The sequence below is a fragment of the Oncorhynchus keta genome, chromosome 14, assembly GCF_023373465.1.
Source record: "Oncorhynchus keta strain PuntledgeMale-10-30-2019 chromosome 14, Oket_V2, whole genome shotgun sequence".
Lineage (NCBI taxonomy): Eukaryota > Metazoa > Chordata > Actinopteri > Salmoniformes > Salmonidae > Oncorhynchus > Oncorhynchus keta.
In genome coordinates this window covers 39,986,999-40,059,087 of record NC_068434.1, presented here as the reverse complement: position 1 = coordinate 40,059,087, position 72,089 = coordinate 39,986,999, and the positions used below count along the sequence as shown (strand labels likewise).

General features: G+C 43.4%; 2 protein-coding genes across 3 annotated transcripts in view; one reads left to right on the top strand and one right to left on the bottom strand.

Annotated features, from left to right (window-relative positions):
• zgc:110329 (uncharacterized protein LOC550500 homolog) overlaps window positions 1-7,902 on the bottom strand; it is a 23,228-nt gene extending 15,326 nt beyond the window's left edge. For both annotated transcript variants that reach the window (XM_035786054.2, XM_035786055.2), the window contains exon 1: window positions 7,556-7,902. In XM_035786054.2, coding sequence (XP_035641947.1) covers window positions 7,556-7,642 — 87 coding nt within the window. In that variant the 5' untranslated portion in view covers window positions 7,643-7,902. The remainder of the gene's footprint in view (window positions 1-7,555) is intronic.
• A 15,147-nt stretch (window positions 7,903-23,049) lies between these two features.
• Window positions 23,050-61,439, top strand: tacr1a (tachykinin receptor 1a). The gene is made up of 5 exons (XM_052461757.1): window positions 23,050-23,844; window positions 40,872-41,066; window positions 54,389-54,539; window positions 57,902-58,098; window positions 59,789-61,439. The coding sequence occupies exons 1-5, from the start codon at window positions 23,435-23,437 to the stop codon at window positions 60,156-60,158; spliced, it is 1,323 nt and encodes a 440-aa protein (XP_052317717.1). The 5' UTR covers window positions 23,050-23,434; the 3' UTR covers window positions 60,159-61,439.
• The last annotated feature ends 10,650 nt before the right edge of the window (window positions 61,440-72,089 follow it).

Sequence of the window (72,089 nt, the reverse complement as noted above, 5' to 3'; positions counted from 1 at the left end):
GACTCGGACAGGGAGAGGTTGAAAATGTCAGTGAAGACACTTGCCTCTCAGTGAGAGGGGGCAGCACTGAGCTAGCCTTCAATGTCACTTCCTGGAGTATCTTAAACTGGGCATGTTATGTCTCCATCTTAACCAACTTCATTTGGCTTCAATGCGCTATTGAGTCTTCACATAGGAATGAACAGTGTCACGTGATCGATGGCTTTGTCCATTCAGATATACAGTTACTGGCTGCATCACTCCTCTCTGCCTGGTGGTGAGATGACCGTAGAGACTGTTATAGTTAATATTGCATCACCTGCAGAGACCGAGCGGAGTGTACAGTTGATCCCTCTCAGGACCACTGCTCTCACTCAAGGCCTCGGTCTCAAGAGACTCAAAATACATCTCAACACAACAGTTGCTTCCGAAATGGCACCTTATTCCTGATATAGTGCAGTACTTTTGACCAGGGCCCATACTGAACACAGCCATATGGACCCTTGTCAAAAGTAGCCGTAAAGTAAATGTAAGAAGTAGAGTAAGGCTTTTTTGGCTGAATAGATAGATGCAGTTCAATGCATGATTAATATAATTCACCAATATACAGTACGTCTTGGTAGTCAAACAAATATTGCTATCAGGTTGCAAATCACAGCCAACCTGGAACATTGTTTACTTCCTCAAGCTATTCGGGATGCACCATTTCAACTGGCATGCTTTGATCCAGTAGAAACATCATAAAATAGGCCTACCTGATTACCTCTCATCAGTGCTTGACTTTGAATGAAATAGGTTCCAGTACTCATTGTGAGTGCTGGTACTGTTTATATTTAGGGGCAGGAGCTCCACAATACTTTTGATCTAATATTCCATAAGAGGAACAGGAGCTCAAGCAGTAGAAAATGTGAGATGCTGGTAGTCAGCTTCGGTGGGCTCCTGCCCAAGTGAAGTACTGCTTATTATCCCTTGCGCAAATAGCCTACCGCTGTGTCTGTCCCGAGCTCAATGGCATGGGAAACTGAGGGCCCAGAATACTTTATACAATGTCTCAAGCTTGCTAGCGCATGCTTTTGGCCAGGCCCAATTTTATTACAATGTTTCAAGTTCATTGCAGACAGGCCAGGTGTAACCAATGTGATTTATAGGGCTGTAGCGTAGCGGGTCGAGAGATTCAAGTTCCTTGGTGTCCACATCACCAACGAACTATCATAGTTTAAACACACCAAGACAGTCGTGACGCCAAACCTTTTTCCCCTCAGGAGACTGAAAAGAGGCGCTACAGAGGGTAGTGCGTACGGCCCAGTACGTCACTGGGGCCATGCTTCCTGCCATCCAGGACCTACAGTTGAAGTCGGAAATTTACATACACCTTAGCCAAGTTTATTTAAATGTAGTTTTTCACAATTCATGGCGTTTAATCCTAGTAAAATTTCCCTGTCTTAGGATCAACACTTTATTTTAAGAATGTGAAATGTCAAAATAAAAGTCGAGAGAATGATTCATTTCAGCTTTTATTTCTTTCATCACATTCCCAGTGGGTCAGAAGTTTACATACACTCAATTAGTATTTGGTAGCGTTGCCTTTACATTTTTTAACTTGGGTCAAATGTTTCAAGTAGCCTTCCACAAGCTTCCCACAGTAAGTTGGGTGAATTTGGTCTCTTTCCTCCTGACAGAGCTGGTGTAACTGAGTCAGGTTTGAAGGCCTCCTTGCTCGCACATGCTTTTTCAGTTCTGCCCACACATTTTCTATAGGATTGAGGCCAGGGCTTTGTGATGGCCACTCCAATACCTCAACTTTGTTGTCCTTAAGCCATTTTGCCACAACTTTGGAAGTATGCTTGGGGTCATTGTCCATTTGGAAGACCCATTTGCGACCAAGCTTTAACTTCCTGACTGATGTCTTGAGATGTTGCTTCAATATATACACATAATTTCCCTTCCTCAATATGCCATGTATTTTGTGAAATGCACCAGTCCCTCCGGAAGCAAAGCACCCCCACAACATAATCCTGCCACCCCCGTGCTTCACAGCCAGCTGGTTTCTTCACGCATCGCGCTGACAGAAACAAGCATCTTTCTGGTAAGAAGAAGGACGGGGGTGTATGCCTTATGATTAACGAGATGTGGTGTGATCATAACAACATACAGGAACTCAAGTCCTTCTGTTCACCTGAATTGGAATTCCTCACAATCAAATGTCGACCGCATTATCTAGCAAGAGAATTATCTTCGATTATAATCACAGCCGCATATATTCCCCCCCAAGCAGACACATTGATGGCCCTGAACGAATTTCATTTGACTCTATGTAAACTGGAAACCACATATCCTGAGGCTGCATTCATTGTAGCTGGGGATTTTAAGGCTAATCTGAAAACAAGACTCACTAAATTCTATCAGTATATCAATTGTGCAACCAGGGCTGGTAAAACCCTGAATCATTGTTATTCTAACTTCCGCGATGCATATAAGGCCCTCCCCCGCCCTACATTCAGAAAGGCTGACAGGAAGCTCCTGCGCTCAGGTCTGTTCAATGCTGGTCCGACCAATCGGATTCCACGCATCAAGATTGCTTCGATCATGTGGACTGGGATATGTTCCGCATTGCGTCAAACAACAACATTGACGAATACGCTGATTCAATGAGCGAGTTAAGTAGCAAATGCATTGGCGATGTCGTACACACAGCAACTATTAAAACATTCCCAAACCAGAAACCGTGGATTAATGGCAGCATTCGTGTGAAATTGAAAGCGCGAACTACTGCTTTTAATCATGGCAAGGTGACCAGAAACATGACCGAATACAAACAGTATAGCTATTCCCTTCGCAAGGCAATCAAGCAAGCTAAGCGTCAGTATAGAGACAAAGTAGAGTCGCAATTCAACAGCTCAGACACAAGAGGTATGTGGCAGGGTCTACAGTCAATCACGGATTACAAAAAGACAATCAGCCCCGTCGCGGACCAGGATGTCTTGCTCCCAGACAGACTAAACAACTTATTTGCTCGCTTTGAGGACAATACAATGCCACTGACACAGTCCGCTACCAAAACCTGCGGACTCTCCTTCACTGCAGCCGACGTGAGTAAAACATTTAAACGCGTTAACTCTCGCAATGCTGCAGGCCCAGACGGCATCCCCAGCCACGTCCTCTGAGCATGTGCAGACCAGCTGGCTGGTGTGTTTACGGACATATTCAATCAATCCTTATCCCAGTTTGCTGTTCCCACATGCTTCAAGAGGGCCACCATTGTTCCTGTTCCCAAGAAAGCTACGGTAGCTTCCGTCCTCATGAAGTGCTTTGAGAGACTAGTCAAGAACCATATCACCTCCACCCTACCTGACACCCTAGACCCACTACAATTTGCTTACCGCTCCAATAGGTCCACAGACGACGCAATCGCAACCACACACTACCCTAACCCATCTGGACAAGGGGAATACCTATGTGAGAATGCTGTTCATTGATAACAGCAAAGCATTTAAACACTAGGTCTCGACTAGAGGTCAACCGATTATGATTTTTCAACACCGATACCGATTATTGGAGGCCCAAAAAAGCCGATGCGTCGGCCGATTTTTATTTTATTTTGTAATAATGACAATTACAGCAATACTGAATTAACACTTATTATAAAACATCAATAAAATCAATTTAGCCTCAAATAAATAATGTAACATGTTCAATTTGGTTTAAATAATGCAAAAACAAACTGTTGGAGAAGAAAGTAATGTGTGCCATGTAAAAAAGCTAAGGTTTACGTTGCTTGCTCAGAACATGAGAACATATGAAAGTTGATGGTTCCTTTTTTAACATGACACTTCAATATTCCAAGGTAAGAGGTTTTAGGTTGTAGTTAATATAGTATTTCTAGGACTATTTCTCTCTATACCATTTGTATTTCATACACCTTTGACTATTGGATGTTCTTATAGGCACTATAGTATTGCCAGTGTAACAGTATAGCCTCCATCCCCCTCCTCACCCCTACCTGGGCTCGAACCAGGAACACATCGACAACAGCCACACTCGAAGCATCGTTACCCATCACTCCACAAAAGCCGCGGCCCTTGCAGCGCAAGGGGAATAACTACTCCAAATCTAAAAGCGAGTGACGTTTGAAACAGTAATATTTCAACCGGACAATAACGTAGTCAATATACAAAGTAAACAAGAAAGGCACTCTCTCGGGATTGCGCATGAAAAAGCTCTGTGACACGTCAGGGTCCACTCATTCAGACTGGTCTCCATTCATCAGAATACCATCCTGAGACAATTTCTAAAGACTTGACATCTAGTGGAAGGAATAGGAACTGCAATTTGAGTCCTAAGTCAATGGATACTGTAATGGCATTGAATAGAAAACTACAAAACCCCCCAAAAAATGACTTCCTGAATGGATTTTTCTCAGGTTTTCGCCTGCCAAAGCAGTTCTGTTATACTCACAGACACTATTTTAACAGTTTTGGAAACATTAGAGTGTTTTCTATCCAAATCTACCAGTTATATGCATAGCATATCTCCTGGGCCCGAGTAGCAAGCCGTTTAATTTGGAGCATGCTTTTCATCCAAAATTCAGAATGCTGCCCCTACCATAGAGAAGTTAAATCATCCCCCAGCGTTGCATCGATTATATGCAACGCAGGACACGCTAGATAAAATAGTAATATCATCAACCATGTGTAGTTAACTAGTGATTATGATTATGATTGATTGATTGTTTTTTTATAAGATAAGTTTAATGCTAGCTAGCAACTTACCTTGGCTTCTACTGCATTCGCGTAACAGGCAGGCTCCTCGTGGAGTGCAATGAGAGGCAGGTGGTTATAGAGCGTTGGACTAGTTAACCGTAGGGTTGCAAGATTGAATCCCAGAGCTGACAAGGTGAAAATCTGTCGTTCTGCACCTGAACAAGGCAGTTAACCAACCGTTCCTCGGCCGTCATTGAAAATAAGAATGTGTTCTTAACTGACTTGCCTAAATAAATTCAAAATTCAAAATAAAAATAAAATAAATCAAATCCAAAAATACCGATTTCCGACTGTTACGAAGACTTGAAAAATCGGCCCTAATTAATCGGCCATTCCGATGAATCGGTTGACCTCTAGTCTCGACCCCGCCCTGTGCAACTAGGTCCCAGACTTCCTGACGGGCCGCCCCCAGGTGGTGAGAGTAGGTAACAACATTTTCACCCCGCTGACACTGGGTTCCCACAAGGGTGCGTTCTGAGCCCTCTCCTGTACTCTCTGTTCACCCACGACTACGTGGCCATGCACGTCTCCAACTCAATCATCAAGTTTGCAGACGACACTACAGTGGTAGGCTTGATTACCAACAACGGCTAGACGGCCTACAGGGAGGAGGTGAGGGCCCTCGGAGTGTGGTGTCAGGAAAATAACCTCACACTCAACATCAACAAAACAAAGGAGATGATCGTGGACTTTAGGAAACAGCAGAGGGAGCGCCCCCTTATCCACATCGACGGGACAGTAGTGAAGAGGGTAGTGAGTTTTAAGTTCCTCAGCGTACACATCACGGACAAACTGAATTGGCCCACCCACACAGACAGCGTGGTGAAGAAGGAACAGCAGCGCCTCTTCAACCTCAGGAGGCTGAAGAAATTCGTATTGTCACCAAAAGCACTCAAACTTTTACAGATACACAATCGAGAGCATCCTGTCGGGCTGTACCACCGCCTGGTACGGCAACTGCTCCGCCCACAACCGTAAGGCTCTACAGAGGGTGGTGCGGTCTGCACAACGCATCACCGGGGGCAAACTACCTGCCCTCCATGACAACTACAGCACCCGATGTCACAGGAAGTCCAAAAAAATCAGCAACGACAACAACCATCCCAGCCACTGCCTGTTCACACCGCTACTATCCAAAAGGCAAGGTCGGTACAGGTGCATCAAAGCCGGGACCGAGAGATTGAAAAACAGCTTCTATCTCAAGGCCATCAGACTGCTAAACAGCAATCACTAACTCAGAGAGTCTGCTGCCTACATTGAGTACCAATCACTGGCCACTTTAATAAATGGATCACTAGTCACTTTAAACAATGCCATTTTAAATAATGACACTTTAATAATGTTTACATATCTAACATTATTAATATCATATGTATGTAGTGTATTTTATACCATCTACTGCACTTTGCCTACGCCGCTTGGCCATCGCCCATCCATATATTTATATGTACATATTCTCATTCACCCCTTTAGATTTGTGTGTATTAGGTAGTTGTTGGGGAATTGTTAGAATACTTGTTAGATATTAATGCACTGTCAGAACTAGAAGCACAAGCATTCCGATACACTCACATTAACATCTGCTAACCATGTGTATGTGACCAATCAAATTTGATTTGATGTAAGAGGACTCCCATGGTATTTACATATTTATGGAAATCCATTCGGGTGTATTCTGTGGCTCATGGCAAATCTTTCTAATGATCTAAAGTCTTGATGTTGCTACTGCCTGTAAACACACAGTCCAGATTAAAGTAATTGATGGCAGGCCCATGTGGCAATTGTCTTATTTGCATATAAGCCTATTGTAGCTCCGATTGGCTATGGTTCACCGGCCAGTGTAGATATTTTAATTACGTTTTATTCGCTGCAGTGTCTATTCATTTTCCAATGGCACAGACACTTTCCCACTCTATAGTGCTATAGCATTATCACAAATGCCTGAGTCATTCCCAAACATACTATGAATGTATGAAAACGACCATATCTATATTCTTGCTTGTCAGAAAGAAAGAATCCGCCACAATCCTCCTGTGGGTGTATATGAACAGATTTGAAAAATGTTGACAAAATGCTGTCAGTTCCACTTTAAAGCCAACATGACACACAAGTGTATGTGTGTCATGTATGCTAGCATGTTATTGATTTTAAGTTAATTAGACCTGTGTAACCCACTCCTGCCCTGAAAAGCTGTAATAACACTGTAGTAAATGTCCCACATGTCTCAGAACACCAAGAAGAGGCATTAACACAAGGCTGCATTAAATGGTCATTTGACTATAACACTGATTAGACTCATTAGGCTTAATCAAATGTAGAGTAATAGGTAGGCTTAGGCCTATAGCTAGTTACTCTTTCCAAATATTGCAATATGAAGGCCCTAGAATAGTCTGAAACAATCAAATGTTTAATGGGCTACAGTTAGCATCCCATTTCCTGTCGGCAAAGAAAATCTCCCACTTTTAACTGTATCACAGTAGTCTCACGGCACGCCCTGCACTACAAAGCAGCAAAAGCAGTGTAGCCTAGTGTAGTAAATGAACAACAATAGTGTGCACAGCAGTATTTTCATTATTTGTTATTCTTGCAAGCAATTTGACACCAGAGTTAGCTAGCTAGCCAACTTAGAAGATCCTGGCAGCTACTAGATAGCTGTTACACTGGCTCGCTAGACAGCTGGCTAGTAAACATATACCGTTAGCTGTGTAGTAAACAAAGGTGATGGTGGTTCTCTGACAGTCACACAAGCCAACATGTTTGTGGTCCAGTCCCCAACCGTGTCCCTGAAACCAACAAGTCAATATTAAAACACTTACCGAGAAGAGCATTGAGTAGATATTTAAGGTGAATTTGATGAAATAATAGAAACGGTTGCTTTTCCTCAATGCTTTGTACGAAGGCATGTTGCTTGGTAGCTGAAGAAGCAAGCTAGTTTCAAGCTAAGAACCCAATTTAGCGAACGTCAGCTATCTATGCTAGTAGACGCATACCAACACTGACCTAATTAGCTATTTCAGCTAGCCACAGTTAGTTAACTATATTATCCGATAGAATTTTCAAAACATCTCGATTTTTACACAAGTACGTCAACGCCTTCGTTTAGCTTATTTACTCAGGTTAAATGTACCCTCACAAACAATAGCAACTTCCGGGCCACGTTCCATGCACGCTCTGTTTTGGCGACGTCATTTAAAGGGCCTGAGTAGTGAAATACGTTCAGCTATTTCATATGTAATTATCCAGTAAAACTCGATTACAGTATCATCATGTGCGATAGCTGAGACAGTAGACAAATGAGCTGGCTCTCATTAATACCTAGGATAGGATAAAGTAATCCTTCTCACCCCCCTTAAAAGATTTAGATGCACTATTGTAAAGTGGCTGTTCCACTGGATGTCATAAGGTGAATGCACCAATTTGTAAGTCGCTCTGGATAAGAGCGTCTGCTAAATGACTTAAATGTAAATGTAATTATCCAGACTATTGCTTGCTTTTCTTTACATCTTAAAGGAAATGGGTCACATCTCAGCCCACTGGAAAGTCTGTGTCACTACCCTACAAGTGTCACTGTTACTGGCATCAATCCCTGCTATTGCTCCTTGTTGCATCAGTTGTTGGTTGGCTGTTGTTGGTATATTTTTGGCATACGTGATGTGGAAGCTGGATACTAGGCTATTACTAGGTCACTAATCTTTGTTGTAACTTAAAGTGTAGACGCAATGATGTCGAATTGCTGCCTGCAATTTGGGGCATTCCAGCATATACTTATATTGGTCCATTTTTAAGTTAGGAGAGGCGGGAGGCAGTGACTCATCAGTAAAGTAGGCGGCATTAATGCACTAGCTAGTACAGGGTGTTGCTAACTATTTAGCTAGCTAGTACACAGTGTCGCTCTAACCTCCCATCTGCTGTGCTAGCGGGAGACAGGGACGACCCGTACACAGTGTCCTTCACCCAACCGGTCGGGCACAGTATTCTCTGGTACACAGCAGGCGGGAAGAGGGGGTGAAATATTGTGCTAGCTAACTAGCAAGCTCGCACATGGTGTCGCTAACTAGCAGGAATGCCCACATGCAGAAACGCCTCAAATTGTAGGCTTCAGTTGCACACTATTGGAAGCCGCAGGTAGAATGAACACATCTAACGAGCCTGTTGGAATCTCTTGTGCCCTAATACCAGAGCACAACCATTCAGCACCATGGACAGCGCCCCGGACCTGATTCAGCACCACAGCTGCTAGAAAAGCACAACGCCCAGGCATCTCAATCCACTTTTCCCTGGACTTTAGATTTGTGATAAGGTGCAACGTACCTACCTGTATGTAGTGGTGTAGTGGGGGCTATACGCAGGTGAAAAAAAGCACCACCAACTGGTGGTGGACTCTGATAGAGGTGCCAGTTTAGATTATAGGTGCAACTGTCCCAGCGTCTCGGTAAGACGATGGAAATGACCAGTAAGACACAGGTGTACAGAACACACGTTTATGGACACACTCAAGACAGGCACACACACAGTGACCAGGAAGGATAATAGACTAGTGGAAGAAAGGTCCAACTGATAAGTTGGTGTGAAGCCAGGGGTTTACATAGGCTGTGCTCAACCTGGGCTCCAAAATGCAACTGAAGAGTTCAGAGATTGTGTTGGGGGTTCTCCTGCCCCAGGCTAGGCCAATGATTGTCTGACCATGACACAGGTCAGGAAAGCATTGCCCCTAGCAACAGAGGGCTGGAGGTGTGTAACTGGGGGATGGTAGGCTCTGCTGGGTTGGAGAGTTTCTCTCTGTGCCTCTGTGTCCCAGGGTCATAGAGAGGGTTTGAGAGAGATTGTTAACAGCAGGTACAGTGCCTTGCGAAAGTATTCGGCCACCTTAAACTTTGTGGCCTTTTGCCACATTTCAGGCTTCAAACATAAAGATATAAAACTGTATTTTTTTGTGAAGAATCAACAACAAGTGGGACACAATCATGAAGTGGAACGACATTTATTGGATATTTCAAACTTTTTTAACAAATCAAAAACTGAAAAATTGGGCGTGCAAAATTATTCAGCCCCCTTAAGTTAATACTTTGTAGCGCCACCTTTTGCTGCGATTACAGCTGTAAGTTGCTTGGGGTATGTCTCTATCAGTTTTGCACATCGAGAGACTGACATTTTTTTCCCATTCCTCCTTGCAAAACAGCTCAAGCTCAGCGAGGTTGGATGGAGAGCATTTGTGAACAGCAGTTTTCAGTTATTTCCACAGATTCTCGATTGGATTCAGGTCTGGACTTTGACTTGGCCATTCTACCACCTGGATATGTTTATTTTTGAACCATTCCATTGTAGATTTTGCTTTATGTTTTGGATCATTGTCTTGTTGGAAGACAAATCTCCGTCCCAGTCTCAGGTCTTTTGCAGACTCCATCAGGTTTTCTTCCAGAATGGTCCTGTATTTGGCTCCATCCATCTTCCCATCAATTTTAACCATCTTCCCTGTCCCTGCTGTAGAAAAGCAGGCCCAAACCATGATGCTGCCACCACCATGTTTGACAGTGGGGATGTTGTGTTCAGGGTGATGAGCTGTGTTGCTTTTACACCAAACATAACATTTTGCATTGTTGCCAAAAAGTTCAATTTTGGTTTCATCTGACCAGAGCACCTTCTTCCACATGTTTGGTGTGTCTCCCAGGTGGCTTGTGGCAAACTTTAAACAACACTTTTTATGGATATCTTTAAGAAATGGCTTTCTTTTTGTCACTCTTCCATAAAGGCCAGATTTGTGCAATATACGACTGATTGTTGTCCTATGGACAGAGTCTCCCACCTCAGCTGTAGATATCTGCAGTTCATCCAGAGTGATCATGGGCCTCTTGGCTGCATCTCTGATCAGTCTTCTCCTTGTATGAGCTGAAAGTTTAGAGGGAAGGTCAGGTCTTGGTAGATTTGCAGTGGTCTGATACTCCTTCCATTTCAATATTATCGCTTGCACAGTGCTCCTTGGGATGTTTAAAGCTTGGGAAATCTTTTTGTATCCAAATCCGGCTTTAAACTTCTTCACAACAGTATCGCGGACCTGCCTGGTGTGTTCCTTGTTCTTCATGATGCTCTCTGCGCTTTTAACGGACCTCTGAGACTATCACAGTGCAGGTGCATTTATACGGAGACTTGATTACACACAGGTGGATTGTATTTATCATCATTAGTCATTTAGGTCAACATTGGATCATTCAGAGATCCTCACTGAACTTCTGGAGAGAGTTTGCTGCACTGAAAGTAAAGGGGCTGAATAATTTTGCACGCCCAATTTTTCCGTTTTTGACTTGTTAAAAAAGTTTGAAATATCCAATAAATGTTGTTCCACTTCATGATTGCGTCCCACTTGTTGTTGATTCTTCGGGGGCCGAATACTTTCGCAAGGCACTGTATATGCTGTATACCCACACAGCCTAGTTTCAGCAGAATATCAGGCAGCAAGAGGGCCCAGCTCTCAACTGGCTGTCTCATGGAGCAACTCATCGGTAGCCAGTAGGGTAGATAAGAAAGACATTTCAACTTATGATATCTACCAGTAATTGCTAACTAAGGCAACAATGGGTATGCAAACCAGACATTGAAAACGTTTGGTCCGAAGACTTGGTTGAATCTTTGTAATGTGCAATTCAGTCATTATGTGCTGTTTGAATGAAGATGTTAAAGACTTTTCCACAAAACCTTCCCAATTTAATGTTGACTGAAAAGTAGGTCTACCTGGCAGAATGATATCATCATGATTTGTATCAATCGGAAAGGTAATTGTTTTTCCATCACATGTATACTGTACTCTACCAACACACAGGGGCAGACTGGCCATCTGGCATTTCGGGCAAATGCCAGATGGGCTGGTCAATTGTTTTGCAATTGAAGGCGTGGTCAGTACAGGTGCATCAAAGCCAAATGTTTATTTTTTATTTACAATCTGTAGAAGCTATGAGAATAGGAAGGTTCAATTATTTTGTGAAGCATCACAGCACAGTTGAAAAATATTTGGCAAATAGAAATCTGAAATGGATGATGTTGAGAGATAGATGGGAGGGGTTGAATGGAGCTGAAGGGTGGGACTAATAACAAGATAAACAATGTAAAGCATACGGGATCTGTAAAATGTATATAGGTTCGGAACTTTTGTGAAATATCATAGTTACAAATAGAAATCAAACTGGATGGACATCAGAAATAGGGGAAGGACTAAGAACAAACAAGAGAGAACTATTGTAAAGTAGACTGTGTCTGTAAAATGTGAATAAGATATATAAATTGAAGGTAAAAGCAAGTGTTTATTAGTTTACTCCAATTGGGGGATCGGCGATAGGGTTTGCAGGGAATAATAATAAAGGTATATTATTTTTTTAAAGTATGTATGTCTATATAGGTATGTGTATGTATATATGTGTATATGTATGTATGGATGCATGTATGTATGGATATATATATTTACCAAAAAAATATGGGGCATTGCAAATGATGTAGACAATTACATTGGAAGCAACATTCTGTCCTCAATATTAAGCTGATCCACCCCTTGAAAAAAAAACACAAAAAAAACATTGAGTGGCTGCTGCCAAAATATTGACTCAAATCTCTAGCCACTTTAATAATAAAAAATTTGATGAAATAAATGTATCACTAGTCACTTTAAACAATGGCACTTCATATAATGTTTACATACCCTACATTACTCATCTCATATGTATATACTGTACTCTATACCATCTGCTGCATCTTGCCTATGCTGTTCGGCCATCGCTCATCCATATATTTATATGTACATATTCTTATTCATTCCTTTTGTCAGAATGTGTGCGTACTGGTAGCGAAGTCGGGTGCAAGTAGAGCAGAGATTTGTGAACAGGCGCACACTTTATTTAGGCAAAAGTGCAAAACGCACAAAACAGTCACAAGAATTATGATTAACAATAAACATCTTCATGGCGGAGATCTTTGTGGGCTATACTCAGCCTTGTCTCAGGATGGTAAGTTGGTGGTTGAAGATATCCCTCTAGTGGTGTGGGGGCTGTGCTTTGGCAAAGTGGGTGGGGTTATATCCTTCCTGTTTGGCCCTGTCCGGGGGTGTCCTCGGATGGGGCCACAGTGTCTCCTGTCCCCTCCTGTCTCAGCCTCCAGTATTTATGCTGCAGTAGTTTGTGTCGGGGGGCTAGGGTCAGTTTGTTATATCTGGAGTACCCCTCCTGTCCTAATTCGGTGTCCTGTGTGAATATAAGTGTGCGTTCTCTAATTCTCTCCTTCTTTCTTTCTCTCTCTCGGAGGACCTGAGCCCTAGGACCGTGCCCCAGGACTACCTGACATGATGACTCCTTGCTGTCCCTAGTCCACCTGGCCATGCTGCTGCTCCAGTTTCAACTGTTCTGCCTTGTTATTATTCGACCATGCTGGTCATTTATGAACATTTTAACATCTTGGCCATGTTCTGTTATAATCTCCACCCGGCACAGCCAGAAGAGGACTGGCCACCCCACATAGCCTGGTTCCTCTCTAGGTTTCTTCCTAGGTTTTGGCCTTTCTAGGGAGTTTTTCCTAGCCACCGTGCTTCTACACCTGCAATGCTTGCTGTTTGGGGTTTTAGGCTGGGTTTCTGTACAGCACTTTGAGATATCAGCTGATGTACGAAGGGCTATATAAATAAATTTGATTTGATTTGATTTGTTTTGATGAAAAATAACACGGAAAAAACAAGCCAGTCTGGCGCGTCAACAATACACACGTAACACAAACAATCTTACACAAAGACATGATGGGGAACAGAGGAATAAATACATGTAGATTGATTGGGGAATGAAAACCAGGTGTGCAGGCAACAAGACAAAATAAATGGATACATGAAAAATGGAGCGGCGATGGCTAGAAAGCCGGTGACGTCGACCGCCGAACGCCGTCCGAACAAGGAGAGGAGCCGACTTTGGCGGAAGTCGTGACATCTTTACACTTGTGTATAAGGTAGTTTGGAAATTGTTCGATTACTTGTTAGATATTACTGCACAGTCGGAACAAGAAGCACAAGCGTTTCGCTACACTCACATTAACATCTGCTAACCATGTGTATGTGACCAATACAATTTGATTTGAATTTGATTTGAACAGTGGTAGGTGCCTGCTCAGTTGAATTAAAGGGTAACAACACAAAAAAATCAAATCTATCTTAGATTTTTCCCAGACCTCAAAAGTGGAATACTGGCATTGTTGTGGAGTTATAACATACTTAAAATATATATATATTACAAAAGTGTGACTTTGAGAGGGAAAACCTGAACATTTTGGGAAAAATCTGAAACCTCTGACTCAGTTGACAGCCTCATTTATCTATTTCAATAGTAGGCCTCCTATTAGTCTACTTGCACAGTGAAGCTTGGATTGGCCTGATTGAATGAACAATATGCGTTTGATCATTTTAGTTTATTCAGAGTGTATGTTACTGTTTGTCATAGACTTTTTCCACACAGGGCACCTTATCTTCGACGGGCAGGCCATTCAGTAAAGTTTTGGCAAAATGTGAGTATACCCACTTCTCCAGGCACCACTACACCACTGCTTGTTGTGTGTCTTTGTTGTCTGTAATCTATGAAAATGGTATGCTTAATTGCCATCCAATATGACTTTACATTGTAAAACACAACAGGTGTCATTAAAGAACATTTAATTTGCTTCGAAGAGAATTGCAATGCTGGCATCGGAGACCACAGCTCACACAATATAATGATGCTGCAACATTTACTGAGTGGGCAGAAGATTGACATGGCCTGCATCCAAAATGGCACCCTATTCCCTAGTGCACTACTTTTGACCAGGGCCCTAGTGCACCATATAGTGAATGGAGTTCCATTTTGGATGCGTATATGCTCTTTTTGGAATGCAGGTCAGCACCCTCTCCTCCATCACCTCACCATATTTATAAAAAACGTAGAGTCGATGTCCGCACCCTCGTGGAAATCTAATTAGCATAATATACAAATCCCTATCAAAATCCGTATGTTTAAGCTAGAGATATGTGTTTTCTTTTTTTGCATGGGTTGCGTCTCAATCCACCGTATCCGGCCGTGTCGGCCTTCCACATCGGGTGGAAGGTGGCAGAGCTACAGTGTTTGTCAGACCAGGAGACATCCTGAAAATCGAACTTCTCACGAAAATGTCTGCAGAGTTCAAATGGTTTGGGCTGTATGACCACCACAATCCATGTTTGTTGTTTTACTCTACTACGCCCACAAGTCTCACAAGACTTATCTGAAGGTAATCCAGTACCAGGATGAGAAATGTATGGAAGTGAATAGGGCATTTCCATGTCAAACGTATACAGGTCATTCCCCGGTAAAAACAAATGAACAAATAATAAACCATCCGTAGCTTTCTGATATCTCTCAGATATAGGACAGACACTGCGTTTCTATGGGCTAATAGCGAATTCAATGTTTTTTTTTTTTTAAGTATATATAAGTAATTTGACTCTCGAAGGGATTTATCTCCTCTGAGATACAGGGGCTGACCACCAAACCCAGTTCCCATTTATTTATTTGAATATTCACTGATATTCATAATTAATTTCCCCCTGTATTGAGAGGTAGTGGCTTGAGAAAGGAGTCAAGTTATCAACTGAGATAAATGGGCTCGTTGTAGAAATAGGATATCCTGTCTTGTGGCATCCTATTCCCTAATGCTATATAGTGCACTACTTGTGACCAGAGCCCTGGTCAGAATTAGTGCACAGTAAAGGGAATAGAGTGCAATTTGGGATGCACGCTTGCGCTTTCCCTCAGGGTAGATATTATTCTTACCATGATTTGGATGGTAGTTGGTGCATGGAATGGAGGAATTTGGAGCTGATTGCAGGCTATGGAGGTTTGCCTCTGATTGTGCTGTATAGGCCTGACCATGATGAAACAAGAGAGCTGAATATCTATGAGGAATCTAACCTGTCGGTGTCTCACTTAGCTTTTTACTTTTCCAAATGCTCATACTGATTCCTTTCAGGATTCAAATTGAGTTTGAAGAATAGGCAAGTCAATTATGGAGCTGACAAGTCTTTGCAGGTTGAATATCGTTTAAGGTTGAATAGATTCACATGCTGAATAGTTGTTTTATTTTCATCTATAATTACTTTTTGACTACACACTTGTTGGCTGAGCTTCCTGCCTTGTTTCTTAACTGCTCTTAACAATGTTATTCTTCTACTTCTTTCACCTGCTACATTATACATTCTATACCAGATACATTCTATACCAGTTTTGATGTATTTTCAATTATTCTAAAATGTAGTAGGTGTGTCCAAACTTTTGACTGGTGCTGTACATGTAGGTAGGGGTAAAGTGACTATGCATGGATAATAAGCAGCGAGAAGCAGCAGCGTAACAAATGGGGGGGTCAATTCAAATAGTCCGGGTTGCCATTTGATTAGCTGTTCAGCAGTCTTAAAATCCACCTTTCCAGAAATACCAACATCTCTCACCGTTGCCGCTTGCTATAGACCACCTTCTGCCCCCAGCTGTGCCCTGGACACCATATGTGAATTGATTACCCCCCATCTATCTTCAGAGCTCGTGCTGTTAGGTGGCCTAAACTGGGACATGCTTAACACCCCGGCCATCCTACAATCTAAGATAGATACCCTCAATCTCACAAAATTATCAATGAACCTACCAGGCACAACCCCAAATCCGTAAACACAGGCACCCTCATAGGTATCATCCTAACCTACCTGCCCTCCAAATACACCTCTGCTGTCTTCAAACAGGATCTAAGCGATCCCTGCCTCATTGCTTGTGTCCGTAATGGGTCTGCGGTCAAACGACCACCCCTCAACACTGTCAAACACTCCCTAAAACACTTCAGCTAGCAGGCCTTCCTAATTGACCAAACTGGTATCCTGGAAGGATATTGACCTCATTCAATCAGTAGAAGATGCCTGGTTATTCTTTAAAAGGGCTTTCCTCACATTCTTAAATAAGCATGATCCATTCAAAAAATGTAGAACCAGGAACAGATATAGCACGTGGTTCACTCCAGACCTGACTTCCCTTGACCAGCACAAAAACATCCTGTGGCATACGGCATTAGCATTAAATAGCCGCCCGCAATTTGCAACTTTTCAGGGAAGTTAGGAACCAATATACACAGGCAGTTAGGAAAGTAAAGGCTAGCCTTTTCAAACAGAAATTTCCATCCTGCAGCACAAACTCCAAAAGGTTCTGGGACACTGTAAAGTCCATGGAGAATAAGAGCACTTCCTCCCAGCTGCCCACTGCACTGAGGCTAGGAAACACTGTCACCTCCGATAAATCCACAATAATTGAGAATCTCAATAAGCATTTTTCTACGTCTGGCCATGCTTGGTATCATAACCACCATCAATAAGAGACAATACTATGCAGCTGTATTCATCAACCTGGCCAAAGCTTTCGACTCTGTCAATCACCACAGTTTTATTGGCAGACTCAACAGCCTTGGTTTCTCAAATGACTGCCTCGCCTTGTTTACCAACTACTTCTCAGACAGAGATCAGTGTGTCAAATCGGAGGGCCTGTTGTCCAGACCTCTGGCAGTCTCTATGGGGGTGCCACAGGGTTCAATTCTCGGGATGACTCTTTTCTCTGAATACATCAATGATGTCGCTCTTGCTGCTGGCGATTCTCTGATCCACCTCTACGCAGACGACACCATTCTGTATACTTCTGGCCCTTCTTTGGACACTGTGTTAACTAACCTCCAGATGAGCTTCAATGCCATACAACTCTCCTTCCGTGGCCTCCAACTGCTCTTAAATGCAAATAAAACTAAATGCATGCTCTTCAACCGATCGCTGCCTGCACCTGCCCGCCCGTACAGTATCACTACTCTGGACGGTTCTGACTTAGAATATGTGGACAACTACAAATACCTAGGTGTCTGGTTAGACTGTAAACTCTCCCTCCAGAGTCACATTAAGCATCTCCAATCTAAAATGAAATCTAGAATCGGCTTCCTATTTCACCTCAAAGCATCCTTCACTCATGCTGCCAAATATGCCCTCGTAAAACTGACTATCCTGCCGATCCTTGACTTCAGCGATGTCATTTACAAAATAGCCTCTGACACTCTACTCAGCAAATTGGATGCAGTCTATCACAGTGCCATCCGTTTTGTCACCAAAGCCCCATATACAGCCCACCACTGCGACCTGTATGCTCTCGTTGGCTGGCCCTCGCTTCATATTCGTTGCTAAACCCACTGGCTCCAGGTCATCTATAAGTCTTTGCTAAGTAAAGCCCCGCCTTATCTCAGCTCACTGGTCACCATAGCAGCACCTACCCGTAGCACGTGCTCCAGCAGGTATATTTTACTGGTCACCCCCAAAGCCAATTCCTACTTTGGCCGCCTTTCTTTCCAGTTCTCTGCTGCCAGTTCTCTGCTGGAACGAATTGAAAAAATCACTAAAGCTGGAGACCCATATCTCCCTCACTAACTTTAAGCACCAGCTGTCAGAGCAGCTCACAGATCACTGCACCTGTACATAGCCCATTTGTAAATAGCCCATCCAACTTCCTCATCCCCATAATGTTATTTTTTATTTGTTGCTCCTTTGCACCCCAGTATCTCTATTTGCACATTCATCTTTTGCACATCTATCACCCAAGTGTTTAATTGCTAAATTGTAATTATTTCGCCACTATGGCCTATTTATTGCTTACCTCCCTTATCATACCTCATTTGCACACACTGTATATAGACTTTTTCTCTATTGTATTATTTACTGTATATTTGTTTATTCCATGTGTAACTCTGTGTTGTTGTTTGTGTTGCACTGCTTTGCTTTATCTTGGCCAGGTCACAGTTGTAAATGAGAACTTGTTCTCAACTAGCCTACCTGGTTAAATTAAGGAGAAATAGAAAATAAAATATATATCTTTTTAATAATATGCAAAACATTTATTTGTCCTTTGTGGCTCAGTTGGTAGAATATGGCGCTTGTAACACCAGGGTCATGGGTTTGAGTAATGCTGGGGCCACACAAAAAATATTATGAATGCATGACTGACTGTAAGTCGCTTTGGATAAAAGCATCAGCTAAATTGCATATACTTTATTATATTATGATGCACTCAGACACAGAAAATGACACAGAACAATATATCTCTGGGCCTGACCTGGTTAATTACCGGTTCTCCCTCAAAGTGGATGATAGATCAAAAGCTGTTGTTGATGAAACTACTTTAATGTAGTGGTTGTATACCTGGACTATCCTCAGTCAGGGTCAGCCTGATGTTCATAGGTGGTTTGTAATGATTGTGACTCTTTTGTCAGATGTATTTATTATTCCTGCCATCTTTATTAGTGGTGTGCATCTGTTCCAGCTTTTATGCACATTTCCCTTAGGTAATATGACCTCTCCTGTCAGCCACATTGACACTGTGCTTCCTCCCTTACTTCCTGGCTGCGTCACACCCTGATCTGTTTCACCTGTCTTTGTGATTGTCTCCACCCCCCCTCCAGGTGTCGCCCATCTCCCCCATTATCCCCTGTGTATTTATGCCTGTGTTCTCTGCCTGTCTGTTGCCAGTTTGTTAAGCCAACCAGCGGTTTTGTGTCAGCGCCTGCTTTTCCCCAGTCTCTCTTTTCTTGTCCTCCTGGTTTTTCACCCTTGCCTGCCCTGACCCTGTACCCACCTGCCTGACCACGCTGGCTGCCTGCCGTCCTGTATCTTTGCCCCTGTCGCTGTAATAAACATTGTTACTTCAACACGGTCTGGGTCTTGTCTTGATACCTGATAGGCTGCTCTCTCTGACAGTAAATAAATAGTATCTCTTTCTCTCTCTCTCCCTCTCTCACTCTCTTCCTCCCCCCGCCCCCTCTCTTCCAGGTTGCATTTTCTTTGACGCAATAGAGACCAGAGCCTCCTTTACCTTCAATTTCAAATGAAAAGATCCATCAAGACTTTTCACACCTTTTAATCACTAGCAAGGCAATCTGTAATATGATAACACGATAACACAAATACGCTACAAAGTGATTTGTCCATGGTATCAAACCAGCAACACAGACATGAAAAAAGCCATTTATCCATGGTTTAAGAGCCAATAAATACCTCTAGTAAATCCCTACTACCAGCGGTATAGGCAACTCCACTGAGAATTGCAAAAATGTAGAAGCAAGTTGTTCACAATTGACATGTTGAACTGTGAATTACTGTCAATATTAGCTCTGCAAAGGGCAGCACTCATACTTAATTTTCAGTCAGAAAATACTCCCTGGCACAGAACATCCCAACACATTTAATCTCAATACACAGAGCACGGAAAATGTCTAATAACATGGCATGCTACTGTGACAAGCTGATCTTTTTTGTTTCAGCATCCAGGAAAATGCAGGTGCCTCTGAGAATAACATATTGCCGTATGAGTCATGACACTAAACTATTGAACATAAAAGATAATGGAAGTGTATCAGATGCTGACGGTTGACTTTGTCAGCTCTTGGCACAGATCATTAAGTGGCGACCAACATTGGCAAACAACAACGTTCCTTTCTTCCTTTGCTGGGAGGTACTGCTCTGGCCAAGGCAGCACTGAGCTATTGGGAGAACTATCCTGGTATGGCAGACAGTGGGGAAATATTGCATGACCAACTCTTGGCCTTCAGTCCAAAAGCCTGGGTGTCATCCCGAAAACACTCACTGATGGAGCAAAAATGAGACCAGCAAGATGGCATCCAAGCCTCTACTTCTGCCACCCAACATTAGTTATCCAAACGATATCTGGCTGTCTTGTTACCAAAGGGCACTGTGGCTTCAATTTATCGACTGGAACACAAAGGAGAGATGTAAACAGCGAAAAGAGTCATTTGCAAATCCTACTGCAACCTCCCATTTTTCAGCTTTTACATGTAATCTGATTACAAAAAAAAATTCACCTGTAGCCAGTTACGTTACCTGGAACAGTATTGTAATCAGATTAAAGATACTTTAAAAAAATGTTGATTACTTCTTTGATTACTTTTAAATTCAGAAAGAATGTTTGTGAAAAAAAATACATTGACACCTTTCTGTTTTCTCAATGACATCAAATCAGAGACCACTATGATGACACACCAAATGTGATGGATCCTTTTTGTATTTTTCTAATGCATCTTAAAGGGGAAGTAATCCAAAAGTTACTGAAAGTAATCAGATTAAGTTACTGAGTTTGGGTAATCCAAAAGTTGCACTACTGATTATAACTTTGGGCAGGTAACTAGTAACTGTACCGGATTACATTTAGAAAATGATCCAACCCAACCCTGCCTGTGGCAAGCACATAATATGATCTCTCCTGTCAGCCACATAGACACTGCGAAAGGAATACAAATGTCCAGTTCGGCACCAGACAAGGGCTTCCTCCCTTTTCTCCTAAAGCTGCTCTCGCTAACAGTCAATAATGTGTCCCTGACAGTCTATATTCAGCAGTCTTCCATTCAGTAGTCTCTCTCTTTCTCTCTCTCTCTCCATCCGTCCCCTATTCCTTGGCTACAACATTCATTCGATATTTAGCTATGACCATTATAGCGCAGAGTTCACCACAGAGCAGTAGGTGGCTGTGGCAGAAAGTACCACTAGATGGGGACAGTGAGCAGAAACATGTAGCAGACAGTCAGTTGTGATAAGGATCAAAGAGAGAAATACAACTTCTTGTTATATTGTCTATCCCATGCTGTCTTTCAATTCTTAGGAAATTCATGTTTCACTTTGACATATCCCTTTATGGCTTATGATACAGAAGCCCATCATGTCATTTTCCAGAGGCCTCTAAAACGACCCAAATGTATCCTTTCACAAATGTGTCCACCTCAGTATACAAATATTTTAAGCTTTTACACCAATTTGGGGGAAACTGAGGAAAACAGAGCAACAATCATTTTAGTCTCTCTCTAAACTGCATCTCCCCTTCCCATTTTTGTCACCCCCACAACATGATGCTGCCGCCCCTGTGCTTCACGGTTGGGATGGGGTTCTTCGGCTTGCAAGCCTCCCCCTTTTTCTCCAAACACAACGATGGTCATTATGGCCAAACTGTTCTATTTTTGTTTCATCAGACCAAAGGACATTTCTCCAAAAAGTACCATCTTTGTCCCCATGTGCAGTTGCAAACCGTAGTCTGGCTTTTTATGGCAGTTTTGGAGCAGTGGCTTCTTCCTTGCTGAGCACCCTTTCAAGTTATGTCGATATAGGACTCGTTTTACTGTGGATATAGATACTTTTGTACCTGTTTCCTCCATCATCTTCACAAGGTCCTTTGCCATTGTTCTGGGATTGATTTGCACTTTTCACTTTTCGCACCAAATTACGTTCATCTCTAGGAGACAGAACGCATCTCTTTCCTGAGCGGTATGACAGCTGCGTGGTCCCATAGTATTTATACTTGTGTACTATTGTTTGTACAGATGAATGTGGTACCTTCATGCGTTTGGAAATTGCTCCCAAGAATGAACCAGACTTGTGAAGGTCTCCAATTTTTTTCTGAGGTCTTGGCTGATTTCTTTTGATTTTCCCATGATGTCAAGCAAAGAGGCACCGAGTTTGAAGGTAGGCCTTGAAATACATCCACAGGTAAACCTCCAATTGACTCAAGTTATGTCAATTAGCCTATCAGAAGCTTCTAAAGCAATGACATCATTTTCTGGAATTTTCCAAGCTGTTTAAAGGCACAGTCAACTTAGTGTATGTACATTTCTGACCCACTGGAATTGTGATACAGTGAATTCTAAGTGAAATAATCTGTCTGTATACAATTGCTGGAAAATGACTTGTGTCATGCACAAAGTAGCTGACTTGACAAAACTATAGTTTGTTAACAATACATTTGTGGAGTGGTTGAAAAACAAGTTTTAATGACTCCAACCTAAGTGTATGTAAACTTCCGAATTCAACTGTAGAATGTTTGTAGAATGCTGTCAGAAAATGTGAGCTATTGGAAATGGTTAGGTAAAGAGCCTATAATAAATTACACCATTGAAATACACCCACCATTCACTACAGGAGTCCTTATCTGCTATAGAAGAAACCGACCAGTCTTTTTATTCGTCGGCTAAATACTTCTCTATTGTCTACATTTGGACAATCATTAATTACTTTAAGTATGCTGGTCTTGCTGAACAAGTTGTCCAGTCCATGGACGTTTCAAGTTACCACACACTATTGAAGAACATCTATGATATTCGCGTATGCGCGCTCTTGGCTGCGCTCCCGTTGGCGCACGTCGATTGTGTGAGAGGAGAGAGAGAGAGAGCACCTCTCTGAGCCAAGAGTATAGGGTACGGAGTACAGAGTACAGCGCTGGAGACGAGGACGCTGTTCCCCATGTCTTTTTGCTGCGGTGGAGAAGAGCCACACACCAAGGACCATCTCAATTTCACACGGAGTGGAGTCAACTTAAATACATATTCATCGTATTATCCAAATTCAATTTTTAATAACTTCGACAATTCTCAATTTTCTGTGTGTGAGCTGCGCCTTCAGTGATCATTCCATTGTTTTACCATTCTAATTTAGCTGTGCCAAATGAATCAGAAGAATGGCAATGATGAAGAAAGTTTAAATTGAAAGACATCAACACACACCAAGATTATCTCTAACCATTTACTCAATCAGGTGTTAGTGGTTGAGTGTACATGTCATAGGTATTGCATGGACCAACATTATTTTTGTCACAAAAAAAATAAAAAAAATGGATCCCTTGTTCACCACGACTGATTTGCCATTGCTAAGCAATTGGACCAACGCTTCAGGGCTCAATGGAACTGATCTAGACGGAAACCAGTTTGTGCAACCAGTTTGGAGAATTGTTCTATGGGCTTTCGCCTACAGTTGCATGGTTACTGTGTCTCTGGTGGGGAACGTCGTAGTAATATGGATCATTATGGCGCATAAACGAATGAGAACTGTGACCAACTATTTTCTGTTGAACCTGGCGTTTGCAGAGGCGTCTATGTCAGCCTTCAACACCGTTATCAACTTCGTCTATTCCGTCCACAATGAGTGGTACTTCGGGCTGATGTACTGCCGCTTTCACAACTTCTTCCCCGTCGCTGCTGTCTTCGCTAGTATCTACTCTATGACTGCGATAGCGGTGGACAGGTGAGTTCAGTTTTGGGTGGAAGTTTCAATGGATATAGGCTAGAATGTTTGTCTATGGTCACAATAAGCAAAACAGAACAATAATGCAATTGGATCCTGTCACAAATCTATTTGTAATAAATATGTAATATCAATGAAATTAAAATTCAATCACATTTATTTATAGTCATTTTACCATCAGCATATGTCACAGAGTGCTTATACAGAAACCCAACCTAAACCCCCAGAGAGCAAGCAATGCAGATGTATGGTCACAGTGGCAAGGGAAAACTCACTAGAAAGGCAAGAACCTAGGAAGAAACCTAGAGAGGAACCAGACTTTGAGGGGTGGCCAGTCCTCTTCTGGCTGTGTCCGTGTAGATTTTAAGTGTACAGGTTCAAAGAGGCAATCAGCAAATGATAGATCAATTTTTTTCCTTATATATACCCATTGATTCTTGAAGAATATCGCTTACTGTCGCTTACTGTCAAAATATGTGTTTGTTTAACTTCGTTGTTTGTAAACAATGTAGTTGTAAATAAACATTGTATAGCCTCAAAACATTGTTAAAACTTTACCCTAATGTTGATATCGTCAATGGTCAGTCCTTGAATCCATAGGTCTGTCTATGAATTTAAGAGTGGTTACATTCCTCCAGCCCTATCCCTCAGCTGTTCACCAAAACATTGGCTGGGCGCCCAATTTGTTGCTCTTTGAACTGCAGATTGCCCATTTAAGATAAGAACATTTCTGCCAAGGCTACATAGACATGTTATATAGCTAATGCATTCATTCAAATTAATTGGTTCTGGGGTGATGCTGCTGTTGCTGCTCCACCATCAAACCAATCAATAACGTGTGTGTGTGTGTGTGTGTGTGTGTGTGTGTGTGTGTGTGTGTGTGTGTGTGTGTGTGTGTGTGTGTGTGTGTGTGTGTGTGTGTGTGTGTGTGTGTGTGTGTGTGTGTGTGTGTGTGTGTGTGTGTGTGTGTGTGTGTGTGTGTGTGTGTGTGTGCGACCTCACTCTTGTGTTTATATCCAGGCTGTTGTTTTAAGCAGACTCACCCCCACAATGCTATTCTTATTAACCTCTGTTTCTGTTAGTGAGATAAAGCCATTCTCATGTGAAAGCTGCTGTCTGATTTCTCCTCTTACCCCCCCCTGACTTGGTATTCCAGAGGTAATAACCTGTAATGCATATGCATAGCTCTGCTTTTCTCCCAGAAGAGTCTGCATGTACTTGACCTTTGCATTGTTTTGAAATGTAATTACCCTTGAGATGACCTGGAGTAGGGAGAGCAGGGAGAGCAGGGAGAACAGGCATCATGTGAGGTGCTAAAAGACATACTTCAAACAACACAGCTTCTAGTCATCTCTCCATTCACCATTATCTAACCACTCTTATAAACCTGCCTAATGAATCCTGTCTCCTCATGATCGTGTACGCAAGATGTCATTGGTAAGGTCTATCATTTTTATTCTACATTTCCAGTAAACAGAGGGAGCGAAATAATCATGGCGCAGAGACTTTAATGTGTAACATATGGAGGAAAAACACCACAAACAACATATAGATCAAATGATATATATAGATCAAATGATGCGTCTTTCCATGTATTCCCCTTGTATGGGAAATGTCTCTCTAATGCCCCATAGAAAAGCAGTAGAGTGTGCTACGTGCCAGGTGATTGTGATGAGCGTCTCCACTTAATTGCCTCTCTCATAGTTCCAGCATCTGCTGCTTTGAGGCATCACCTCCATGTTACTCCCATGCTATGCTGTACACATATTCACAGCAAGGCAGATGCAAAACCAAGCCTGTAGTGACTCTGTCACCCCCCTCCTCCTCGTGTCAATGTATTTGTGTGTGTGCGTGTGGGGTGACGCTATGTGTATGTGTGTGTGTGTATGTGTGTGTATGTGTGTGTGTGTGTGTGTGTGTGTGTGTGTGTGTGTGTGTGTGTGTGTGTGTGTGTGTGTGTGTGTGTGTGTGTGTGTGTGTGTGTGTGTGAGAGAGAGAGAGAGACAGAGGGATAAAGAGAGAGAGCATGCATGTGTGTGACACTGTGTGTATGCATGTGTGTGTTGTGTTCTTGGCAGCATTGTGCTGCTGCAGTGCAGAGCATCTTAATGCAGCCATGCCGTTCTCTTCCAGCTGTGGCAGCAAGACTACTGTGTCTGTTTTTGTTCATTCAATTTTCTCTAATTTCCTCCTGACTCTCAGGGGATGTCACAGCGATTCAGCCAATCTCTGTATATTTCTCTCCTATCTTCATCTGATTGATTTTTATAAAAAAGCTGAACAAAATTCTGTATTTAGTTGTGAAGGAATAAAAGAGAGAGTTAGAGGGTTGTGAAGAAAGAGATGTATGGAGTATGCGGGAAATGAACCCCCACTGTTGGGGGTCAAACGTATTTAGTCTAGGGTCAACACGGCAGCGCTATATCCAGACCAGACTCTGGCACACCGTCTATTCACTTTGGATTTATTTGCACTGTGTCATGTTAGGCCATCATACCCCGTCTCCCACCTATAAGAGAACTGCACACACACAGTCACACACGCCAATACAGAGTTGATAAATAAAGCCTATATTTACTGTAGGTCTACAGCTGATCTGTCCAGAGACACACTCACATAACACACGTGCGCACACACACACACATACACTTGAAGTTGGAAGTTTACATACACCTTAGCCAAATACATTTAAACTCAGTTTTTCACCATTCCTGACATTTAGTCCTAGTAAATGTTCCCTGTCTTAGGTCAGTTAGGATCACCACTATATTTTAAAAATGTGAAATGTCAGAATAATAGTAGAGAGAATGATTTATATCAGCTTTTATTTCTTTCATCACATTCCCAGTGGATCAGACGTTTACATACACTCAATTAGTATTTGGTAGCATTGCCTTTATATTGTTTAATTTGGGTCAAACGTTTCAGGTAGCCTTCCACAAGCTTCCCACAATAAGTTGGGTGAATTTTGGCCCATTCCTCCTGGCAGAGCTGGTGTAACTGAGTCAGGTTTGTAGGTCTCCTTGCTCGCACGCACTTTTTCAGTTCTACCCACAAATGTTCTATAGGAAGGCTAGCATCCCGGAGTCGCCTCTTCACTGTTGACATTGAGACGGGTGTTTTGCAGGTACTATTTAATGAAGCTGCCAGTTGAGGACTTGTAAGGCATCTGTTTCTCAAACAAGACACTCAAATGTACTTGTCCTCTTGCTCAGTTGTGCACCGGGGCCTCCCACTCCTCTTTCTATTCTGGTTAGAGCCAATTTGCGCTGTTCTGTGAAGGGAGTAGTACACAGCATTGTACGAGATCTTCAGTTTCTTGGCAATTTCTCGTATGGAATAGCCTTCATTTCTCAGAACAACAATAGACTAACGAGTTTCAGAAGAAAAAAAATGTTTCTAACTATTTTGAGCCGGGAATCGAACCAACAAATGCTGATGCTCCAGATACTCAACTAGTCTAAAGAAGGCCAGTATTATTGCTTCTTTAATCAGAACACCAGTTTTCAGCTGGGCTAACATAATTGAAAAAGTGTTTTGTAATGATCAATTAGCCTTTTAAAATGATCAACTTGAATTAGCTAACACAATCTGCCATTGGACACAGGAGTGATGATTGCTGATAATGGGCCTCTGTACGCCTATGTAAATATTCCATTAAAAAAACTGCAGTTTCCAGCTAAAATAGTCATTTACAACATTAACAATGTCTACACTGTATTTCTGATCAATTTTATGTTATTTCTATGGACTTTCTTTCAAAACAAGGACATTTCTAAGTGACCCCAAACTTTTGAACGGTAGTGTATGTGTATTGGATTATAATAATTAAGGATATATTGCTTCAAATCTCTGTCTTCAGTGGTTTAGGTTGTGGGTTGTGGACTGTGGGATGTGGGCTGTGGGTAGCATTAGATTTAGGTTGTCTATGGCTGGTGTCCAGCGGGAAGTGCTGACTGCTGGAGCAATGAACGCAGGGTAGGGCACACAAACAAACGCACACACACACAATGCTTGGCAACGTTGGACTGCTGCATATACAGTGCCTTGCGAAAGTATTCGGCCCCCTTGAACTTTGCGACCTTTTGCCACATTTCAGGCTTCAAACATAAAGATATAAAACTGTATTTTTTTGTGAAGAATCAACAACAAGTGGGACACAATCATGAAGTGGAACGACATTTATTGGATATTTCAAACTTTTTTAACAAATCAAAAACGAAAAAATTGGGCGTGCAAAATTATTCAGCCCCTTTACTTTCAGTGCAGCAAACTCTCTCCAGAAGTTCAGTGAGGATCTCTGAATGATCCAATGTTGACCTAAATGACTAATGATGATAAATACAATCCACCTGTGTGTAATCAAGTCTCCGTATAAATGCACCTGCACTGTGATAGTCTCAGAGGTCCTTTAAAAGCGCAGAGAGCATCATGAAGAACAAGGAACACACCAGGCAGGTCCGAGATACTGTTGTGAAGAAGTTTAAAGCCGGATTTGGATACAAAAAGATTTCCCAAGCTTTAAACATCCCAAGGAGCACTGTGCAAGCGATAATATTGAAATGGAAGGAGTATCAGACCACTGCAAATCTACCAAGACCTGGCCGTCCCTCTAAACTTTCAGCTCATACAAGGAGAAGACTAATCAGAGATGCAGCCAAGAGGCCCATGATCACTCTGGATGAACTGTAGAGATCTACAGCTGAGGTGGGAGACTCTGTCCATAGGACAACAATCAGTCGTATATTGCACAAATCTGGCCTTTATGGAAGAGTGGCAAGAAGAAAGCCATTTCTTAAAGATATCCGTAAAAAGCGTCGTTTAAAGTTTGCCACAAGCCACCTGGGAGACACACCAAACATGTGGAAGAAGGTGCTCTGGTCAGATGTAACCAAAATTGAACTTTTTGGCAACAATGCAAAACGTTATGTTTGGCGTAAAAGCAACACAGCTCATCACCCTGAACACAACATCCCCACTGTCAAACATGGTGGTGGCAGCATCATGGTTTGGGCCTGCTTTTCTTCAGCAGATGGTTAAAATTGATGGGAAGATGGATGGAGCCAAATACAGGACCATTCTGGAAGAAAACCTGATGGAGTCTGCAAAAGACCTGAGACTGGGACGGAGATTTGTCTTCCAACAAGACAATGATCCAAAACATAAAGCAAAATCTACAATGGAATGGCTCAAAAATAAACATATCCAGGTGTTAGAATGGCCAAGTCAAAGTCCAGACCTGAATCCAATCGAGAATCTGTGGAAAGAACTGAAAACTGCTGTTCACAAATGCTCTCCATCCAACCTCACTGAGCTCGAGCTGTTTTGCAAGGAGGAATGGGAAAAAATGTCAGTCTCTCGATGTGCAAAACTGATAGACATACCCCAAGCGACTTACAGCTGTAATCACAGCAAAAGGTGGCGCTACAAAGTATTAACTTAAGGGAGCTGAATAATTTTGCACGCCCAATTTTTCAGTTTTTGATTTGTTAAAAAAGTTTGAAATATCCAATAAATGTCGTTCCACTTCATGATTGTGTCCCACTTGTTGTTGATTCTTCACAAAAAATACAGTTTTATATCTTTATGTTTGAAGCCTGAAATGTGGCAAAAGGTCGCAAAGTTCAAGGGGGGCGAATACTTTCGCAAGGCACTGTGTATATATATATATATATATATATATGTCTCCGGCAGGAATAGAAATCTTCTCTATCAATCAGCATTACCTCTCTCACCCGTCAGACCTGGGTTCAAATACTATTTGAAATCATTTCAATGACTTTATCTGTGCTTAATTGACCATGCCGCTTAATTGACCACTGTATAGTCCCAATACTGTAAACCCCACCTATTTGGAACCCCAGACAGGCAACAACAAACACTCAACGTATTTCAAACACTAAAGATTTCAAATAGTATTTCAAGCCAGGTCTGCCACCGGGCTCATTTCCTCCCAACTGTTGATGGGGATTTTATGTCATCTTCAGCAAAACAACAGTACCCCCTGAGAGCACAATGAGCTGGGAAATAGATTCCTGATCAAATTTCAGCCTTCAAACCAAAACAATTCAAAACAGAAAAAACACTGCATGCGGGAAGGTTAAATATTGGGTTGGCACCTTAAAGACTTATAGAGCGAGAGAGCAGCCGGACAGAGCATCTGCCTGTTGTCTTTATTGGATTATTCCTTATGTATTAAGTGGTTTTGGTGGTTTAGATGTCATTGCTGGATCATTAGACTTGTGCCTCTCTCATTCATTTATACCAGGGACAGGCAACTGTCATGGGGGTGTGGGCCACAAAATCTGAACTCATCATGAGGGGCCACTGTTGCAATTCTATACATTTTGCCACAGGGTGGAGAGACATGTTTGCAGTTTTTCATATTATATCTGAGTGAGAGTGACTAACAAAATCAATTGGGGGCCCCTGGGCGGTAATTCGAAAATTATTACTATGAGTTTAGATAGCTGGCTTGACTAATTTACCAACCTAAAAAATGTTAGCTGACATGGGCTAATTGAGTGACTATCAGCGACTGACATTACAAAAGAAAAACTGCTTATGCAAAACCAAATTTTGAAATTGCACCTTGTGTATTCAACTATTCTAACTCGCAACAGTAAAATGAGACTCCGACTGAGGTTTTTTTTTTTTTTTTGGGGGGGGGGGGATTTAAAATCAAATTTAATTATATAGCCCTTCGTACATCAGCTGATATCTCAAAGTGCTGTACAGAAACCCAGCCTAAAACCCCAAACAGCAAGCATTGCAGGTGTAGAAGCACGGTGGCTAGGAAAAACTCCCTAGAAAGGCCAAAACCTAGGAAGAAACCTAGAGAGGAGCCAGGCTATGTGGGGTGGCCAGTCCTCTTCTGGCTGTGCCGGGTGGAGATTATAACAGAACATGGCCAAGATGTTCAAATGTTCATAAATGACCAGCATGGTCGAATAATAACAAGGCAGAACAGTTGAAACTGGAGCAGCAGCATGGCCAGGTGGACTGGGGACAGCAAGGAGTCATCATGTCAGGTAGTCCTGGGGCACGGTCCTAGGGCTCAGGTCCTCAGAGAGAGAGAAAGAAAGAAAGAGAGAATTAGAGAGAGCATGTGTGGGGTGGCCCGTCCTCTTCTGGCTGTGCCGGGTGGAGATTATAACAGAACATGGCCAAGATGTTCAAATGTTCATAAATGACCAGCATGGTCGAATAATAGTAAGGCAGAACAGTTGAAACTGGAGCAAAAAAAGAGGGGCCGCGGGCCCCAGTTGGCCGTACCTGATTTATACCATCTTCCAGTGGGGTCTGCTATTGCCCAGAGACATTCGCAACAAAGCCAGGTTGAAAACCGAAAAAGTAAGTGAGGTGTAAAACAGGTTTGAAAGAAAGTGAGACAAAGAGGGATGCCGCTGACACTCCGGGCAAACAGTAGATCCAGAAAACAGACTGAATTTCTAGTTTTAAAAAATGACAAAAGGATTCCCAAAACCGTGATTCCATGCTGTTGTTGTAAGGTTATACAAAATAAAGAGAAATACAGGGGTTGTGTGTTTGCTGTGTGTTCATGTGAACATACATTATGTAAATCTATGTATTTGTATGCAGGTGGTGAACAGAAAAGAAGCTGGCATCAGTCACCAGCAGCTAACCCACACTAGCCCTGTAAGCCAGGCCTCTATATGCTTTTCAAAGAGTGTTGTCAGAAACACAGCTAAACTAAACCCATACCATGGAAAAGCAGCATTGTGAGTATCACTTGAAACAAGATAGGAGATTGCAAGAGCTGTGTGCTCATGCAATAAGCCAGGTATAGCAGATTGTCAAGATGTGAAAGATAGTTGTGTTGGACTACAGAGAATGTTTGAAATTAAAGATTATTGGGAGAATGTCCAAATAGAAGACTAAATGGGGCTATTAGGTGGATTAAGATGTTGATTAAATCTGAAAGTTAAAGACATTGAACTCTCAAGTGCTGCTTGACACGATCCTGTCACAGTGTTAGATATCGTTAGGTCAGTAGTCTATTGATGGAATGGGACTTGCTTGGGGTTGCATGCCAAATTGCAACCTATGCCATATAGTGCACTACTTTTGAACAGTCACTGGTCCTATATAGGGAATAGGATGTAATTTGGGACTAGGACTAAAGGGTTATTCCACTAAATATGTGCCTTTGATATTTGAAGTAGAAATAAAAAAGGTTGCGACCGGTTCAGGGAACAGAATCGAAAAAGGGAAAATAACAAAATTATTTGAGGAACAGAACCCGAACTGAAAACAAAAGTGATCCATAGTGTTCTGGAACAGAACATTATTTTAAAAGCATGGGAACTGGTTAATAACATTATTTTACGCTCAAGGCATTTTTTTCCAGCCCCACAAATCACAAAGCACCCATACAAGCCCTCACTGTGTCACTTAGAAACTTATTCCAGCGTCTGCCTGTTTGTGTGTGTAGACTGCCTGCCCCTCCCTTCTGAAGCTTAGGATACTGTAGACTACTGACTATGTTACAAGCATAATTCAGAAATTAGGGAGAGACCTTTTACTGCAATGGGCTAAATCAGGATCACACAGAGTGTTTCTTGGTAGTCTTAAACAAATCTACTTTGAAACAAAAGTATACACCTCACACAGATGCTTATTTATGGGCTTAAAAAAGACAAAACCTGTACCATGTAAAATATATAATTGAAATGTATTGCATTTTGAGTTTGCATCCCAATATTACACTTTATATACATTAAAGAAAGCTCAAATATAACAAATAATATAACGTTGATTAATTATGAAATTATGAAACATATGACATAACATCCCACCCATGAAGCCACTAGGTCATTTGACTGCAGGAAAGGGCTACATAGAGAAGAATGGATTTACTTTTTAAAATGCTAGTTAAGGATAGGATTTCACATTGGATTTATTAACTACAAAAATGTAAGACATTTTTAATTCTAGTGTTGCTCTGCACACACAAGCTTGTCATTTGCTCTGGTCCAACATTAAACCGACTCAGAAGTTCAAAGACATTAAAAGTTCCTCCAGAGAAGCCGCTCCTCCATATGTATAATTCTGTGGGCCTAATTCAGATAATGCATGTCACAACAAAATGCCCCAGCACTTCAAGGTAAACTTCCTCCATCCTCTCTCGTTCTCTCTCACCCTCAAAATGTCAGATGCATCTCACGCCCTACACTGACTGGCAGCACAGTGTTTGTTTTGTCTTTCATTATGATTAAACCATGCAGTTATCGACTTTCTTATACAGATTCAATCGCTTACCCGCTCCACAGCAAGCTGCTCTATCCGCACTGATTGGTGAAGTAAGTTCATTTCGAGCTAAATGTAAAAAAAATATATATTTCAGAGGTTTAAAAAGGAATTGTTTGAACCACTTCAGAATGTTATTGTTTTGGTCGGAACAGTGGAACGGAATGAAAAAAATAATGGTTCTGTTCAGAATGAAACATGGAAAATAATTCAGTTCCAACCCCTGGAAGAAATTGTGGACAAATATTGAATTTTAAAAGCCTGTTATATTAAATTAAGTGCCCTTTAACATAGACCACATGGACAATTCTATAAATCTGATTATTCATATGAATAAAGTTTACATACACTTAGTTGGAGTCATTAAACCTGTTTTTCAACCACTCCACAAATGTCTTGTTAACAAGCTGTAGTTTTGTCAAGTCGGTTAGGACATCAACTTTGTGCGTGACACGAGTCATTTTTCCAACAATTGTTTACAGACAGATTATTTCACTTATAATTCACTGTATCACAATTCCAGTGGGTCAGAAGTTTACATACACTAAGTTCACTGTGCCTTTAAACAGCTTGGAAAATTCCAGAAAATTATGTCATGGCTTTAGAAGCCTCTGATAGGCTAATTGACATAAGTTGAGTCAATTGGAGGTGTTCCCGTGGATGTATTTCAAGGCCTACCTTCAAACTCAGTGCCTCTGCTTGACCTCAGAAAAAAATGTAGACCTCCATAACGCCTGAAGGCACCACATTCATCTTTATAAGCAATAATACGCAAGTATAAACACCATTGGACCACGCACCCGTCATACCGCTCAGGAAGGAGACACGTTGTCTCCTAGAGCTGAATGTACTTGGTGCGAAAAGTGCCAATCAAACCCAGAACAATGGCAATGGACCTTGTGAAGATGCTGGAGGAAACAGGTACAAAGTATCTATATCCACAGTAAAGCGAGTCCTATATCGACATAACCTGAAAGGCTGCTCAGCAAGGAAGAAGCCACTGCTCCAAAACTGCCATTTTAAAAAGCCAGACTGTACTGTTTGCCACTGCACATGGGGACAAAGATCGTACCTTTTGGAGAAATGTCCTCTGGTCTGATGAAACAAAAATGGAACTGTTTGGCCATAATGACCATCGTTATGTTTGGAGGAAAAAGGGAGAGGTTTGCAAGCCATCCTAACCGTGAAGCATGGAGGTGGCAGCATCATGTTGTGAGGCTGCTTTGCTGCAGGAGGGACTGGTGCACTTCACAAAATAGATGGCATATTGAGGAATGCAAATTATGTGGATATATTAAAGCAACATGTCAAGACATCAGTCAGGAAGTTAAAGCTTGATCGCAAATGGGTCTTCCAAATGGACAATGACCCCAAGCATACTTCCAAAGTTGTGGCAAAATTGCTTAAGGACAACAAAGTCAAGGTATTGGAGTGGCCGTCACAAAGCCCTAACCTAAATCCTATAGAAAATGTGTGGGCAGAACTGAAAAAGCATGTGCGAGCAAGGAGGCCTACAAACCTGACTCAGTTACACCAGCTCTGTCATGAGGAATGGGCCAAAATTCACCCAACTTTTGTGGGAAGCTTGTGGAAGTCTACCTGAAACGTTTGACCCAAGTTAAACAATTTAAAGGCAATGCTACCAAATAGTAATTGAGTGAATGTAAACTTCTGACCCACTGGGAATGTGATGCAAGAAATAAAAGCTGAAAATAAATAATTCTCTCTACTATTATTCTGACATTTCACATTCTTAAAATAAAATGGTGATCCTAACTGACCTAAGACAGGGAACATTTACTAGGATTAAATGTCAGGAATTGTGAAACTGAGTTTAAATGTATTTGGCTAAGGTGCATGTAAAGTTCTGCCTTCAACTGTATTACAGTATATAATGTATTATTTGACATTAGTGTTACAATAGTACTCATAGGAATGTGTCATTGTTTACAAGTTGCAAGCTATCCCCTAAAGCCATCCCGAATACCACATATTTTCCATCTTCTGAGTCTGGCAGCATAACACATTTCAATGGAAAAATACATTCAAATGTTCTGTTCTGCCTTGCTTCCCACAGCCCCTGTTTAAAGAGACGCATGAGAAGCCAGAGCAGAAACCTGTCCCTATCCGTCCCTCTCGCTCTCCCTACACCCCTCTCTAACCTGGCCCACGTCAATACAAAATCCCCCTTTACCAAACCTAACAACACCCGTGCCCTAGCCCATACTACTCCGGCAAAGGCACAGTCCCAAAAGACATGGCGCACAGTCTCCTCCCTGCCACAAGAGTATCTTGGACAGGTGGGGGATTGCACCAAACTATACCGGTACAAGATGGAACGTACCGGCAAACACTTATGAAGGCTCAACCAATTCAGGTCCTTGAGCCTGTTGTCCAGACCCCGCGCCTGCACTCCTCCCAGACCACTTCCGAGACGCCCACTACAGGCGCCGGACTCCCTGCCTTTCTGACCTCCTCGTACAGGTGCCTATGATCTAAACCTACTCGGGCAACTTCAACCTCAGGGTGCCCACGCAGCCACTTGGCCGCATGACCAAAGTGCCACGGCAGCTGTTCCGCCCGAGGACCCGTGTTAGACCACACCATTATGCTTCTCGCCTGATACGAGAAAAACACCCGCAGGAGGTAACCGGACGGGTGTATCACTGGCTGAGCAAGCTCCGTTAACAAGAAATAAACAAATTGTGTCCAGCTTGAGGGGGAAATGTGGTACCCCCCTACCTCCCTCCCCGATGGGACAGATCATGCGTGCCCTGGCGACCCACTCGCACCTGCCACTCCACATAAACTGAAACACAAGCCTCACTAGAGGCCTCCTCAGACAAGCCGGCAATGGGTAGATGTATGCCAGATACAAAAGAGACGGCAACACATCCACCTTTAGGACCAGGAATTTGCCCATAAAAGACAAATACCTAGCTTTCCACATTGCTAGCTTCCTCTGTACCACTGCGATACGCATGTTCCAGTTTAGCGTCGCTGAGCCGGAGGTCTCAAAATGGACCCCGAGAATCCTCAGGGCCCCCTCACAGAGAGATAACCCCCCAGGCACATCCGTTCTACCGCGCCATCTTCCGAAAAACTTGACGGAAGATTTTGCATGGTTCAGAACTGCTCCCGATGCTCGGGTGAAATCCCCAAAGATGGCAAGGGACCTTGTCAGGCACGAGTCCTTGCACAACAGCAAGGAAGTGTCGTCAGTGTACTGCGTTATCTTAACACGCAGCCCACCACTTCCAGGGATCAGAAAACCTTCCACCCCTGTGTCTGCCCTAATGGCAGCCCCCAGAGGCTCCATGTACAGAACGAAGAGGAGAGCTGAGAGTGGGCACCCCTGCCTGACCCCAGACGAGAGGTCAAAAACGTCACCCAAGTGACTATTTACACTAACTCGGCACCCCGCTCCGACATATAATGTACGAATCCATCCTATAAACTTCTCCCCAAATCCTAATCGACCTAACACTCTGAATAAAAAGGATCTATTCACGCTTTCGCCTGATCTAGCGCTGCTACCATAAAAGGCAGTCCTCTATCTTCAACCCAAGCGATGGAGTCCCTGATTAACTGTAGGTTCCATCTAATAGAGCGGCCCTCTACCACGCACGTCTGATCCTCATGAACGACGTAGGTAAGGGCTGTGCGCAACCGGTCTGCTAAAACCTTTGCAAGTAGCTTGTAATCTACACACAGCATGGTCAACGGCCGCCAGTTGCCAAGGTCTGTTACTTCCCCTTCTTATATAAAAGTGACAGCACACCAACAGCCATTGATCCCCCGGGACCCCGTCTCAAGGATGGCCTTCAAGACTTCGAGGACCACTGGTCCAAGTATACCCCAAAACTTGAGATAAAACTCAGCCGGCAGCCCATCCATCCCAGGCACCTTCCCTTTTCCCATCCTCCTAAGAGCGCTCAACCTCTTCTAGTGAGATCTGGGCCTCCATCACTTCTCTAATGTCCTCCGGCAACCGCCTGGACAAGTGTTTAAAAACACATTTCCCTGCTCTACATCTATTTCCCTTTCCTTAAATAAACCTTGGAAATGATCAGTTGTCACCCTGACCATATCCTCTGGTTCTCTAACTATACTACCATTTTCTTCCCTAACACCATGCATTACCTTCCTACTCTGTCTTGCCCTAACCAACTTAAAGAACATAGCAGAACAAGTCTCATTATGTTCTAGAAAGCCACTATGCGTACGCTCCAGGAAAGCTTGAGCCTTCCGCTCCTGCAACTCCCTGAGCTGCGCCTTTAGGGTTGCGGATCTCTCCCAGTCAAACGACCCACCGAGGTTGCCTGCCTCGTATTCGAGTTCAATTAACCTTTGGATACGATCCACCTCCCTCCTCTCCTCCTTTTTTTCCTCTTGCAATACCCTATTATAAAAGCCCTAATCCTCACCTTAACTAATTCCCACCACTCTAACACCCCCTCGCACATGGACCGGAGGCCCTCAAGCCTCCAAAAGAAACCATAAAACCCGTCAACAAAAGCGTGCTCCTCCAGCACATCCCGATCTAGCTTCCAGTACCCCCTACCAAAAGAGGCAGACTGGCGACCCCACCTGCAGGAGCACCCCGTCGTGATCCGAAAAGAAAATAGGCAACAGCCGCCCAGACAACTTACCCAAAGACCTGGGTACAAAAATATAGTCGAGCCTCCGCTCAACCCCCCTGGAGTTGCGCCATGTAGGAACGTCCATTTTCGGAGTAGTGTGCAGACCACCATCTACCAGACCATGGCAAGCCATTAGCCTGGCAATGGCGCCCGCACTGCTATCCCCCCCTCTTCCTAAATCTGTATTAAAATCCCCCCTATCACTAATTTCCTATTTGTGACACACAGGGGCGTCAAACAGTCCACCATCTCCCTCCTGTCTGCCACCACCTGTGGCCCATACACCACCACTAATCTAAATTTACAATCCCTTATCGTGACATCCACCCCTATAACCCTCCCCTGCATTACCACAAAAGAATCCTCCACTTTTATCTCCCTGTGCCCACACAAAATCCCTACCCCCGATGAGTGCACCCCCCCAACACCCCAAACCGACTCCCCCTTGTCCCACTCCCTCTTAAACCTACTAACATCCCCTCCATCCCTCAGGTGAACCTCCTGTAAAAAACAAACCAAACCCCACACCCTCCAAATAACTAAAAACCGCCCTCCTCTTAACAAAATCCCTTAAACCCCTTACATTTAAACTAACAAAAGTAAAATTAGACTAAAACATGTAAATAAATAAAAACATGTAATACACTCAAATTCTAAACCCAGACAGAAATAAAAACAGGAGACTCACCCGATGCTCCCCTGCTCCATATCTACCGGTGAGAACACCATCCGTAATCCCGACATCCCCCCCCTCTTCCTCCATCACACCATCCCAGGATGCAGGAATAGTGTTTGGCTCCGGGGTGCCCTGCACCCTGGGTCTACCCCCACAATCCTCCCCCTCCGCAGTGTTGCAGCTGGTTTGGAAAAAAATTGGGGAGGCTGAGTCCCCAAACAAAAAACTCCCCACCTCCTCCTGTACCCAGTCCTGAGTCTTGTTAGGTGTGTCCCCACCCAACAGAAGTTGAGGGCCTGGGGAAACCAGCAGCAACCCAGAGGTTTCTCCCACCCCCATCACTCTCTTGGCCATCCCCTCCCCCTCACTGTCGGCCAATCGCACCCTCCTCTTCATTCTCTTCTTTGGTGATGGCGGCAGTGGAGAGATACCACCCCCCTCCCCCCGCCAGCTCCTCCACCATACCCCTCATCTCTTCCACCAGGGCACTTTCCCCCCAGTCCACTTGCTCTTCCACCATCTCCTTCTCCACCACTCCTCCCTCGCTTTCTTCTCTCTCATGCTCCTCCACTCAGTTGCCTTCTTCCTCCACTTTTCCTGGTTCTCCTACTCCTGTGCCTTCCGTTTCCTTCTCTCTTCCATCCCCCGATTCTTGCTCCTCCTCCTTCCTTGTGGCCTTCCCCTCTGGACCTGTACTCTGGTCATGAGGCGTGCTTCCTTCCCCTCCTCTTCTTCCCCCATCCCCCGCTCCTACTCCCCCCAGCCGCAGACGCATATGACCTCTGACGGGCCGGGCACCCCCGCCACAGGTGTGCTGACGAGCCACACCCATGGCACATTTACATTACATTTACATTTAAGTCATTTAGCAGACGCTCTTATCCAGAGCGACTTACAAATTGGTGCATTCACCTTATGACATCCAGTGGAACAGCCACTTTACAATAGTGCATCTAAATCTTTTAAGGGGGGGGGCACGTCTTAGGCTTGTCACAATCCCTCGCCTCGTGATCCTCAGATGCACAAAATCTGCATTTTCTTGTACTGCACGAGGCAAATATGTGACCGTAGGCCATACAGCGCCTGCAAAATGGGGGCTGACGTGCATAAAACAACGTCCCCCTGTCAGCCCCTCAGGAGAACATAGCAGGAGGATGGAGGTAGCCACCATGTCCCTTTGGGTCCTCTCTGAGGAGGGCCTGGAAGCCTCTCCTCCAATTCCAAAACCCAAGGGAGTCTTTGAGGTGCCTTGCTGAGGAGACGTTATCCATGTATCTCCCCAGAAAAGCCCTCACCTCTTCGTCCTTAACGTAAGGGTTGTAAATGTTGACAGTTACAACCCTAAAGTTATTCTTCGCCAGGCTTGTTATTTCGTAGTGGCACATCGGCCTCTCACCTCCCACTGCTCTTGCCCTTCTCAGGATATCATCGTGTTTTTCCTCTGTATATAGTGCCACGTCGTATGCTCCCTCCAACGAGTTGCCTTGGAAACAAAACACATCCTTCACCGTCAGCTTTAGAGACCCCATCAATATTATCCTTCCAAAGGATTCCCGTCCTAAAGGCTCCAACTCCTTTTCCTTCCAAGCAAAACGAATCGTGTTGGCCAGCCCAATCCCAGGGACCGACCGTGTTGATGTATTTAGCACAATCTCCACACCATCTTCTCTTCCAAAACAAGTGTAAAAAAAAATAATAAAAAAACAAAGTGACCGAGCCTATCTGGTGAAACTACACAGGACAGGAACAATCACCCACACACCCCAACACCAAACAGGCTACCTAAATATGGTTCCCAATCAGAGACACTGACTAACACCTGCCTCTGATTGAGAACCATATAAGGCCAAACACAGAAACAGACAAACTAGACACACAACATAGAATGCCCACTCAGATCACACCCTGACCAAACAAAACATAGAAACATACAAAGCAAACTATGGTCAGGGTGTGACAATTGCTTATATTTAACAAGCCAGATGGCACAATTTCCTTTTTTATAACTTTTTTTTGACAGCCAGGGGCAACTCCAGCACAGACATAATTTACAAAGGAAGCATTTATGTTTATTGAGTCCACCAGATCAGAGGCAGTAGGGATGACCAGGGGGCGTTCTCTTGATAGGTGTGTGAAATGGACCTTTTTCCTGTACTGCTAAGCATTCAAATTTTAACTTGTACTTTTGGGTGTCAGGGAAATTGTATGGAGTAAAAAGTACATTATTTTTTTAGAAATGTAGTGAAGTGAAAGTAAAAGTATTCAAAAATATAAATAGTAATGTAAAGTACAGATACCACAAAAAGAATGCTTAAATAGTACTTTAAGGTATTTTTAAAGAAGTACTTTACACCACTGTGTGTGTGTATGTGTGCAGATCTTCACCTTGTATCTTCCTGAACATGTGTTTGACCCTCTTTTCTCTCCTCTTTTCCTAGGTACATGGCCATCATCCACCCCTTGCAGCAGCGTATGTCGTCCACAGAGACCAAGGTGATCGTGGGAGTGATCTGGGTACTGGCTCTGCTCCTGGCCTTCCCTCAGTACTACTACTCAGTGACAGAAGAGCTGCCTGGACGAATCATCTGCTACATCGAGTGGCCCGAATACTCTGGCTTCGACTACAGAATTATGTGAGTTTCCTTTATAAATGTGTGTGTGAGAGAGAGAGAGAGAGAGAGAGAGAGAGAGAGAGAGAGAGAGAGAGAGAGAGAGAGAGAGAGAGAGAGAGAGAGAGAGAGAGAGAGAGAGAGAGAGAGAGAGAGAGAGAGAGTGTTTGTGTGCGTTTGTGTGCGTGGGCATTTCCACTAATCACTAAACTAAACACTCCTGATTACTTTGAATGGAGAACAAATGCATGAGGGTCGTTGATATACACTAGCCAGTAAATAAAAGCAGCATGGAACAAAAATGCTTTGTTTCTTTTCTGTTTCTCGATGAAAGAAAACAAAAAACACCAAAAGCTTTTTATCAAGTACACCTGTGCAGGGAAAATATCACTTCAGATGTAAACAGTAGAAGACATGACGATACAGTTTACACTTCTCTCACTATTTATTATTAAAGCAGCAGTTTGACTCTGTTTTAAATACAGTGCTAATGATGACTGTTATCGAACGCAGCGGAGAGTTAAGGCCCCCTGTGTCGACTTCTTCATGTCTTCAGCAGAGCATATAAAAGATAGGCCAAGACATTCTGCTGTTTACTATTCTGTTGCCTAACAGATCAAATATTTTATTTGCCTTCACTATCGATTCCAAATTCCTCGAATTGTGTCTCCACTCAAGAGCAGCTTGGGTTAAACATAAAAAGCCCAATTCCATTATCTTGTAGCTGTCCAAACACAGGGCAGATTTCATATTATCCTCTTAGCTCCATCCATCGAAAGCAATAAACAAACTGAAAGGACCGAGAGAACATCCCAAATGGCACCCTTTTCCCTTTATAGTCCACTACCTTTGACTAAGGCCCATATAGCTCTGGTCGAAAGTCGTGCACCATAAAGGGAATGAGAGTGCCATTTGAGACGCAGACTCGACTGAGAGTGCATGCAGACTACATACCCTGTGTCTAACCTTAACAAAACATTGTTGGAAGGGAACAGAGTATTATTTATTGGTGTGATTGCGAAGCCAGTAGACACATTCTGAGCTGCAGTATCAGGTGAATATGGGTAGCCAGATATTGAACAGAGTATTATTTATTGGTGTGATTGCGAAGCCAGTAGACACATTCTGAGCTGCAGTATCAGGTGAATATGGGTAGCCAGATATTGAACAGAGTATTATTTATTGGTGTGATTGCGAAGCCAGTAGACACATTCTGAGCTGCAGTATCAGGTGAATATGGGTAGCCAGATATTGAACAGAGTATTATTTATTGGTGTGATTGCGAAGCCAGTAGACACATTCTGAGCTGAAGTATCAGGTGAATATGGGTAGCCAGATATTGAACAGAGTATTATTTATTGGTGTGATTGCGAAGCCAGTAGACACATTCTGAGCTGAAGTATCAGGTGAATATGGGTAGCCAGATATTGAACAGAGTATTATTTATTGGTGTGATTGCGAAGCCAGTAGACACATTCTGAGCTGCAGTATCAGGTGAATATGGGTAGCCAGATATTGAACAGAGTATTATTTATTGGTGTGATTGCGAAGCCAGTAGACACATTCTGAGCTGCAGTATCAGGTGAATATGGGTAGCCAGATATTGAACAGAGTATTATTTGTATTGTAGGGGGCTTTGGCAGTTTAGATGTTATTGCTGAATCATTGGATCTGAGCCTCTCGCATTCATTCTTCCATTCGCCCCGCTCTCAACTCTCATCGCTCTCAACTCTCATCTTTCACACTGTTTTGCTGTGCTTCACAGTTGAACATGAAGCAGGAAAGTGACACCATTCGACACGTGTCTGACTGAGTGATATTCTGCCCAACCTTTCCTCTACATTGCTTCCTTCCTTACGTTACCAAAATAGAACGGAAAGATTACGGTTGTCATACCCCGATTCAGAGGGTTGGGTTAAATGAGGAAGACACATTTCGGTTGAATGCGTTCAGTTGTACTCACGAGGTATCTCCTTTCCCCTTTTCAATGGACAATACAATTATAGGCGTGAAGTGCTTTGTATATATAAGGAGTTCATGTTAGCACTTCACACCTATAATATTAGCACTTCACACCTATAATTGTATGCTGTATTTGATTTGCACTGTGGGGAATAGAATAGCAAGTCTGTCACCGGGACCGCTTCCCAACGCTCTCCTTGGTTCTCTTCACCCCATAATGTATGGCAAACTAAAAGCTATGAAGCAGTGGAGTCTCCTCAGAATAGGAAGGGGAGGCCCATCCTCCTCAGTGAATTTCATACAAATAAAAATAGTGAAATATTAAGTTATCCTTATTAGATAAAACTATGCGAAATATATTTACATCACCATATCATTGATTAAAACACACTGTTTTGCAATGAAGGTCTACAGCAGCCTCAACAGCACTCTATAGCGTAGCACCATGGTGTAGCCTGAAGACAGCTAGTTTCCGTCCTCCTCTGGGTACGCTGACTTCAATAGAAAAATTAGGAGACTTATGGTTCTCACGCCCTTCCATAAACTTACACAGAAATTATGTCAACTTTCCAAGTTCTTGCAGTATTTACTGACATTTTGTCAATCAAATCAGATGAGCAGAGAATGAATCTAGTACTGAAAGCATAAGCTACAGCTAGCTAGCACTGCAGTGCATAACATGTGGTGAGTAAGTGACTCAGAGAGAGAAAGGCAATAGTTTTGAACAATTACATTTCTTTAAAAATTAAGGAGAAACAAGAGAGAGAGTGAGAGAAAGAGAGAGATAGAGATATTTCGTAGAATGTATTTTTTCACTTTGTTTCACTAAGCTAGCGTATGCAAATTGCTAGTTTAGCCTACTCAAACACCCGGCTCAAACAGAGAGGGTTGCTATGTTAGCGAGCTGGCTATGCCTATCCAACACTGGAACTCTTCCAAGTCAAGGTAAGCTTTTGGTTTTATTAATTTATTGCCACCGGGTTCCGCCGGGTATAACTGCTAAACTGCTTGCTGACTGTACTGCGTGATTGTAGCGGGTTTACTAATGCATTAGTTCTAGTAGTTATGTTGACTATGACGTTATATGGTAATATGCTAATATGGTGACAATTATATAGGCTGTGTGTAGCAGGTAGTGGTTATGAAATGAAGGTTTGGCTTGGAACGTTTTTTTTGCCTGGTCACAGACAGATGATGTGTTGTGCACTGAAATCCGCAAGCGAAGTGGAAAAGTTAGAGGAGGAGAGCGAGTAGATGCGAGAAGGAATTATACAATGAGCAAAATTATCATGCTGTTTGCATGTGGCTGCTATTAAAGTGAACTGTGTTTGCGTGTGATAAGAGGTGTGTTAATTCCGCCGATTCTGTTTAAAAACATTTCTAAAACGTAAGCAAACGGAATAAAACGGGGATAAACATACCTGAATTTGTCCAATGGAACGTCTTGTTTGCAACTGTTGGACTAATAATTAAAGCCTAGATGAGCTAGATGCAGGCAAGAGTGTGCAAGGCGGTATTGAATGTGTCACTGTCTGTCACCTTGATTACTAAAAATGTTCTTTCGACCTGTGCATCTACGTTGTAAACGTTCATTCATAGGCTAGGTTGTAGCAACTCATGATGGGTATAGGGAACATTTGAGTATCATGTACTAGCCTAAACCCATCGATGTAACATTGAGCTGGGTGAATGGAATATGAATGACAGTCATCCAATATAATGTAATAGAAATAAGGCCATGCTCATAACAAAAATTAATCGTCCTCCCTAATTGTAAACGTCACCGACCGCCACTGCTGTGAAAATGTATTACTGTGTGTGTGTGTGTGTGTGTGTGTGTGTGTGTGTGTGTGTGTGTGTGTGTGTGTGTGTGTGTGTGTGTGTGTGTGTGTGTGTGTGTGTGTGTGTGTGTGTGTGTGTGTGTGTGTGTGTGTGTGTGTGTGTGTGTGTGTGTGTGTGTGTGTGTGTGTGTAAAAGCCATGAAGGTGTATGGCAGCTTCAGCTGAAGGTTGAAATCCTCTGATGGCCACACTGTAGAGAGTGCGAGAGAGAGAGAGTGACAAAGAGAGAGACCTGAGACCTGGAGATTCAAGGAATTATTCTAGCACGAGTAAGGCACATTTACTCTTAACAGTGGGAAAGTGCTCCCCACCCTGTGGCTCTCAATGTATTTGTTTGACTGCAGTCGTAACCTTCCGACATCCAGTGAGCTGATAAACGCACAGCCTCCAGCTCTGATCTGATCAACAGCAGCCCCTCTGCTCTCAGCACATCAACACCACAGCATTTTAGGGTTGCTCTCTTTGTCTCCAAATGCCATTGTCATTCAGTCTGGCTGTCCAGGCTCCCACCCTTCCACATTGTGACCATTTGTCATAAATAGCACGATGGCAATTAGAATGTTCATGTAGGAATCGCTGTGGCACTTATTACTTTTTCAATGAAACTGTAATCACTGACACATGAGGGCTAAGTGAGCGGAGCTTTGGTGTGGTTGTAATTCAGCCAGCCCCTCCGCTGCTGTAATTGACACATTTGATTATGGCTGACCCTCCAGTCCAAGCAATGTGTGGGATGGTGTGAGTGTGTGGTTGTGTGTGTGTGTGCTGCCCCTCTGCCACCGTCACTATGGCCCCCTCTCAGTGAGCAGGAATTAGGGAGTAAGGCCACGGGGAGGGTATAAATAGCAATGTCACAAACTTACCGAAGATTCAGTTTCCAACAGTATGATCACACACTCAGACAAGTACGCTTCACACACGCCCGTGTGCGGGTTTGAGCACAGCCGCATACACAGCTGTGCACAGACCTTTTCTATACACACACTAATATACAGAGCGATAGACACACAGTTACACCCCCTCCCACTCCCACACACACACACATACACAGATAGTTAGACACACAGTGACCCCCCCCACACACACACACACACGCACACATATTGAGAGAGAGAGGAAGAGAGGGTGAGTAATATAGAAAGAGAAAAAGACACACACAAAGTGACACACACAGACCATCCTGAGCAAGCACACCCCGTTCTCTCTGTTCCCCCCGTCCCCTAAATTGGGTACCTAAAGAGCTTGTCTTTGACCTATGCCAGTAAACCAGCAGCATTGTGCAGGGTGTCATGTTACCTCAGCCACTACATTCATCTCCCTCTGCACACGCCCAGGCTTCATTCTCTTCTCCCAGCAATGTCCAAAGAACAGCAACAGCGGCCCACACATGGCGCAACAGAACACAGACAAACGTTGAGATCCAGTCTAGAGCTTGGCTGGACAGTCAGGCAGGAAGAGAAGACAGACAAATAATGAGCAGCAAGTACTGTACATGGTGAATATTTTCTGGATGGGCTATTGGACCTTGATGTGCTGTAACTGTAAACTGTAAAGTTGATGTATCATTCCTCCCAGTGTGACTTTATTTGGCAGGATGTTTATTGATTACTGTGCTGTGACAGTTAGGTGACAGACACTCACTTCTCTTGTCTGACTTCTCTTGTCTGCTAGCCCAGCGAGCAGGAGGCAGGGGGCAGGAGGCTTAAGGGAGAAGAGAGGATGGGGGGAGAGAGAGGAGATGAGAGGAGAGGAGAAGATGGGAGAGGAGAGGCAAGATGCAGGCAGCCACCGGGCTCATTACGTATTCCGGGGAAGTTTGCTCAAGGCCGCACTGATTTTTGTAAATTGCCTTATACCCACAACAGGCTCTCCTGGAAGTACTGACAGTTCTTTAGACAGACAATAGTTTTTATAACCAAATTTTAATTTTTCTACAAACTTCCACCAAACTGTACGTGTGTGTGTGTGTGTGTGTGTGTGTGTGTGTGTGTGTGTGTGTGTGTGTGTGTGTGTGTGTGTGTGTGTGTGTGTGTGTGTGTGTGTGTGTGTGTGTGTGTGTGTGTGTGTGTGTGCGCATGTGTGTTTTCATTTTCAGCATCTTCATTTGTAGGATCTTAATTTGATCACCTTGTTGCAGGAGAACTTCTGAAGTTTCTAATTTCCACTTTGAAATCTCAGACTTAATTATCCCTTATGAAATATGTATCAACCCCTACAATGATGTCCAATAATTACAATCCACATAATAATTCACATTTCCTGTGTCTGCAGGATTATTTGTCTTGCTGTAGCAAACTGGCTAAAAGATCTTACATCTGTACACTTCCAGGTAGAACCCAGGTAGAACCCTTTTGGGATCCATGTGGAAAGGGTTCTACATCAGTGGAGGCTGCTGAGGGGAGGACTGCTCATAATAAATGCTGGAATGGAGCAAATGGAATGGCATCGAAGACATGGAAACCATGTGTTATCCATTCCATTTATTTCGCTCCAACCATTACCACGAGTCCATCCTTCCCAATTAAGGTGCCACCAACCTCCTGTGTTCAACATTGAACCAAAAAGGCTTCTACCTGGAACCAAAATGGTTCTACTTGGAACCAAAAATGGTTCTTCAAAGTGTTGATCAATTGGGACAGCTGAAGAAACCTTTTAGGTTGTAAATAGCACCTTTTTTTTCTACTAGTGTATGTGTGTAACTGTACGTGTTTGCCAGTTTGTGTGCATGCATTAGTGTGTCTTCCTCTGTGTATGTCTATGGCATGTCTGTGTGTCAATGCATGGGTCTGCCTGGCGAGTGTGTCTGCATGAGTGCGTCGACGACATATGATATCCTCAGCTGCTTGTGATGGGTGTTGCAAAATACTAAAATGCTGTCTGACTCACAGTCTCCAAGTGAAGTGACCCTGATAAGGACCTGCAAAACAGTCAGATCCTCAGCCTGCCAAAACACAACACACTGACAAGCCCTGCTACCTTTTGAAATATTCCCCTGAAGAAAATAGTTATCCTAGTGACAACAACAACCCTGAAAACTGTCAGGGAAATTAAACAAATGCTTTGCTGACAGAGTCACGGGGAGGTAAGAATGGAAAAGCTGGCCTGATATACACATTCTTTCTACGTGTCCGTATTTGGAAGTCCCTCAGATTGCGTCGCAAATGGCACCCTATTCCCTATGTAGTGCACCATATAGGGAATAGGGTGCGATTTTGAGAATTCTTTCATGTTGAGAGAGAGGGATGAAAATATGGCACCGTTGTTCTTGGTTTCTCTGTTGTTACAAATACACTGAACAAAGATATAAACGCAACATGAAACAATTTCAGAGATTTTACTGAACTACAGTTCATATAATAAAATCAGTCAATTGGAATAAATTAATTCGGCCCTAATCTATGGATCAGTGCAACATGCATAGAGTCTCCTTCGCATAAGGTTGATCAGGCTGTTGACTGTGGAATGTTGTTCCACTCCTCTTTAATGGCTGTGTGAAGTTGCTGGATATTGGTGGGAAATGGGTGACATGTCTGGTGAGTTTTCAGGCCATGGAAGAACTAGGACCTTTTCAACTTCCAGGAATTGTGTTCAGATCCTTGCGACATAGGGCCGTGCATTTTCATGCTGAAACATAAGGTGATGGTGGCGGATGAATGGCACGACAACGGGCCTCGGGATTGTGTCATGGTCTCTCTGTGCACTCAGATTGCCAAAGATAAAATGCAATTTGTTCGTGCTCCGTAGCTTATGCCTGCCCATACCATAACCCCACCGCCACCATGGGGCACTTTGTTCACAACGTTGACATCAGCAAACTGCTCGCCCACACAACGCCATACTGCTCTGCTCTGTACAGTGGAAATCAAAGTTGTTTACAACGCAGAACTGCAGTCAGGTGAAGACCCTGGTGAGGACGACAAGCACGTAGATGAGCTTCTCTGAGACGGTTTCTGCAAAAATGATTTGGTTGTGCAAGCCCACAGTTTCATCACTAACAGGGAAGCAAACAAATGTGTTCACAGAATTTTAGCGAAATAAGCTTTTTGTGCATACGGACAATTTCAGGGATCTTTTATTTCAGCTCACGAAACAAGGGACCAACAATTTACATGTTGCTTTTATATTTCTCTATTTACTGCCTACCTGTTCTCCAAAGACAGTGCAGTATGAAGATAGGCAGAAAACAGCTTCTCCGGCTTCTCCAATAGAAATCCCCAATCACACTTGTAGGCGATGTCATGGCGTCATTGGCTTGCTAAGCTCATGTGCAGAAGCACATCTTCGGGTCTAACGGTTGTCTCGCGACGAACTGCGTGTGGTCAGGCCATCAAATCAAAGGCACTTCTTCGATATAAAGTTGTTTTTGACTAAAATAACATCAGTTTATCTCTTTAACAAGGTTGTTTACTAAGACATTTGCTCGGACCAAGAAAATGAACAATGTAAGGAAGATTGTTTAACTTCTCTCATATACTTCTCAAACCCCAGACCCTGCCCTGGTCTGCTTGGTCTGTTTCACACGTGTTACCAGCAGTCTCGCGATGTTGCTCCTCTGTGTTCTCCTTTGCATTGAATTCATTTCCCTCCTCCTATCATATTATTTTCAAAAAGCAAGTATTAGGGAGCTGTGACCGTTAATTTCACACATCTCAGACAAAAAAGTCAGTGGAAGTCTGTACAGGAGCCCACCCATTACCAATTTGCTGCCTGTACTCTATCATGCAGTTCCCAAACATTTCACTGTAATAATCACTGGTAACAAACAGACTGTGAATGCCATTAAAGGGATATTTCAGGATGTTGGCAGTGCCCTTTATCTACTTCCCCAGAGTCAGATAAATTTGTGGATACCATTTTTTATGTCTCTCTCTGAGGAAGTTGCTATGTTGCGTTAGCGCAATTGCTAACTATTGTTGACTGGAACAGCACTTCCAGTCATTGAGATAATGCTAGTTAGCATTGATTCGCAAAACTACCTATAACTTCCTTCATACTGGACACAGAGACAAAAAAATGGTGTCCACGAGTTTATCAGACTCTAGGGAAGTAGATAAACGGCTTCACTGACACAATTCGGAAGTATACCTTGAATATTTGGTTCCTCAGAAAACACAAACAGATGCTTTCCACAGTCGTCTTACCTTTTATATCCAAAAAACTAAAGCACTGCATGAGAGAACAAAAAGGTACAACAGAGCTTTTGGGGAGGAAAACCATTGATGCAAAAAAAAGATAAGCCTTCAAGTCAATTGGTTGAATTGCAGCTGCTCTCTCTTTGGGCTCATTTCTTATGCCTTGTGTACTGTGTGTGCCAGGTTTGATCCTCTGGTGCACCTGCATTTTGCTCAGTAGGCCGGTATGAGGGCCTGAAGGCTGGTGTTGTGTCTATGTCCTCTTGGGTGTTCTATCTGATTATAATAATTGTCCGAATTTTCCTTGTTTAAAAAAAACACAAAAAAACCACACAGACTTCCATGGAAGTCTCTGGGGAGGAGAGACCGGCTACTGTGTCTGATAACCAAGCCATTATCTCATATGAACTGAATCTGAGCTGTCTTAATTTGTTATTTATTATTGGAAAGTTAATCATGGGGGGAGTTAGGCCTAAACAAAAACGTGCACCACGTTTGGGAAATTCTATTGTAGGGATTCTTCCATGATAAGTTCTATCATTTAGTGTTTTAATGATAGTGGTGGAAAACGCTGTCTCTGAACATGGCCAAGATGTTCATATGTTCATAAATGACCAGCATGGTCGAATAATAACAAGGCAGAACAGTTGAAACTGGAGCAGCAGCACAGTCAAGTGGACTGGGGACAGCAAGGAGTCATCATGTCAGGTCGTCCTGGGGCACGGTCCTTGGGCTCAGGTCCTCCGAGAGAGAAAGAAAGAGAGAATTAGAGAGAGCATATGTGGGGTGGCCAGTCCTCTTCTGGCTGTGCCGGGTGGAGATTATAACAGAACATGGCCAAGATGTTCAAATGTTCATAAATGACCAGCATGGTCAAATAATAGTAAGGCAGAACAGTTGAAACTGGAGCAGCAGCATGGCCAGGTGGACTGGGGACAGCAAGGAGTCATCATGTCAGGTAGTCCTGGGGCATGGTCCTAGGGCTCAGGTCAGTTGAAACTGGAGCAGCAGATATGGCCAGGTGGACTGGGGACAGCAAGGAGCCATCATGTCAGGTAGTCCTGGGGCATGGTCCTAGGGCTCAGGTCCTCCGAGAGAGAGAAAGAAAGAAGGAGAGAATTAGAGAACGCACACTTAGATTCACACAGGACACCGAATAGGACAGGAGAAGTACTCCAGATATAAATAACTGACCCTAGCCCCCCGACACAAACTACTGCAGCATAAATACTGGAGGCTGAGACAGGAGGGGTCAGGAGACACTGTGGCCCCATCCGAGGACACCCCCGGACAGGGCCAAACAGGAAGGATATAACCCCACCCACTTTGCCAAAGCACAGCCCCCACACCACTAGAGGGATATCTTCAACCACCAACTTACCATCCTGAGACAAGGCTGAGTATAGCCCACAAAGATCTCCACCACGGCACAACCCAAGGGGGGGGGGGGGCGCCAACCCAGACAGGATGACCACAACAGTGAATCAACCCACTCAGGTGACGCACCCCCTGCAGGGACATTTACATTACATTTAAGTCATTTAGCAGACGCTCTTATCCAGAGCGACTTACAAATTGGTGCATTCACCTTATGACATCCAGTGGAACAGCCACTTTACAATAGTGCATCTAAATCTTTTAAAGGGGGGTGAGAAGGATTACTTTATCCTATCCTAGGTATTCCTTAAAGAGGTGGGGTTTCAGGTGTCTCTGGAAGGTGGTGATTGACTCCGCTGTCCTGGCGTCGTGAGGGAGTGTGTTCCACCATTGGGGAGCCAGAGCAGCGAACAGTTTTGACTGGGCTGAGCGGGAACTGTACTTCCTCAGTGGTAGGGAGGCGAGCAGGCCAGAGGTGGATGAACGCAGTGCCCTTGTTTGGGTGTAGGGCCTGATCAGAGCCTGGAGGTACTGAGGTGCCGTTCCCCTCACAGCTCCGTAGGCAAGCACCATGGTCTTGTAGCGGATGCGAGCTTCAACTGGAAGCCAGTGGAGAGAGCGGAGGAGCGGGGTGACGTGAGAGAACTTGGGAAGGTTGAACACCAGACGGGCTGCGGCGTTCTGGATGAGTTGTAGGGGTTTAATGGCACAGGCAGGAGCCCAGCCAACAGCGAGTTGCAGTAATCCAGACGGGAGATGACAAGTGCCTGGATTAGGACCTGCGCCGCTTCCTGTGTGAGGCAGGGTCGTACTCTGCGGATGTTGTAGAGCATGAACCTACAGGAACGGGCCACCGCCTTGATGTTAGTTGAGAACGACAGGGTGTTGTCCAGGATCACGCCAAGGTTCTTAGCGCTCTGGGAGGAGGACACAATGGAGTTGTCAACCGTGATGGCGAGATCATGGAACGGGCAGTCCTTCCCCGGGAGGAAGAGCAGCTCCGTCTTGCCGAGGTTCAACTTGAGGTGGTGATCCGTCATCCACACTGATATGTCTGCCAGACATGCAGAGATGCGATTCGCCACCTGGTCATCAGAAGGGGGAAAGGAGAAGATTAATTGTGTGTCGTCTGCATAGCAATGATAGGAGAGACCATGTGAGGTTATGACAGAGCCAAGTGACTTGGTGTATAGCGAGAATAGGAGAGGGCCTAGAACAGAGCCCTGGGGGACACCAGTGGTGAGAGCGCGTGGTGAGGAGACAGATTCTCGCCACGCCACCTGGTAGGAGCGACCTGTCAGGTAGGACGCAATCCAAGCGTGGGCCGCGCCGGAGATGCCCAACTCGGAGAGGGTGGAGAGGAGGATCTGATGGTTCACAGTATCGAAGGCAGCCGATAGGTCTAGAAGGATGAGAGCAGAGGAGAGAGAGTTAGCTTTAGCAGGGCGGAGCGCCTCCGTGATACAGAGAAGAGCAGTCTCAGTTGAATGACTAGTCTTGAAACCTGACTGATTTGGATCAAGAAGGTAATTCTGAGAGAGATAGCGGGAGAGCTGGCCAAGGACGGCACGTTCAAGAGTTTTGGAGAGAAAAGAAAGAAGGGATACTGGTCTGTAGTTGTTGACATCGGAGGGATCGAGTGTAGGTTTTTTCAGAAGGGGTGCAACTCTCGCTCTCTTGAAGACGGAAGGGACGTAGCCAGCGGTCAGGGATGAGTTGATGAGCGAGGTGAGGTAAGGGAGAAGGTCTCCGGAAATGGTCTGGAGAAGAGAGGAGGGGATAGGGTCGAGCGGGCAGGTTGTTGGGCGGCCGGCCGTCACAAGATGCGTCACAAGGGACGGCATGAGAGAGCCCCAGTAAGCCAGTGACTCAGCCCCTGTAATAGGGTTAGAGGCAGAGAATCCCAGTGGAAAGAGGGGAACTGGCCAGGCAGAGACAGCAAGGGCGGTTCGTTGCTCCAGAGCCTTTCCGTTCACCTTCCCACTCCTGGGCCAGACTACACTCAGTCATATGACCCACTGAAGAGATAAGTCTTCAGTAAAGACTTAAAGGTTGAGACCGAGTTTGCGTCTCTGACATGGGTAGGCAGACCGTTCCATAAAAATGGAGCTCTATAGGAGAAAGCCCTGCCTCCAGCTGTTTGCTTAGAAATTATAGGGACAATTAGGAGGCCTGCGTCTTGTGACCGTAGCGTACGTGTAGGTATGTACGGCAGGACCAAATCAGAGAGATAGGTAGGAGCAAGCCCATGTAATGCTTTGTAGGTTAGCAGTAAAACCTTGACAGGAAGCCAGTGTAGAGAGGCTAGCACTGGAGTAATATGATCAAATTTTGGGGTTCTAGTCAGGATTCTAGCAGCCGTATTTAGCACTAACTGAAGTTTATTTAGTGCTTTATCCGGGTAGCCGGAAAGTAGAGCATTGCAGTAGTCTAACCTAGAAGTGACAAAAGCATGGATTAATTTTTCTGCATCATTTTTGGACAGAAAGTTTCTGATTTTTGCAATATTACGTAGATGGAAAAAAGCTGTCCTCGAAATGGTCTTGATATGTTCTTCAAAAGAGAGATCAGGGTCCAGAGTAACGCCTACAATGTGATTTTCTGAAGAAAAAAAATCTGATTTTGTCTGGCATAGTTGAAGTGTACCTATGATGACAATTACAGGCCTCTCTCATCTTTTTAAGTGGGAGAACTTTTGCACAATTGGTGGCTGACTAAATACTTGTTTGCCCCACTGTATATAAAATATCCCCATAGTCTAGTAAAGGCATAAATGTAGCTGATATACTAGCCTCCTTCTGGCTTCAAAAGAAAAACAGTCCTTATTCCTAAAATAAAATCCCAAATTCAGCTTAAATTGTTTTGTAAGTTGTTGAATATGCAATTTAAAAGAGAGGCCGTCATCAATTAAAATTCCAAGATATTTATATGAGGTTATCTGTATGTGTGTCGATCTTCTTCCCCTTTCCTGTAGGTACAATTGTAGCAGTGCTGCATGCTGATCTTGTCTTCCCCTCCCTGTCGTGCCCTGTAGGTACTACATGTGCGTGACAGTGCTGATCTACTTCCTGCCTCTACTGGTGATGGGCTGTGCCTATCTGGTGGTGGGCCTCACTCTCTGGGCCAGTAACATACCTGGAGACTCCTCTGACCGCTACAAAGAGCAGCTCACTGCCAAACGCAAGGTACAGCACACTATAATAAAAGGTGCAGCACACTATAATAAAAGGTGCAGCACACTATAATAAAAGGTGCAGCACACTATAATAAAAGGTACAGCACACTATAATAAAAGGTACAGCACACTATAATAAAAGGTGCAGCACACTATAATAAAAGGTGCAGCACACTATAATAAAAGTTGCAGCACACTATAATAAAAGGTACAGAACACTGTAATAAAATGTGCAGCACACTATAATAAAAGGTACAGCACACTATAATAAAAGGTACAGCACACTATAATAAAAGGTACAGCACACTATAATAAAAGGTACAGCACACTATAATAAAAGGTACAGCACACTATAATAAAATGTACAGCACACTAAAATAAAAGGTGCAGCACACTATAATAAAAGGTACAGCACACTATAATAAAATGTGCAGCACACTATAATAAAATGTGCAGCACACTATAATAAAAGGTGCAGCACACTATAATAAAAGGTGCAGCACACTATAATAAAAGGTGCAGCACACTATAATAAAAGGTGCAGCACACTATAATAAAAGGTGCAGCACACTATAATAAAAGGTGCAGCACACTATAATAAAAGGTACAGCACACTATAATAAAAGTTGCAGCACACCATAATAAAAGGTGCAGCACACTATAATTAAAGGTACAGCACAGTAACCCTGGGTTACACCAGCCCAGCTCACCCTAACCCTAACACTAACCAAGGATTGGAAAGCTGCTGCAGTCATCCCCCTCTTCAAAGGGGGAGACACCCTGGACCCAAACTGTTACAGACCTATCTATATCCATTCTGCCCTGCCTATCTAAGGTCTTCGAAAGCCAAGTCAACAAACAGGTCACTGACCATCTCGAATCCCACCGTACCTTCTCCGCTATGCAATCTGGTTTCCGAGCCGGTCACGGGTGCACCTCAGCCACACTCAAGGTACTAAACGACATCATAACCGCCATCGATAAAAGACAGTACTGTGCAGCCGTCTTCATCGACCTTGCCAAGGCTTTCGACTCTGTCAATCACCAGATTCTTATCGGCAGACTCAGTAGCCTCGGTTTTTCGGATGACTGCCTTGCCTGGTTCACCAATTACTTTGCAGACAGAGTTCAGTGTGTCAAATCGGAGGGCATGCTGTCCGGTCCTCTGGCAGTCTCTATGGGGGTGCCACATGGTTCAATTCTCGGGCCGACTCTTTTCTCTGTATATATCAATGATGTTGGTCTTGCTGCGGGCGATTCCCTGATCCACCTCGATGCAGACGACACCATTCTATATACTTTCGGCCCGTCATTGGACACTGTGCTATCTAACCTCCAAACGAGCTTCAATGCCATACAACACTCCTTCCGTGGCCTCCAACTGCTCTTAAACGCTAGTAAAACCAAATGCATGCTTTTCAACCGATCGCTGCCTGCACCCGCATGCCCGACTAGCATCACCACACTGGATGGTTCCGACCTTGAATATGTGGACACCTATTAGTACCTAGGTGTCTGGCTAGACTGCAAACTCTCCTTCCAGACCCATATCAAACATCTCCAATCGAAAATCAAATCAAGAGTTGGCTTTCTATTCCGCAACAAAGCCTCCTTCACTCACGCTGCCAAGCTTACCCTAGTAAAACTGACTATCCTACCGATCCTCGACTTCGGCGATGTCATCTACAAAATCGCTTCCAACACTCTACTCAGCAAACTGGATGCAGTTTATCACAGTGCCATCCGTTTTGTCACTAAAGCACCTTATACTACCCACCACTGCGACTTGTATGCTCTAGTCGGCTGGCCCTCGCTACATATTCGTCGCCAGACCCACTGGCTCCAGGTCATCTACAAGGCCATGCTAGGTAAAGCTCCGCCTTATCTCAGTTCACTGGTCACGATAACAACACCCACCCGTAGCACACATTCCAGCAGGTATATCTCACTGATTATCCCCAAAGCCAACACCTCATTCGGCCGCCTTTCGTTCCAGTACTCTGCTGCCTGTGACTGGAACGAATTGCAAAAATCGCTGAAGTTGGAGACTTTTATCTCCCTCACCAACTTCAAACATCAGCTATCTGAGCAGCTAACCGATCGCTGCAGCTGTACATAATCTATTGGTAAATAGCCCACCCATTTTCACCCCACAGTTTTTATTTATTTACTTTTCTGCTCTTTTGCACATCAATATCTCTACCTGTACATGATCATCTGATCATTTATCACTCCAGTGTTAATCTGCAATATTGTAATTATTCCCCTACCTCCTCATGCCTTTTGCACACATTCTATATAGACTCCCCTTTTTTTCTACGGTGTTATTGACTTGTTAATTGTTTACTCCATGTGTAACTCTGTGTTGTCTGTTCACACTGCTATGCTTTATCTTTGCCAGGTCGCAGTTGCAAATGAGAACTTGTTCTCAACTAGCCTACCTGGTTAAATAAAGGTGAAATAAAAATTTAAAAAAATAAAAACCCTAACCTAACCCTAACCACAAGGTACCATACAGTAACACTTGGTTTAAAGAAATAGCGTTGACCATAGTATTTTATCATGGATGCAAGGTACAGTGGGATCTTCATTGATCACCCTGTTGCAGGACATTTTAAACTTGTAGTGTATTTGAGTTTTTAATTTTTATGTCCATTAATTATAATCCACATAATAATTCACATGTCCTGTTGCTGCATGATTATTTTCCTGCTGTAGCAAACTGGCTCAAATTAAGATCATAAGATCATATGTACACGAACAAATCAGGGGTATTGTAGGGTATTGTAGGGTAAATATTTACTGTGGGGCTCTGGAAAAGATTAGACTATGTCAGAATTGAGTACAGTAAATATGCATGAGTTTACACCATGGTAACCTATTGTGTACATGCTCTGCTAGCTACTGTACATCAAAATGACCCAAGTGAATTATCAGTAAGAGTATGTGGAGTGTATGGGGCTAGCTGTATACCTCTATTACTGCATTTACAGAGGCATCACCAACTCTGATAGTTTGCCCAATGTTCAAAAAAAGCACAATTGTATGAGCCCTTATCAAAGTCAGCGCACTTTATAGAGAACATGGTGTAATTTGGGAGAAAAACTTGAACAACTTGGCTTCATCACCTCCAGGTCCAGCCAGGGAGAACTTTTTTATGTCTCTCACGCATACCCTATTCCACTTTATTTCCTGTTGTCTTGAAATGTTGTTTTGATTCAACAATGGAGAAGTGCCATGTATACCATGGAAATGCCTCCTGAAATGACTGAATCGAACTCGGAATTACAGAACTAATTGAATAGGATCTCTGTCATTAGAATTTGAATGAACCCCAATCCTGCGGTTGATCTGTGTCTCTGTCTGTGATAGGTGGTGAAGATGATGATCGTGGTGGTGTGCACATTTGCTATCTGCTGGCTGCCCTACCACGTGTACTTCCTGCTCCATCTGTTCTTCCCCCTCCTGTTTGAGACGCTCTACATCCAACAAGTCTACCTGGCTGTCATGTGGCTGGCCATGAGCTCCACCATGTACAACCCAATCATCTACTGCTGTCTCAACGACAGGTAGGTACACTACAGAGGAACACACACACAGGCACCGAGGCACGCATGCAGGCACACACACACACACACACACACACAATGGGTAAATCAAAATGGTTTACAATTCTCTTACCTGTTTTTTATTAGGTAGATAATTTATTCACTGCATTATTTATATGTTGAGGAACATTCATCACATATTACTCATAACCTTTACTTGTGCGGTGAAGGCAAAATGAGAAGAAAAAAAATGAATTCCTGCATGAACAACAACAGCTTGCTATAATATGACTTGTTTCCGTTTTTTTATCCCTTTGGGGCAATTTTCACAATTGTGTGGCACAAAACTCTAAACGCACGAAATCATAGTCATTTTTTCCACCAAACTTAATCAGTGTTTCATCTGGAAATATATGTTTGACGTTGCAATACAGTTTCACATAAAGTAATTGCCTTTCACAATGCAATACTCACATTACTTTTGATATGACTCTCTTCTATTTTGAAAACATTTGACTATTACTTAATTTGACTGATGATCACGTAAACATTTGGTAAACCTATAGATGTAAACTGGTTTGTCTACTGCAGATTTTGAGAGCTAGATCATGAACATGTATGTCTGTAAAGTAGAAACATAAATGTATGATATGCTTGAACGTAATACTATGATGATGACTATTATGATTTTTATTTTATCTGATATTGACAAGCCCACATGAAAAAATAATATAGTGTGTACTGTGGGAGGAATACTATAATATTCACTGTAGTGTTTTTGCAGACTTTACTGTAGTATTCGCTGAGGCATACAAAGATTTCAATCCAGACCTATGTCAGGTTTGGATTCGCCATGCCAAAAGGTTTTCCCCTAAGTGCATGAACAATGAAGATATTTACTGCAATTTCAAGGAGAACCTATGGCCAAATGCTCAAGACAGGCTTGATGCAAACTAGTGGCATCTAAACATAGTTTATTTTGTGTCTTTCATTTGATTACATTGTGAAAGATGTCTTCAATGATCACAGCTTTGCTCACACATGAGATTAAATCCTACTAGAACGTCTCTGACGCTCGTCGGATGTGGCAGGGCTTGAAAACTATTATGGACTACAAAGGGTAACCCAAATGTGAGCTGCCCAGTGACAAGAGCCTAACAGACGAGCTAAATGCCTTTTATGCTCGCTTCGAGGCAAGCAACACTGAAGCATGCACGAGAGCACCAGTGTATTGCCAAATGTGAAAACAGTGTAATGTGCTGTAATTTACAGTACTGTAGCATACTTAATTCAAATGGCAATTTTGAAACCTGTATCCTACATTTCTTGCTATTGTAAATATGTTTAATTCACTGTGGTGGTACATTTTATGAAGAACCAACCTCCCATTGGTTTTCCTATCAACCACCTGCCGGCTGTCTAGTGTCTCTGAAAGATGCCTATTTCACACTAGGTTATGGCTGAGTGTCATTAAAGTACAAAACAAAAATGTGAGAGTTAGACCCTGGCAGTTCTCTAGCAGTGTAACTAAGTCATGAAACATTCTGCAGCACCCCTCTCCTCTCCACATCTGCCTCCACTCATTTTCCATCAAACTCTTTCCTCTTCTTCTTACTATATCCTCAGCTTTTTCACATTCCCCTTTAAAATAAAATCTGTCCTCCTGGTCTCCTGTCTGTCCTGTGCTATCTGTCGCTCTGTCCTTCCCTAGGTTCCGAGCTGGCTTCAAGCAGGCGTTCCGATGCTGTCCCTGTGTTCCCGCTGGCTCTTACGAGGGTCTGGAGCTCAAGTCCACACGTTACCTACAGACCCAGACCAGCATGTATAAGACCAGTCGCATGGAGACCGCTGTGTCCGCCGTGCCGCACGTGGTCGACGACTTGGAGCCTCCCAGGTTCGGGGCCCTATCTGGGGCCGGGTGTGAGGCCGGGGCGCGGGGGGTTGGCGTAGGGGGCGTGGGGTTGTGTGCGGCGGCACCCAGGCGCTCCTCTCTGGACCTGACTTCCAATGGCTCTTCGTCCCGCAGCATCTCCAAGACCGTTTCGGAGACCTCCAGCTTCTACAACAACCTGCCTGAGTAGCGAGGGGAGAGTAGAGTCAAGCACCGCTGAACACTCTCTCACAATATCTGCCAATGGGGACCGTGTGCATGTGTGTTTGTGTGTGTGTGGCCGTGAATGTGTTTGTGTGTGAGTGTACATTTGAGTTGGTGTGTGGGTTCCATCCATGTATGTGGATGATGTCCTTTCATTGAATGTTGGGCATCAAGTCTACCGCCTGTGACTAAGGCTTGGTTTGGTTCCCCTTCAGAGGGCTTTCCAGTGTGCCCTGATTCAAACTAAACAGGAGTCGGTAGACACTAAGGCCATAAGGCATACCTAGCCCACACTACCTGGTACCTGCTGTACACGAGTTAGCTGAGAATGTCACGAAAACGATGCGCACGCTTCAATGGGGCAGAAAGCCGTGTGTTGTTGGGATTCTGGATGGCCAGGTAGCTAGCAACAATGACAAGTGGGGAATCGTGAGTGGCTCGTTTCACCTAGTTTTACCTTGTTTTTTGAGGTTTTTATGCTAAAATGGCTCAAAATCGCATGCTAGCTAACCAAGAAATGTAAGGATGTATTTGAGAGACAACATGTACTCATTGTCCAACTTTATTTATGTTTTCAATAAACATTGGAGACAAAATGTAGTTTACATGTTGTCAGAAATTTAAACCGAACCTGTCTGTTTTGCCCCATAGTTGCACTCGTGTCGGTTTTGTTGCTAAACAGCCAACCCGTTTATAGCCCGCAGAGCTAAAGGCTGGGTCACAAGACTTGATCAATACAGAAAACAAGCTTAATACAGGACCCAGTCCTAACTGAACCCTAGAACCTTTACACTGTCCACAAAGCTTCAATTAACAGAATCTACCTAAAACTTACCTAGCATATTATCAGTTGCTTCTAATGCTCATATTCCCACCAGTACTTCTGAATGATGCATTAGTGTGTGATTGCTGGGAGAACAGTCAGTTCTCATGAACATGTTTATGATAAGCTTGGTATTCCGGTTGCATAGCCTAAGACCCTGAAACGAAGCCCGGGGTTAACAAGCCAGCACTCCATGGGAAACTAGACTACTGGGAAACTAAATTAGACTACTGGGTGTGTGTTTAGCTGGTGGCTTTTCAGCATGACTTCAGTGGAATAATGTGGAATAGACCTGAACAGAGTGCTCGTCAGCTGTGTACTTCACAGGACATCAGGCAGTGGAGAAGTGTAGTGTGATTACATAAACAAAGAGAAACTGCACTGCGAGGCTTTTGTTAGTTCTTGTCACTAGCGATGGGAACATGGGTTTGGATACTTAGCATAATGGCGCTGAGGGAGGGAGGAAGGTGGCGCTGAGGGAGGGAGGAAGGTGGCGCTGAGGGAAGGAGGAAGGTGGCGCTGAGGGAGGGAGGGAAGGTGGCGCTGAGGGAGGGAGGGAAGGTGGCGCTGAGGGAGGGAGGGAAGGTGGCGCTGAGGGAGGGAGGAAGATGGCGCTGAGGGAGGGAGGAAAGGTGGCGCTGAGGGAGGGAGGGAAGGTGGCGCTGAGGGAGGGAGGGAAGGTGGCGCTGAGGGAGGGAGGGAAGGTGGCGCTGAGGGAGGGAGGGAAGGTGGCGCTGAGGGAGGGAGGGAAGGTGGCGCTGAGGGAGGGAGGGAAGGTGGCGCTGAGGGAGGGAGGAAGGGAGGCAGCTTTGAGGCAATTCTCTCTGTATAAAACCCCTGGGTCTCAGATGGAACCCTATTGCTTAGATAGTGCATTTTGACCAGAGGGTGCCCTTTGCCATGCAACCATCTGAAACCTAGCGAGTACACTTATGTATGTATGATGTTCAGCACACACACAATCACACATTCTCACACAGACCCAAAGACACCCACAGCTGTTCACACACATGTATTTAAATTCCCCAATTTTACGTTTGTATTAACATTTGACATTTTAGATCAATATTTTAGCATTTGCATTTGCCTTATTGAATAATTGAATTCATCAATTCAAATTGTATTTGATGATTTGAAACGGAATTGAATGAATATTGCATTAAGTTTTAAAATTCAATTTCAATTTAATTCCATATTCTATATTTATATTCGGTGTCAATATAGTAGATGCAGTACTGCATTCATCCTTTACGTTAACTTCCTGAACATATGCCTATGTGGGCTAACACAGTCTTCTGTCATGCATTTTCCAGAGAGTATTAGCATTCAGAAATGGGCTAAACTTATTGCCCAAACGATTAAAACCCTAGAGACAAATTTCTAGGAAGACAATTAATTCAACATACCACAATGGCTTCAGAAACCAACAGAATCTGCTCCTTTGATACCGCTAGCTTCTGTTCACCACAGAGAGAGTTTGATTTTATCGGTCCTCCTCTACCTTTCCTGGTTGGTAAAGTACCAGGATGTTGTTTTGAATCGGAATCTGGGGAGTACTGAATTCAAAAACGTAAATCATTAGAGGTGTAGAATATCTACCTATCCCGTTGTAATTAGATACCTATTCTTTCTGCCTTGCCACTCCTATGTTACTGTGTCTGGTAGACTTCTAAGATTCATTCAGATTTAATGGTGTGTGTGTGTGTGTGTGTGTGTGTGTGTGTGTGTGTGTGTGTGTGTGTGTGTGTGTGTGTGTGTGTGTGTGTGTGTGTGTGTGTGTGTGTGTGTGTGTGTGTGCACGTCTCGGTGGATACAGTCTGTAAGGAGGACAGGATTCACTCAGACATTGCATTTCTCCTCAAGAAACACGCCTTGCAACTGATTCATTTAACATGGGGAACCAGATAGCCTATTTTTCTCTCCAAACAAACCCTCTCAGGCAGACACTAGTTTAGCCAAAAAGGCATCCCTCCTAAACCAAAAGGTCAGTTTCTCCCATACAGTTGAACTGAATACTGAAACCAAAAATAGACCAAACACTCAATGTCTAAATTCAATAGAATGTTTTTACATTTCAGATGGCAGGTTCAAGAGAAGATTATGCCAAAGAGAGGCAGCTGAATGTGTACTCAACCTCATTCAAAAAATATTTGTTAATTGACAATGTTGCAGGATGTATGGTTGCTTATTTCAGAAAGCAGTGTTGGTTTTGATCACTGCAGTGATGGAGACAATAGGCTGGCCTTGTTCCCGTGGGTTGGGAGAGAGCTGGCGCCATGATGTCTACTCAACTGGGTGAATGTCCTCATCAACGCCATCTCTCTCCAATCACACTAATTACCCACAAGGGGAGAGAGACGGAATGGAATGAGACAGAACAGCTGTACACACACATACAGAAAGAAGCACACACAAATGCACATAGGCACATTCAGACACATCCATGCACACAAATGCACACAAACAGACACAGATACACACATACAGGGTAAAAAGAGCAGATCTCTCCTTTGCCTTAATGATGTGATGTGTTTTTCACTTACCTGTATGTATGAGCCTACCATCTACATGATGGATTCTGGCTGGTGCAACGCACCATGAGATGTGCTTATCTCTGCTACAGTGATCTGAGTGGCTACTGCTTTGATGCGTTTAGATCGAGAGAATCTGCAGGACTGAATGGGATGGGTGGGAGCCGAGCAGCATCAGTTCCAGTTTTTCGTCACTGGTCATTTGGACATATCAGGATTGGGCAAAGACAGAGAGATTGCTTTTGCGAGGGTGGAGACGGAACTCTCCATTTCGAACACGTACGAACACAGAAGTTTATAAAGCAGCTGACCAAATCACGTGAGATTTTACTTCTGGGTTAGCAAAGATTACAGCAGTACTGCTGGACAGCAGCTCACACACTGCTTGTAGTTTACCACAGTCACAGTTGCGCCCCAAATGGCACCCTATTCCCTATATAGTGCATTTCTTTTGACCAGGGCTCATAGGGAATAGGGTGCCACACACAATGCTCTCTGATACAGTGCTGAAGGATCAGTTAATCTCTTGTGTGGACCTCCTTGTACATAGTACAGTTATGTTTGGTTGGTTCTCTGTATAACTTTGTTGTTTCATTGAAATGTCATTGTAAAGCATACCAGATGAACTCATACTGCAGGGGTCGGCAACAGGTGAGCCACGGGCCAAAACCTGTCCACAAGTGATTTCCCCCCACAATTAAGGTATGAAATGAATGCTATTTTCAAATACAACCTCTTTGGGGGCTTAGTTGTGGTCAATTTGCAGCATACAGATTATTATTATTATTAGGTTCCGGCCCTCCAACCATACGATTCGGCAAACATTGTCCCACGGCTGAATCTAGTTGCCTACCCCTGCCATGCTGCAACGTTACAAACACTTGCTCATTTACTGCTACTGCACATGGCTTGGCTTGTGTGGTCTGTGTTGGTCTCTGTTGTACATTTTGTTTTGAATACATCTGTCACGCTAAGCAGCACATGAAAGCAATTGAACATATCCAACTATTGCAGCTGATGTGGTTTACAAGCTGCTGGAGGGAGAAATGCTGCAACTTGGTCTCAGAGCATTTCGTATTATTCTATACGAGACACTCCATTTAGCATAATATGTTACGTATGTATGTTCATATGTATGTATTAATTTGTGGACTTCCATTATCCATTTCGTGTGATATGTTATGAATTACAATTGTTATACGTTACCCATTGCAATTCATACAATATATTAAGAATTTGCAATATGTATGTTATGATTTCAATTTGTTGTGGCTATCATTAGCTAGGTGGCTAGGTGGCTAATTCAAACATTAGCTAGGTGGCTAATGTTTGCTAGGCTATGGGTGAGTGGTTAGGGTTAAGGTTAGGAGTTAGGTTATAGGGTTACGGTTTAGGAGTTAGGTTAAAGGGTTAAGGTTAGGGTTAGGAGAAGGCTTAGCTAAGATGCTAAGTAGTTGAAAGTAGGATGTAGTTGCAAAGTTACTAATTAGCTCAAATGCTTATGTTGTCCATGATGAGATTCGAATACGCAACTTTTGGTTTGCTAGACATTTGCGTTATTTTTGCCTTAATTAACCTTTTGTCTTATGTAACCATACCAGTGGAGTCTTGTGGGAGGAGCTATAGGAGGACAGGCTGATTGTAATGACTGGAATTGAATTAATGGAACGGTATCAAACATATGGAAACAACATGTTAGACTCCGTTTCATTTATACCATTCCAGCCATTGCAATGAGCTCATCCTCCTATAGCTCACCCCACCAGCCTCCACTGAACCATACCAAACGTTACATATCATACTAATTTTAGGGTCCTGGATTTACATGCACTATGTTACATCTAGTCTATGAGACCAGGATGGGAGAAATGGTAAGATGAACCATTGAACAAAACAACTTTGTTGTTTGTATTGCACTGATCTATCAAATGGACTTCACTTGTTCTGCTGCTGACTTGTCTGAGGCACTGTTGAACATTTCTGAACACTCTGTCAGACAATTACCCTGAAGGACTGAACTATTAGCCCAGTATGCAGCATCCCTGGTGGAAGATCTCTGTTTTCAACAGAGCAGCATGTATTACTGTCCAGTTTCCACATTATATCCTCTACCTGACTGAGTCCCCTGCATTGGCCATTATCAGCAACTATCCCAAACCACCTCTGTTACACCACTTACTCTCTCGGGTTATGCGTTCATAAGTGTTATTCTGTGTTATTTCAGACGTGTATTTCATATGTATTTGTTACTCTTGTTGAGAGATTTACGTCGACATTGTGAAGGCACTTATTGCAGTCGTGTCAAGATATTTATTTTAGCAGGATTCATCAGTAACAAAAAAAAATGTAAAAAGAGCAAAGGTATTTACAGTGTTAGTATTGCTTTACACTAACTCACTATCTCTGATGTACATATTCAGGTGTTTTCTGGGGTTTCTTTAGCCTTTTAACGCATAGCTATGTTGTTCGTTGTTTTCATGCAAATCTCAATATTGTGTTAATGTTTTGAATACGTTGGCTCATATTACAGCTACTATTTTAGTCTAACATCAGTTTGTCGAGAGTATTGTAGCCTATGTTTAACCATGTTTATTGTAACCATGTTTAAGTGTAGAAAAAGTTTAAATACACCCCCCCCAAATATATAGAGTGAATGGAGGAGCACCCCTGCAGACCTCAGCAGAGAAATAGTGCTAAATAATGTTGGGGAATTACTGAAACAACACAGACAACAGTTCGCTCCGGGATTGGCATGGTCTCATTATAATTCCTGACCTCCAGTAGAGACCTCACCACACAGATAAAAGGAGAGAAGAGGGAGAGGAGAGGGATCGGCGAGCGGAGAGCCCTGTGTCAGAGTAAGTGTGTTTGTGTTTGGACTGGACCTTTGTTTTTTGGTCTGTAAAAGGAGAACAGAGGGCAGTCTGTGCATATTAAACACCAGTCCAACTGCATGGGTCTGGACAGAGTGCGTCTGTCCACGTTTCTGTAGACCTGCCAGAACAGCAGTGACTCACAGGCCATGTCATTTATCCGTAAATTGGGATACATTCCAAATGGCAGCCATATGTGCCCTGGTCAAACGCAGAGCTCTATAAAGGGAATAGAGTGCAAATCTCAGACATGGGCTTGGCTTTCGGGAAGCAGTCTATTTAAAAATCATCTGACCGTAAAAATCTATCCTATTTCAAGGAAAATATAAAAAATATGACATACCTGAATGTTCCTGATGATACTTTTTACAGCATTGTATGGTGTTTTTGTGAGGAGTGTGTTGGTTGTAGAGCGAGCTAACCGCAGCCCGATCCTTGAATTGCCTCAGTTGCGAATGCATTAGGAGACAGAAGTGAAGTTGACAGATGAACAGAATAGGCAACGAGGAGATACAAAATGATATTGACAGCATGAAGAGAGTGATAGAGAAGATGGAGACAGAGAGACTGACCGAGGAGAGAAGGCGACGGGGGAGTATAGAGGAACCCATGCAGAGACTGATTATCACGTCTGGATCACCCTCTCTGTTCGAAAGCCAGACTGATCTGCAGCTCATGTAAATAAATCCTGATTTCCTCATTCACTTATCTCACTTCTTCTCAGAAGCCTATCACCTCACTCAGAGAGGCTGGCAACAGACAGACTAGAAGCTAGATTCTTCCCCAGAGAACAGGTGTGTGTGTGGCTCTAGTGGCCTGAGCGTCCGTGCAGTGATTAGTGTCGGTGTGCCTAGTTTGCGGTTCAGGAAGTTGCAAGAAATACAAATCGCTGATGCATTCTTTGATATTCTTTACATGTAGGCTTCGGATTGAACTAATATTCACTTGCTTTTTTCTCGAGGGCACAACAATTATTATCTGGGGTGATTTATTTTCGTGGTCACACTGGTGCTCCCAAACTAAATGTCAGGTCGAAAAGCAAAATATCTAGGAGCATATGCGACTAAAATGGTTGCACTTTCCCTCGTTCCCTTATCAAGCACATCTTTCATTATCATACATTATCGTGTGATCATGCAGTGTAAGTGGATCTGTGTTCTTCCTTTCTTTCTCTGTCTCATCTTGATGTGCATAAGAAGGGACTTGATCTGAGGGCCCTTAGATGGTACCGTATGTCTCTCTTCAGATGTTCTGCTCTGATTGTCGTAAAGGTTTGTGCTGTTGTGGTTCCCTCAAACAATGTACAAACTGTATTTAAATGAAACAACCACCAATAAAGGCTCTTTTTGTTGAGAGAAACTGTGTCTGTTATTAAGTATGACTATTGATCTTATATACTGTATCTTATTGAGGATTTATTTATACTCTTTTTTTTCTGCTTTCTTTCTGCTTTGATTAGCATTTCTTCTTCCTCTTTCACTATTACTGAAATTACCATAGCATTCTGACAAGGTCTCTCCGAGATACATGTCCCCCTTCCTTAGTGGGCAGTGCAGTTTTAGATAGAGGAGAATAAAGAGAGGGTGAGTCACACCGGGCAGTTGTCTGAGAAGGTCCAACTCACATGTCCATCTGTCCTAGGGGCATGCATAGGAAGCAGATACAAGGACTCTTGATCTCCCTCTCTCACATAAACATGCAGAGACATACAGTATATTCATTCACTGCTACCATAATAATACACTTTATATATATATATATATATAAAACATTCACTACTACCATTTGGGCTCCCAAGAGACCACTGCGTCTCAGTGCTAGAGGCGTCATTACAGACACCCTAGTTCGAATCCAGGCTGTATCACAACTGCCCGTGATTGGGAGTCCCATAGGACGCTACTCAATTGGCCCAGTGTCATCCGGGTTTGGTTGGTGTAGGCTGTCATTGTAAATAAGATTTTTTTCTGAACTGACTTGCCTAGTTAAATAAAGGTTACATTATTATTTGTAATACCATAATAATGCACTATATGTATCAGTCACCTGCCTCTGAATGGGTAAAGGACTGACAAACCTAACATTCCCTACGCTGTCAGATTCTTCTCACGTAAAATAAAAAAATGACAATGTGCTTACATAGAGGTGTTAGGTCACATATACTATGCAGTGGAGACAATTAGCTATTACAGTGCAAAGAGAAAGAGGAGTGCTGAGTTGTTATCAGCAGAAGTAAGTTGGGAGGAAGTAAACCCATGAGTGGCAGAGAGAGAGTGACTGTTTTAGAATGTCTATTTGGGAAATGTCCTCCAAACTCTGCTCTAGGGAGAGTGGATGTCAGAAACAAAGATGGAGCCAAGTGTGAAGAGGCATGGGAAGCGAAGCCTCCCATTGCTCTTTTTTAACTGAGCGTGCATCCCCCTGCTCCTTCACTCGCACACACAGACACACATACGCACGCACACATGCACGCACACACACCCACACACACACAGACACACACACTCCTCAAACAGCAGCAGCTCTGCAGACCTGCTTAAATAATAAAAACAATGATGCATTCTTCTCTGCCAACAGCAAACATGTTCAACATGACAGATTAAATTGCCTCTTGTAGGCAAAGCCCGCAGAATAATAAAGTGTACTCTCCTCTCTCTCTGGTGCTTCTCTGTCTGTTTCTTTGTCTCTTCAACCATTATTTATTTCACTCCACTCCCTCTCTCTCCTTCCTTGGCTCTCTCTACAGATGTCAGCTCTTAACTTGAACACTCGTCATTTTATACAGCTTAATAATGCAAGATAGATATTGGTCTGCACTAGGCTAGGACATACAAGTTTCTAGTGTATCCTAAGGTTACGAACCTTAGTTCGTAGTTCAATCATGGCCTGGCGTGGTCTACCAGGTAAGGCCGCTTTCCATTCACACAAAACGATTGCCCAACACTGGGTGCGAACTCAGACAACTGCGCTACAGCAGTTCACAATGCTCTCACAAGCCGTGAGAATGCTTGATGATACTTGATGGCAGTGGCGATTTTAACATGTAAATCTTTGTGGGGCAAACAAAAAAATGTGGGATGCATGCCAGCAAAGCAACAACACAACAGTAAACAATACATTAATTGAACTACAACGGTGACAAACGGAGCCCACAAACTGAGCCCAACAGCAGTCCCAACACCTTACCACTGCTACAGTTCATTCAGCCTCATGTACTGCCTTTCAAAAAAACATAGCTGATATGGCTGACTTGCTTAAACAAATGTGCTTTCCACTAACAATTGAGGTGTACAAACTATGGCATAAGGGGACGACAAGCGGATAAGGGGCAATCCGTAATTTTGATTAAGACATTAATGAGCGAGAGACGACGGACATAGTCAATATAACTATTTGTTCAGCACTTTTGTAATGTACAGCAACAGAATTCAGAACATGGGCCGTTCTTACATATAAACAGACAATGAAAGTTCTTACAATATTCGATGATTACATTTCTCTAAAACAGTTTATTGGCAAACAAGCACACGTCGGCCACGAATGATGCGTTTACAATAGCACGTTGGTGAAAATAAATTATTAGGGTGAGGCACATGGGCAACTAACAGCTTACTACACAACATACACTTAGTATTACTTCAGCTACAGTATACATATCTCTCTGGCATCCTATATAATTTGTGAAGCAGCATAAGGCATTTTTGGACTCACGTTGTGATGTGTGTAACGGATGTGAAATGGCTAGCTAGTTAGCGGTGTTCGCGCTAAATAGCGTTTCAATCGGTGACGTCACTTGCTTTGAGACCTTGAAGTAGTAGTTCTCTAATTTCTCTTCATATGACAAGGATTGAAAAGCAGTTGATTGTCGACATGATTCATGGTGACGACTGCTAGCTTGCTAGCTAAGATTTTGAAGTATGATGTAGACCAATGTCAGTCCAATAAAAACTACTGTGCATATAACGTGATTTTATGTCATTCTATCTGTGGCCAATGACCTTGAGCCTTCTTGGATGGGCACTTCTAAAATAATTATATGGCAGAACCCGAGGGGCTAATCTTTTAGAGCTTTAACCTTAGAATTGGGGATGACATACTGTCCCATGAGTGACAGAAAACTGAGCCATTCATGACAGAAAACTTAGCCAATCAGGCGCAATGCTCCGTATTTTCTGTTGGCTGGCCCTACCACCACAGAAGGCACTGAGCTAGGCTGAAACACTGAAACACCTGCATGTTGGAGCTGCCTTACTCAAGAAAGCAAAAAAAGAGACCATGTTTGTATGCGGCTTTATTTTATTTTTTTACATTGTTTGCAAACTGATATGAGTGACATGTATTAATTCCAAAATAACAAGCAAAACAGGCAAGCCCCCCCCCCATTTTTCATTAATAAATAAATGTATATACACTATATAAATTAACCTAAAAGTGTGGGGCTCAAAACAGGTGCCCCACCGGCCCTGAATGACGGTTCGCCACTGCTTGATGGTATGAGGCCAGTTGGTTTGCAGAGCCTTCCCCAAACCATAGCCCCCTAGGTACAGTATTGCATTGTATAGCCTACAAACACCGCGTCCAGCTGACCCCTAGTGGCGATTAAATATTTATTAGAATCCTCCTGCTGCAGGATTATTTTCCCGATGACGACGAAATGGGTCACATTAATATCCGACATCTGTACACCCTGCTTGATCTACTCTTGAATTTCTCATTTTGTCCTCTCTTTGTTCTGTCTTAGAGGGTTTCTGTCTCTCTGTGTCTGTTGATATTGTGTGACTTCATCTCTGTTTCCCCCAGATTCAGATTCAAACAGAGTTGCAGTGTTTTAGACAGACATCTTGAAGCAGAATGAGTCTTAGGTCATGAGGGACGTTTGTCAGGAAAATAAGAGTTTGTGGTCGCGGATTGTGATGTGTATTCTCTCTGCCATCAATTTATCTGACACCAAAGGAATGCAGTTTGATATACCATGATGTTTTCCTTTTAAATACAATAAGATGCTCTAGAGCAGGGGTGACAAACATACGGCCATGAAGAGGACAAAGGTGCAGCGTTGTGAGCGTACATATTCCTTTATTTGTATGATGTCGACAAAACAATAAACAATCCAAAAACCAACCGTGAAGCTATAGTGCCAACAAACAAAGACAATCTACCTGTAATGGCTCTCTTCTATCTCCTCCTCTGACAAAGAGGTAGAACAAGGATCGGACCAAAATGCAGCGTGATGGTGATTCATGATATTTTAATGAAGGAAAAACTATACATACAGAAACTACAAAAATAACGAAACGGAATAACGAGAACCGAAACAGCCCTATCTGGTGCAAACACAAAAACAGGAACAATCACCCACGAAACACTCACAGAATATGGCTGCCTAGATATGGTTCCCAATCAGAGACAACGATAATCACCTGACTCTGATTGAGAACCGCCTCAGGCAGCCATAGACTACGTAGACACCCCACAAAACCCCTAAGACAAAAACACACCACTGTTACGCACGCCTCTATGAAGAGGGAACGCAACACCCTGCTACAACTAAACTCTCTGTGAAGTGAAAAAGGTATGGACTGTAGGTGCGAGTAAGGATGACAACAGACAGAATGTGGTACCGTTTACAAGGACTTTATTCCTTTACACGGTAATATGGGGAAAAGGGGCTGGACAGAACCAAAGCAAAGAAA

Excerpts from the sequence above, each read along its gene's own strand:
- tacr1a (XM_052461757.1), top strand. The coding sequence starts at position 23,435 with ATGGATCCCTTGTTCACCACGACTGATTTGCCATTGCTAAGCAATTGG. Across the intron at positions 54,540-57,901 it reads AGCTCACTGCCAAACGCAAG|GTGGTGAAGATGATGATCGT; the intron begins GTACAGCACACT and ends TGTCTGTGATAG. Across the intron at positions 58,099-59,788 it reads TACTGCTGTCTCAACGACAG|GTTCCGAGCTGGCTTCAAGC; the intron begins GTAGGTACACTA and ends GTCCTTCCCTAG.